A 72,089-nucleotide genomic window follows, 5' to 3' on the forward strand; every position below is an offset into this window, starting at 1 on the left:
GTGATCTGGGTGTCTTCTCATCAGGCCTCCAGGTGAAGTCACTGCTCAGCTATGCGCCCTCACAACAAACTTGAGATATCTTCCCCTTGAGCCTCAGTGTGTGTACAGGAGTGTGTCAGTGTCAGTGTGCATGCCTGAGCCGTGTGCCATTTTAAATCACCTTCTTACCTCCGTAAACACAAACACACATACCGAGAAACAGCTGCTTCCTTCTCACTTCACTTTGTCTCCCATTTACTCAGTCAAACTGGATAAACATTAAATGCTTGACTTCCTCACGGTTTCGATGTTGCCTTGCTTCGGTGAAATATGACAGGCATAAACAAACGGCAGCGCTACGCGGAAATAAAAAGAGACTACAAATCTCTGTTAAAAAAAAAAAAAGCTCCACGTCTGCTTTTCCGTACAAAACAGGCCTTAAAATAGGCCGTGGTGTCAGGATGATAAAGTGTTCATAAACTTTGCTTTGAGAGGCCCTGATTTAGAGGTGTGTGGGGGGGCAGACAGTTTTGTTTATGGAGCAGACCTTGGGGAGGTCTGGACCAACAACATGTAGATGAGATGACACTCCGAGGAGATTGAAATATACGGAGGAATGTGTCTGTCACTCCTCAAGCAATGGACCTCCTTTCCTTTGTACGTTCGATATTACTTCTTGTGCCACTTTTTATAAAATGTCCATGGCACGTGCGTGCTTGTGTGTGTGTGTTATTGTATCCTTGAAAGCCTTGAAACTCAAGATTCATCCGCAGTATCTGATTATTTCAGCTTCTATCATACCTGTATGGTCCATGAAGAGTCCCATATGCTCTTCTAAAGACAGTGTTTTGTCTCTTGCTCTCAAATTCAGATCTTCTTATCTGCTCCCGAGGGAACCCTGGAAAATGAGAGCCAGATGTTGGTGATGTCAGCGTGCGTCTGTGACTCTCGAGCTGTGTTCTACGAGGCTGCGGTGCGAGAGCAGGGGCAAGGTCGGTGGGAAACTTGTGCACAGCCCACGGATCAAACAGCTGACGCAGTTAAAGGTCTGTAATCAGGGTTCAAACCGATGCTCGTGACCATGGATGACGCTGATGTCTCTCTCTGCTGCAAAACGCGCGCTAGTAAATTCCTCCGTTTACTAGAAAAACGACTGTACGTCATCGGTTGTAAAGAGTTTCATGGTACTGGTGTGTTTTCCTATAAGAGTCTGATTGTAAAACATACATGCACACCCACACACATCAAGATATGGACACACATGTTCCACTACCCGCAACCGCCACCTTCCCTCATCACTCTTCTAAAGTTACTCATCATCAGCCACATCACTAAACATCACCATGGCAACACTCGGCCCACTCCCCCTTCATGTTTCTGTGGCTTTCTGGGATCCCTTACCACACTATTAAAAGTCTCAGCTCGCAGCATATTGATGTTGATTATGTATGTGCTCCTGGAGAGCCACTGGATGAGAGTTGCTGATTCAGGCCCTCTTTCATCCAAAGAAGTTTCAAGAAAATGTCAAAAGAATATAAAAGAAATATACGTATGTAAGATGGCTGGTGGTTTGCGAAGACAGCTTTTAATATTGGGACTGAACAAATAAAGCATGAATGATGAGACATAGGCATGCATATTTCACTGAGCTGCTCAATGTGAGTTAATGCAGGGAACTCCTGACAGCAGCTCAGTCGCGGCCCTGAAACAGTAAATATCTCTGGTCCGAGGGCCCCAGCTTGACTCTGGGTCTCGTGAATCATTCAAAGAATCCTGACCTGGCCTGTGCCTGTCGGACCCAGGGTTGCTACCTTCAATCCTGTATGATACGTGTTTTGTTTTGTATTTTTAATCACAAAAAACAAACTAAAAAGATTGTTTGCCTGCATATTTGTGTAAGACACTGAAGGAGGTGCCATAAAGGCTTTCATTCAAACTGAAAAACCAGCTTGGCATATCTGATACTTAAATTACTTTAATATGTATAAAATAGGTGTTTAACCTACTCCATGTAAAAATATTTTTCCTGATCTCACACATTAAGTTTGCATAGTTGTTTTTTTTCCACTAGGTGGTGCAGCTGCATCAAACTTGCAGTGGTTGGAAGTTTGTATGCATTTGTGTGAGACAAAGGGTTGAGAAAGACTAAAGAAAAACAGAAAGAATGTTTTTTGCTTTCCTTCTTTCTTTGACACTTTATTATGTCGACTCGTTAAAATTAATTTTCAACAATATAGTGGGTCGTCTGGTGGACAAAATCCATCATAACATGAATGTACTGTAACTCAGTTTACATTCACAACAAAGAATATTTATATGGAATATAAATTTTTTTTTCAAATGTTATTGAATTAATTTAAATATATATATGTAATATATATATATGTATATATTACATATTTTCTCCTTAATGATTTAAATCTAATTGACCATCCCTTTCCAATTTATTTGCATCTTGAAATTGAGTAACATTAAGTGGAACAACGAATTTAAATATCAGAAAAGTCTATGAATTATACCAATATATGCTCACCCCACTCGTCACCCACTGATGCTTTGTCAGACCCCTTGGCGTCAGTTTTTGGTCGCAGTAAACACGTGCTTAATGTGAATTAAACAAAAACACTTGCTTAGGTTTAGGCAACAAAACCACTTAGTTAGGTTTAGGAGAAAAACAACTTGGGCTTAAAATTACTACATTTGTACAGTAAAAATGTTGCTTGACGTTGTGAACATGGGACATGAACGATCAGCTGATTATAAACTGAAAATGAAACTTAACCCACAGACACAAACAGCAGTCTCCTGGATGAAAGCCATGTGTTGTTGGACTCATCCACCTCCCCTACCGCCTTGAGCATTTACTGTTGCCGCGGACGGGTTTACATTGTAGTTAATGGAAAGCCCGGTGTGTTGCATACCGACGCTAAAGGGTGCCTTGTGCAGGCATCGAACGCTAACCGCTGAGACAAAGCGTCGGTATTTGACGCCCAAACACACAATAACAAACACTCGAGACAAGTTGAAAAGATTAACAGTTTTAATAAAATCCATGTCAAACATCAAAATACTGAAATGGCAAAAAAAGGATAAAACTTTTTTCTACTTTTTTTTTAAAATTTTGTACAAATCACAGTGGTTCAAAAAATATTACAAATTTTTAGTTTCAAAACTTTTTTTTTTGCAACAGCAGCAAAACATTCTGATTGTTGTGTATTTTTTCTTGAAAGCCCTTAATAGTTTGTGAGTGTGGTGTGCTCTTTCTTTTGCCTTTTACTGTAATACACACAATAACATGAGCAGTAAATGTTAATAAAACTCATAATATGAGTCAATGGAAACAAAAGTGCATAACAATACTATACAGTATATACGATCCACTTAAAAAATGACAGTATAGACCAGGGGTTAATCACACCATGTATGTCTATATAAACACTCTCCCTGTCCTGGGCCTCTCTGTGCATACAGTCCTACGTATACACCAGCTTAGTAAATACAGTGGTGAGCAGTTATAAGGTGAGAGGTTAATTCCAGCTGGGACTTAAATTTACAACACTGTACTGTACTTTGGATAACAACTATCTTCATTAAAGCATAATATATATAGTTGTCGCAGCTAATATCCAGCCAGTAGTCCACAGATGCTGTTCCCCAACTTAGAATACACTGACTTAATGCATGATTGCAGCATAGTGCATCGCAGCTAAATAGTGGAAGCGATACTATTGAATTTGGCTTAGAGAGAAACGAGAAAGTGGAAAAGATATTTTAATTTTGATCAAGAAAACTGGTAAATATAAAGACTTAGCGCATACTTATCAAAAAAGTTGTATTAGGCTACATAATAGAAAGTGCAGGCACCTGAAAGAGTGCAAAAACATTTTTTTTTTTTTTTAAACTGCTGGTTTGCTGGGTTTCTTGGTCATTTCATAATTTAAGTCGCTTTAGCATAGATGATATTGTAAAGCTCCATATCTGTGTTATCATAGGCAGTTAACGCTGTGAACCAAATAGCCAGTTAACTATGCTAAGATACTGTACATTAAAGAAAGCTGCCTACTTGTATTTCTGTGCTCACTTCTGTGTGTGTGTGTGTGTGTGTGTGTGTGTGTGTGTGTGTGTTTCTTGGCTTAGTTAATCAACGTTATTTTTATGCCCAGAAGGCTGCAGGTGCAGTCAGTGCCGCCAGCCTGTACGGAGCCAAAAGAGTGACATTTCACTGAAGGCACAGGAAAGGAGACACCGAAGACTAAAAAAAACAAGGTGTTCTCTTCTCGGTCACTCGGCCTCACATTTAAACAAGGAAGGTCAGGCCTGCTAAGAAGGAAGAAAAGCTCCACTTAAAATAAATGAGAGGATGTGACAGTAAAAAGGGATGTGATAAGATAGAACAAGAAAATCCATCCTATAGCAGAATGTGACTTTGGCCTGTAGGGGTCAGCATGGAGCAAATATTAAGGGCTGAATAAACTAACGATTATCTGTTTAGGGTTTCTCAACCTTTTCTGGTCCATGACTATTTCTTTTTCCCACAATTCTGAATTTACACCAATAATTAGAGACAATTTGTCATGAACTGGAGGTTCAAATATCCAAATAAATATGATAGTGATTATGACAGCTGACAGTATTTAACTTATTAAATATTATTATTTCAGTTTTAGAAATTTCCCATCACCCCATTTGCATACCAAGTGACCCCAGATAGGGTCTGTCTAAACCCAGACCAGAAACATGCATCATGCTTTAACCACTTCCTCTGTCATTACACACAGTAAAGGCTGAACCCAAACATTACACTTGGCTTTCAGCCATTTAGGACATTCTTAAAATATATGCATTACAATACTTGATTTAAATTTAGCTTTATATGATTTATACCCTGAACCCAATATCTTAAAAATCACAAGATTAAGCTTGATTGATTGTAGTAACTACAGTAACAGCATAAACGGGACAGATTCTGCATTCCTTTTTTCAAGCAAATGTCCCAGCATATTATTTAAAGTTGTAGAATTAGCGATGCTACCTCGAGCTGTGCTGAGTTTATTTAGTAAAACTGAGTTGTGCATAAAGCCACATAGCAAGAAGAAGAAGAGAGCTACTGTGGGGTTTCAGTGCCAACTATAGACGTTAAACAAGAAGCTGGACGAGTCGTGTTATTCAGCTCCTCGCTGAGCACGTTGTGGGAAAATTCTGAAAGACTTAAGTGTGTGCTACAATCATCAGGTTTAAAAACAATCTTACATAAGGAACAATTCATGCTAAGCAAAGAAAGGTATAGACAAAAAAAAATAAAGAAACATTCCAACACCAAAGTGTCATTATAATGACAAAGTTAGGCCACCATGCAAATGAACCACGTTTCAACAATGGTTGCACTCTCCCAGCACACAGGCCAGCCAGTGCTTGCTAAAAAGCTTTGCTTTCTCAAAGTCAGTGGTTCTGAAGTTACAGTACAGGAATCAACCTGTTAGTCAATTTAATCGCTACCTCTCAATCACCTGGTCGGTGGAGATTTCCAACCACGGTGTGAGTACTTCTACATCCAAATAATCACCACTCTAGAAAACATACTAATCAAAGGCCGTGTGATTAGACCAACCTACTGTACTACACCCTACAAAGTGTTTCATTTAAGGCCGTTTGTCTGCATAAAAACAAGCAGCAGGCTTAAAGATTCTCCACAGGCATGACTCCAATTGGCTCAAAAGGATAATGGTTGAGAGTGCATAAAGCAAAACCATAATCCATTTTACAGTTCTAACACGATCATGGCCGTTATCTACTGTGTCCATCATGCAGAACCTGTCTGCAGGATGTTGCTAAAATCCCAATCTAGTTTTTCGTTTTGTCCAACTATAAGGCACACGGACCAAGAGCAGAGGCTTAATGGGTCATACCAACCATCAGTAAGACAAATCTAATGGCCATCTCTTCTATGGGGAACTAAAAGGAGGCCATGGAAGTCCATCAAAAAACAACTTTCTCCCCTTTGGGTCTTGATTCTAAACTCCCAAAGCACCGCACTGGGATGGGTTTGAAACATCCGTGGAGTAATTCCAAATTATGTAGGCTGCACGTAATGCATGTTCACTTTTACTCCACTTTCACTCTTCTCAGAGAGGAATCAGCTCAATTCACACTTGGGTCTCGTGAGATCCCGTCTGAATTCTATTTCGGTAGCCGACAATGACTTTAACGCGCCGCCCCGTGGAGGAACGGCAGCATGCGCCACGTGTCTCACACAATCCATCTATTTCCTGCAGGTGCCTGGGTAAAGCTGAGGGGCGCAAACCCACAAATAGAACAAACGTGCTAATAGAAAACCACAAAGTCTCGTTTTCACATTCAGTGCTAAAGCCCAACAAAATTAGCACCCCTTGACGAGGAAATCAGATTTGCTCTCACATACATCGAATCCTTTGAGACGACACTCAGGATTTGCAAATTCAATCTAAAGTGATTTTCCTGGTTAACAAGGAAGCAGTTTTACAAAGTTGTAACCACTGTACGTAAAATCAGAAATCTACACATTCTTAAAATCATTGACCTATTACGACCTCTTACAGACTGTTAGCAGAATACGCAGAAAACAAATTAAGGTTTAAAAAAATGTGTCAAATTTGAATACCATCATTAATACTCTGCACGTCCATCGCAGGTAAACACTAAACGGCTAAACAGACGCTTTAACTGTGAACATAAATGTGTGCCTCTGTGTTCATGTGGACACTGTCTTATTGTGTCTTAAGCACCATTTTCAATTCCAGCCAGAGGAATGGAAGGCAATGTCCAGCGGTGACACTCTTCTCCCGACACCGCAGACTGAAAACGAGGAGGGACTCAAATATCATATCACACTTCCTACTACTTCCTCTTTTCTCCTCCACCCCCTCTTACCAATACAGGAAGCAGGGAAGCAGAAATGAAGAAAGTGAGGAAGAGAGAGATCAGAAGAGTCACAGCTTTGGTATTCAGAATTAGGTGAAAATCAGGTACAGTCCGCTTTTCAATACACCAATAACACTGTGCTTTCTCCTAACACTGCATGGATTGAAGTTATACTGATCTTAATAACTGAAAACGAGAGTGAAGCAATCACAGGCACAACAACTAATGTTAGTTAGTGTGAAGGTTTAGTGCCGGGGCCCTGAGCGGTGCTGCCCCTAGTGGTGTAGGGGTGTAAAGGCAGGCTGGCTGAGGTGCTATAATGCAACCGAGTGGTCATGGACGTTACAAGCGCATCTTTTGTTTAATACTGCATCCATCATTCCTCAATGGCAGAGGTATCAAGTAAGGCTAGCCCTCTTTACCCCATCGTTGCTGCAGAGTGGTCACTTTAAATGTCTCTGAGGTGCAGATTGGTGAATCCAACTCCAACTGTGTTTTGCTTTTGCACGTGTGGTGTGCAGGAGGAGGGGGTGGGAGGTGCAGGGGTGGATGATGCACACCAAGGACCACTTCATTACAAGACTGGAGGCTAATAGTTAGGATCAAGCCTCCCGACTGGAGCATCCCAACTTGCAAACGGTTTTAAGGTAACCCTTACACCCAATCCTGGGCTCTAGGTTAACAGTCCCATCGTTGCAATGGCAATCTCAACACTTCCTGGGTGTAGTGTGCGCCATTTCCCCTGATAAGAGTATCTTAGAAGGCGCAAAAAAATATATATAGAAAAAGGTCAAATAATATCAAAATAATGACATTGTTAAGTATCAGTTCCTGGGAATCCAGTGCTGGTTTTTAGAGGGATGGGTCTGTGTGTGCGAGCTAACAGTCTGCGTAGAAGTGAAGGCAGAGGTAAGCTCCCCGAGAGGAGCTGCAGTGGTCAATGTGTAATAGTCATTAAGGTCAATGTGAAGGAAGGAGACTGAGAGAGATAGAGAGCCCTTGCTCCCAGTCCAATCACTCAAAGGCTGGGACACTGTGAGTGCTGGTGGAGGGACAGAGCTCTTGTGGATGGGACGAGGGGGCTGCACTGCGACGCTGCATGCCCTAAAAGATCAGGGCGTCTGGGAAGCACTCAACTCGGAAGCATCACTCAATCACACCAACTGCAAACATACACTCACGTCCACGCACATACCCTTCAGTTAAGTCCACACAGGCATACCCAAATGCACTCATGAAGTCACCCACAATTATAAAGAGGCACATACATTCCCCCAAACATGCTGACATTCAGGCGTAGTAGCACTGATAAGTCATTTCTCCACTTGATAGAGGAGCTCCTCTATACGTGTAACAGGGGGGGGGGGGTTAGTTATCCTGGGTGGGACGACCCAGGTCAGGATGAAGAAGAAGCCGGTGGAGGAAACCTCTTTAGGAGACGTGCGGAGAGGAGGACGGGTGTCTCCAGAAACACCAGCCCCGTTTGGTGTGCTGCTTGCGCAAGATCTCCTCCTCGCGCTCGCGCTCCTTCTGAGAGCGCAGGTAGCGGTCCTCTTCCTTCAGGAACCACACGGGAGGCCAGCGCTGCTTCTCAAAGTGCCTCTGGTTGTCTACACAGAGAGGGACAAAGATGAAACATTTCAAATGTCAAAAAGAAAGACTTGAAAGATTTCAGGTGTCATTTCAGATATTCACTGATGCAGTTACAACAGGAAGAATCAACAAAGAAAATAGCTGTTGCACAGTGAGGGATTGTGAAATAATAATGTCATGAAATAGGTGACACAAGGAAACAACCGACAGCTATATAAAGGTGCAAGGACAAATGAACGAGGTGACGTCACTAATGATTCCTTTACGTATAAACCCCATGAGATCAAGTGTTTAACTTTCTAGCAATGGTTGTGCTTCCCTGTGGTCACATTACAACCTACTACTTATCAAATGTATGTAAAATGTATTCACACTTTCATGAAATGTAAAGATGGATTCAATTATTATTATCAATAATTATTTTTATATAGCGTCAAATCATAACAAAAGTTATCTAGAGACGCTTTGGACACTTGGATGTTGCCCATAATATACCTGATGCAAGACAAAACAGCTCATGAGTGGCTCATCTGTTTCACCTGCTAGTATTTTTAGCTTCCTTGCATCAGTGTTTTTCCAGACAAAACTCCAGCTCTCCCACTCCAACCAAATGCCTGCTATGAACAAGTCACAGCATGCTATAATTCCTTAGCAGTGTGCTTAACCCAGAAAAACGTACTTTTGTTCAAACAAGCACTGCAAAGCAAACTTTGTAGGAGTTTTACTGAGAGGGGAAAGCTGCATGTATGAAAGGGGTTTGGGAGAGGCATATTATCAGGGCCAAGAGAGGCGAGGTGGTGCCTTTACCTGGAGACATGACCTTCATGTCTTTGGGAAACTTGCGGCAGATGCTGTTATAATTAGTGCAGATGTGGTGGAGACACCAAGCTGATAGTTGCTTGCCATTGTGGAACTGCAAACGAAAAAAGAAAAAAAAACAGAGGAGAAATGAGTTATTACAGCTGTGAAAGAAGAACCCAAGACACAAAATTAACAGATACAACTTAGAATTAGTCCTTAATAAATTATAAATGTATTATTTAAAAGGACAGTTATGCAAAGACAGACCTGTGCAAGCTCGAGGTAAGCCAACACTTGTCCGTCAATGTCACCTCCTTTCGCTGACGACTGGAGAAGCTCATCCACGGCGTGCTGTTCTGAAGATACACAACATGAACATAATCACGTCACTAATACTGTTTACATGCACCGCTGACATTTTTATCTCCCAGTTATACATTTTTAGTCTGCACTGAACAACTCTCTGCACCTACGATCTTTGGAGTGATTGATAAAAGGCAGTTTGTACGCAGATAAAGCTCTATCAAACCCATATTCTGCCACATATAGTCAGAACAAGTGAATAGTTCAACATTTCTAACACTGCAGAGAGAGTCTTTACCTGTGAGGGCGACAAGGCGTGGCAAACACAGGCGGTTGGCGAGAATAATAAGTTCCATGGGCTCCAGACCAGGACAAGGTGTCAGCAGACCGCAGTACAGGAACTCCAGCACCCCGCGCATACAGGCTGTACTGGTGTTAGGAATGGATACCTGGAAAAAGACAGAGGAAGCACAAAAAAAAAAAATCATGAGTACTGAAGGACTGAAAACCAACATGGGAATTAATGGACTTAATATAGGCATTCATATTCATCACAATTTGACACAAAATGTTGGCACATTCATGTAAGCTATATTACTGTAATTGTAATGGCTAGAAATGGGGTGGGGTGCAGTAATCTCAAAGAAAGCAGTGCAGTTGGTATGTGGAGGTAAAGGGCAGAGGACATGCTGTTCTCGTTACATTCTCTTTGATCTATAGGCTCAGATTAAAGTGCCGTCTGGGGGCTAGTGATGTGAGCAATGTGGCTTACGCTAAAGACCCCCAAAGCACGCACAGGTAATCCTGCTATCAGACCATTTTTCCACAAATTAGACACACTATCAATGTTCTCCTAAAACAGTGCATCTCATTATGCAGATTATGCTCCTATAATAAAATAAAATATATGAACATAGGACACCGATAGATGTACTAAAGTTAGTGATTATTAGTGATGACTGGACCACTCCAGACATGCACAGTTAAACATGTTAAACATTAGGGTGAAACAACATATGAACCATGTTTTATAGTGGGGCGAAAGTGCCAAACCAGAGTTCCAAAAAACAATCACCTGCAATGACCTCTAGATGTCGCCATACCATCAGTTAGACCTTAGTTACTAAAGGCACTGGTCATACTGTAGCCCACTACACTATTCCACTTGGTAGTTATGTACATAAACGCATAAGAAAAGAGCAAGACCTTTTTATGGGCCTAATTAGCGAGAGTCGGACAAAAAGCAATTCAGCAGCAGGTAATGCAGTCTAAGCCCAGGAAGGAAGGTAAGTGGTGATGCAAGCAATGACCTGCCCCCTCCAGGAGCTCTCTGAGTGTACCCACTGAGACGCTCTTCAACCTCCACCGCCACAGCCAATTAGGAGAATGTCAGCTTGGCGCGACCTCTCGTTACCACTAAAAAGTCACAACACCGAGACAAGGGTGGTCTCTGGAGCTTGAAGCCCCAGCTGGGGCCAGGAAGCATTAATGAGTGGACACACAGTGACAGGACATTTATGGATAAGACCCATCGGCTGTTCTGACAAGGTGTCCCCTCAGTCTGCCGTCCTAAAGCTCAGTTAATGGTTAAACTGAGGTTTATTTTGTTTGCGAACCCAGAAAGTTGAGGCATAGAGTGAAAAAAAACCCAATGATCAAATCTAATGATGAAAAGGAATTGAAAATGTAAAAGACGTAATGAATGTATTAGAGTCAAAATTCTAAATAATGTGTGGGTGAAGGGAAAAGCAGTGAGTCACACAGCTGCCAGCACACAGATAAGGTACAAAGTTTAAGAGAAAGAGTACGAAACTTGACGTCATTCTTCCTCTACTGTGAAAAAAGTTACTGCAGATAAGGATTCCTCTTCAATCTGCTGTCTCTTTTTTCTTGAGCAAGACTTCTCAACTTGTAACACTCCACTGGGATGCACACTCACATGGTGAACACAAAACCACACACCCAGAACATAATCCAGGGGTGTACCATGACACACTGACTCAGCAGCCGACAGTAAACCTGTCTTTGACTCGTGGTTTTTGACTACTACACCACAAATAAAAAACCTTTTTAACTACGGTATGACTGATGGAGTTTTTCACAAACATAAAGTATGAAGAGTCTATATTTAGGGTTGGGTTGTAACTGATTACATTATACATGGATTATGTAATCAGATTACAAAAAAATACGTAACTATAATCAGATCAGGTTACATTTGAAAACATGTGTAATCAGATTATAGTTACATTGTCAAGGATTACTGGATTACATTTTTGATTGCGTCTTTAAAATATACGTTTATGCTAGCATGTTTTTGTAGGGTTATTGGATTTGACCAATTCTAAATACTGGATATGTTCTACTGTATATCAAAGTAAATTACTCCTCTCAGGTTGCCGGGTTGTCAGTTTTATTAATGGTGACTTAACTGATATTTGTTTTAATTAATGATTTATGGGTAATGGAGTTTGTATTCCTTTTTGTTTACATTGACAATGGAAGAAGAACATATTGAGAAAGTGCTCCTCAGGCAGTTACAGGAGCAAAATCGTCCATTTGGCCAAAAAACAGCAGCAAAAAAACAGCATCCCACATGTAGAACACACACATACACCTGTACTTTGTGCCAGTAGTTTTTGTAAGTGTAATGCTGAATATGCAAAATACATTTTATTTGCATTTAAAATGTTTTGAGATGTTTAAAGAGAAAAAATAATATTTATTGAACTCCAATTTTTGTGACTGCGTCCATTGTTTTTAGTATACGGTGTAATATTTTTAATGTTTGATTTTGAAATAATCCAAAAGTATTCAAATTAGATTACTTTTTTGTAATCCAATGGATTATATTACTAATTACAAGAGTTGACAAGTGATTTTTATTCAGTAACTGACTACATTTCAAAGTAATCTGACTCAACCCGTTCTATAATGTTGCTAATACTAATAATACAACAACTAATAATGATAATGATAACACATTGGATTGAAACACATATCTTAATGCTGTTCTGCACTAAACTAGAATAGTCATGTTTTTATCACACAACAGCATGAAGACTGAAATGTGTGATTCTAAAAATACTGAGGAGGAAGTGTGACATAAGAACGGAAATAGATCTGACTGATCACATGCTACTCTCACAGTTAGAGTTACAGCTTCTATAAATTTTCATAGAATAGATTTGTATAATGAGCCTCAAGAGAGAACAGTTGCAATGTGGTAATAAGATGATATAGTCTGTCCACATACATAACCCATTAGCCATTTAATTTTCCCTGTTGTTTATGTCCTGAAATGACCAAAACCCGCTCATTTAATTTGATACATTTTGTGTTAATCAGCATATTTGTTTATTTTGAATATGTCTAAGAATATTGCCTGTATAAAAACTGAGCGAATGAGTCATAGACTCATCTTGTCATTGTTAGATTTAAACTTCTTTTCTTGTAAATCTTCCAACATCAACATCTCACCAACATTAAAAGTCAAATTTGCATGCAAATATACTGTAAATACACTCATAAACACAAGCGCCGACAGCTTCATTGTGCCGTCGGTCTTTGAGGCTTTGTCTCCAGGGCACCTGTCTGCTATGCTGTGCCAGCTCCGCGCCATAAACAACGCCACAATAGTCACATGAACATGAACCGTTTAGAGTAACCATAGACACCGGCAGCCCACCAGCAGCAACACTGTGCCCCCTCAGTGATGCTGATGTCCTGTTTTCACCACCGTCCACAATAGATGCAATGGCTGTTTTTTTTTCGCACCCACTCACATGGTGCGTTCTGGAATAAAACCCAGGCCATTCATATGGAAACACAAAAAAACTAAATGGTTTCTTCTAACATGCTTCTTCACACATAAACTGAATACACAACATTTGTATTCATGGTCTCTCTCTGATTACTTCCAATCCTTCTGAGGGCCTGAATCTACGTAACCTAACCCCGCTGACCTTGAAAGTAACCATACCCCAGGGGATCTGGTTCTGCAACACTGTCTGGGCAGCGGCGACTTAAAGACAGACGGAGACATGAACTTCCTCTCTGACTAGGTCAAGTCCGGTGCACTGCAGGCACCGGCACACGGAGGTGCACCGAGCGACCAAAAGCTGAACGTCAGGTGAGAGAGAGCGCACCTGAAGTAACCAGACCCGCCACCTGGAGAATGCTGACCTCGAAAGAGGAACTATTCTGGGCTTGAGACGGGACAGTGAAACATTTTCTGCTATCACAGGATGTGTGAACAAGTATGTGTGCGTGTACATTTTCATGTAGGTACATGCAATATGTGCTCCTTATGTGTGCAAGGCCTCTAGCGGTCTGGTAATTGCAGAGCTTCAACCACATTTGCAGGTGAAACAACGGTTTGTAGGTCAATCTGATAAAAGGCCTCAGGCACCCTGAGCTGTAAACCTTCACATACTAGAAGCACACAGTGAGAACAAAGACACACATGTGCAGGTTGTACAATAACAAACCTCCAAGTAACCCATTCACCTTTGCCTATAATCTCTTCTTTTATCAGAAGGTAACTGCTTTGTCGGGTTCAGCTGTGTGATTAGCGACCTGAGTTTACTTCCAAGGATCCAGGACACAGAAACTAAATCCCTGCTCAAAACTTAAAGGTAACTCCATCCTCAAGCTCTTCCCGGTATGTCTAGTCTGAGCTTACCTCCTCGATGTAGCTTTCCATGAAAGAGCCGCGGAACATGGCGGCCATCCAGTTGCAGCTGGAGATGAGCAGGGGCTTGTGGGCCGGGAGGCAGCCATCGTCCAGTCGGAACACCACATCTAAAACCGGGGTGGGAAAAGAGCATTCATCTCGTGGAGTGCCACAGAAGCCCAAGCTACAGAGGGGGGAAAGACAGACAAGGCAGACGTCCAGACACACACACACACACAGGCAGGCAGAAGGCCAGACAGACAGACAGACACACACAGAGACATAGACACAGGTAGACAGACAGAGAGATAAATTGACAGAAGGACAGAACAGCTTTTGACACAGAGTAAGGGAAGGAGAGCAGACGCAGGGTCGTAGGTCATGGAGTAAATCCTGGTTGGACTTTGGTAGAGAAAGTCTCGATAGGGAACACAGCAACTATGTTTAATAATGGGATAAATCTGAAAGCAAAGAATTTCATCTATCTGTAAGTCAACCTTGAATAACAAGTGGGATAACGCTGATCAGATTATACAAATGCTCCGATGGCTTCATTTCTCAGTAGAATCTCTTATAAGCATTTTAAATTAAGTTTCTCATTGTTATGATCATGAAGACAACAGAGAAAGTATAGAAAGAAGTGAATGTGAGACAGGCTTTGTTCAGAGACAGCTGATGTCTGGCTCTGCCGTGACAACATGCATACATAACAGCTTGGGGGGGACAAACAACACCACGCAAACACAAGACACAGGAAGCACACGAGAGCGAAAACAAGACAACCGAGCAAACTGTCATCAAATCACTTGATGACCTTATAAGGACTTCAGGTAAACCACAACATGTAAAATGCATATTTTATAGCAAATATTCAATGGCAAATACATGATCAAAATGTACACAGAGTGTACATTTCCAGAGACTGAAAAGAGATGCTGGAAATTAGCTTTTCTGTCTTCCTCACACATTCTCCTCCACTACTCACACTCTCACACACACATGCACACACCTACAGACAAACACTTACTGATGCATATATGGAAAACGTGACACTAATGCCATTGAAAGTATTGAGGCACTAAATGTTTGGCACAGTGGTTTACCATTAAAGGTCCCTTTGTTGAGGCACTCCTTGATGCGGTTGGCTCTGCGGACGTGGAAAGCCTTGGTGATCTCCTGGTTCATGAAGCTCTCTCTGTTGAGAACGTTGGCCACCATCATCCGCAGGTCAAACACCTCGAGCAGCTCCGCGATGGTGGCCACCTGCATCAGATCTCCTCGGCCCTCGTCCAGGCTGCCCGTGTACAGGTACTGAAGCACCGCCTGGAACCAGAATGAAATGAGAAGTCAAATATACAGCTTTGGAACAACAACTGCAGTAATGATTTCTAAACAGATTTATGTTCCTTTCCCCAATAATGTATGAATTAAGGCTGTCAAAGTTAATGCGATAATAACGCATTAACGCAAAGTGGGTTCAGTTTTAAAGCTAGAGTGAAGATATTGGCATCATATGAAACTAAAAAAACCTAAAGAATGCATCGGTAACAACATGTCATACTAGCTTGTTGGGAAGGAGGTTAAATAACGCTCCAAAGATACGCTCAATTTTGGCGAGGAAAAACTGGAATGGCCATTTTCAAAGGGGTCCCTTGACCTCTGACCTCAAGAAAAATGGGTTCTATGGGTACCCACGAGTCTCCCCTTTACAGACATGAACACTTTATATCATGATGATAATCACATGCAGTTTGGGGCAAGTCATAGTCAAGTCAGTACACTGGCACACTGACAGCTGCTGTTGCCTGTTGGGCTTGAGGTTTCCATGTTATGATTTGAGCATATTTTTTATACTAAATGCAGTACCTGTGAGGGTTTCTGGACAATATTTGTCATTGTTTTGTGTTGTTAATTGATTTCCAATAATACATATAAAACATTTGCATAAAGCAAGCACATTTACCCACTCCCATGTTGATAAGAGTATTAAATACTTGACAGATCTCCCTTTAAGGTACATTTTGAACAGATAAAAAATGTGAGATTTAATTTGCGATTAAATATTTTAATTAATCAACATCCCTAATTTTTTAGTAATCTTCTAAATCTAAAGTCCATCACCTTAAATGGTTCTTCCTGTATAAGCGCGTCCATGGCTACCACAGTCATGAGTCGTGGTCGTCCGGTCATGGGATCATCGACATGCTCCAGACACACACTCAGGAACCCCCTTCCCCATCCTGAAAGTGCTCGACCAGTCCCCATTGCACCCAGAGAGTAGTGGGCTCGAGAGGGGAGCGCATTATCACTCTGGGAAGTCCTCAAAGATCCCTGCTGGAGCAGCTGGGGTCGATTCAGGCCCCGCACTCCTCCATCAACTCCGTCTTTATCAATGTCCAGGCTCTTGGTGCGCCCGGCTTGCTCCTTGGCTCCTCTCCTGCTCTGCTCATCTTCCTCCCCGCTCTCCAAGTTTTCCTTGCTCTCCTGTTCCTCCCCCCGCGGCACCGGGCCTGATCCACCGAGATCAAGGGTGAAGAGGTCGTAGAACTTGGAGCAGGAAGTAGCCAGATATACTTTGTGTGCAAATACGCGAGTGGCACCACCCTGCAGAAGGAAAAGGACGTCTGTACACAGTGGCTGGCAGAAAAGGGAATCAGGGCCCTCGCCGTCTGCGGGAGGGGGGTCTGGGATGCCCACTATGGGGCGAGGTGGGCGAGGAGGCAGGAACGGCGCCTGGAGGAGGGGCCTCTGGACCCTTTTCAGGTGGGACTTCCAGAACTGCAGGTGCCGACGGGAGATGAGGGCGGCTCGGATGGCATTGTCAAAGACATCTTTGACTCCAAACTGGGCAACGATGCTGGTCTCGTAGTAGGGGATCCCAAGTTCCTTCGCCACCTCGTGGCCTCTCTCTGGGGGAAGGATGTCGGTAGGTTTGATGGGTCTGTGGGACAGGAAGAGTTAATAATGTTAAAGATGACAGCGTTCAGATAAAGACGCAAGTAAAAGAAGTACAAGTAGGGAAGCAGGAAGTTTACAAAGCAAGAGTGTGATGTCTTCACCTCAGTACTCATTTTAACAACATGTATCTATACTTTATTTATATGATGGAACAATTCGGATTACACTTAATGAACATGTAAAACAATACACCTTACATGTTTTTCTTCACACCACATGATTCAGTCACTGTTATGCTACTTATCATTGATTAACTGGAGCAACCCCCACATGCAACCCTCATCTGAATTTGTCTGTTAATGCCTGATGAAGAAGGCGTCTCACTTGGCTAGGGGTCGTCGTGCGCGGTTAACTGCATCCAGGTCGGCATAGCGCAGATCCAGCTGGCAGCCAACCAGAATGATGGGCGTCCGGGGACAAAAGTGCTTGATCTCCGGGAACCACATGGTGCGTACGTGGCGCAGGGAGTTGGGATTAGCCAGGGAGAAGCAAAGCACCACTACGTCAGACCTTCAGGGAATACAAGGGGAGAAAAAAAAAAAAAAGTCTTCATTTCATGTACTCACAACCTGACAGAGATCATAGATAAGACGGGGAAAAGATGGCAGAGGAGAGCTGATGTGTTGTGTCATGAGCCAGAGATGTCAGCAGAGAGAAGACATGTGGTCTTTGATGGAGTAAAGGGGACAGAAAAGAGAGAAAGAAAAGAGGGGTCAGTCCTGAGTCACTGAACATCTTGTCAGTTTATGTTAAAACACGTGTGATATGTGTATGGAAGAAGCTTGTTCGGCTGCTGCAAGGCATTGTGGGTGCATGGGCAGTGCCATCAAGAAAGCCGGGGTCACAAGACGCATGTGTGTGGGTGGGTGGGACTGTGTGTATGTGTGTGTGTGTGTGTGTGTGTGTGTGTGTGTGTCTGGGCCTCTGGGCTGGGGATCTGTGTGTCCCATCTCTCTCTCTCTCTCTCTCTCTCTCTCTCTCTCTCTCTCTCTCTCTCTCGCTTACATAAATATCCCTGAGCCCTCCAAGGCTGCTAGACCACAAAGAGAAGGCTAAGAATAGCTCAGAATACACACACACACACACACGCACACACATTTCCTCAATCGACGTGTTTGGGCAAGCAGACAGCAGCACTTGCAGCTATTCTCTGGTGCTGATACTTCTGTGGCATGTTTGTGCACGTGTGTGTCTGTTTAATGTTAAATCAAGCTCTGTGTCAGTGAGACGGATCATTTAGTACCGCTGACAGTGCAAGAATCTATAATTCCTAAATGATCTACTTCTTAAAACAACACAGCACAATACAGGGCTTTCGACCCCAGCAGCACAAAGACACGGCCTAGTTTGCATCACTTATGTAACTTGTGAACTACATCATTGATAGCATGCAGATCATTAAATATATATCCCTGCTTTTGACATGTGTCAGGTACGCGCGGATACACCAGAAGACGTGAGACGTTAAACCACATCCTGAACTTAAGAGCAGCAATACCCACCAGTTAAACGCTTCTCTTTTTTCCCCGCCTGTGCTACAGCGTACATGGCCTATTTACTAAGCGGACACTGTAAAAAAAACCAAAAAAAAACACCAATCTTATCTGCTTGTTTCATCTATTTAACTTTGTGCAAATCAGATAAAAAAAAGGCCAGCCAATAGAGGTAAATCCACCTGTGTTGAATGGAATTTCAACAGTTTCAAGTGTCTGAAAATCTTCAAAAAAAGGAAGCATCTTTGAAGAAGTTATATAAAAAAACAACTTAATTTGCATTACAAACGGGCACCTGAGTGACAAGTTCAATTACTTATGAAGGCACTATATCAAATGACTCTCTACAAAGGACTTTTTTTTTTACAGTGTAGACACAGGTTCCATAGTCCAACTTTACTCTCACTAATGTAATCTCTGAAAAGCTCCTACTCCCAAGGACATAACACTACCAGAGCATTACATCACAGCTCACACAGACACACACACACACACACACATAGGAATGCCCATTAGCACTTTGTCAAAGGATCATTACCATGGCTTAGGGTGTTTGAGGTCATGTTATGTGTACGTGCCTTTGTTCTCGTGGTTAAAGGAATTTTTTTTTACAACCTGTGCTTTACAGCCATAGTTTGTCCCAGTATACCTTTATGTTAGAATAACGCTGTACTGTAATATGAACACCAGAAGGCTTTTAAACCTGTCAAATCTTGACCTATCTTTCAAAAGCAGCTTGAAAGTCTGAGAGTGAAGGTGAGGTAATTAAAAATTAGTAGCAGGATAATCCATTAGTGCTGCTGCTTTGCACTGCAGAGCTATTTCCAGGTTCAAACCTGCTGCGGGACAAAAATGTGTGTGTGTGTGTGTGTGTGTGTGTGTGTGTGTGTGTGTGTGTGTGTATTTATATAGGTTTGTCAAAATGAGAAAACACTTGTGAGTCAAATAATAAGGCAAACACTGTGCTATCATAATTTACCACCAGCACTAATGCATAATAAATAGCTCCACCAGTGACTGGTTATTTAGTGTTTTCTCTGCATGTGTGTGTAAGTGTGGTGGATCCAAACTACAAAGGTCATCAGCTGCCAGATTATGTAAGAAGAGACATATATGGTCACAGGCACTCACACGCACAGCAGCAGCAGCGATGTCCCAGATAATCAAATTTTCTGTCGCAATAAAGAAATTAATGGGTCTCATGCAGACGCGTGTATCACTCTGCAATCACACAGCAGCCTGGCATGACACCCCTCATCAGTCATTAAGTCTGTCACAACAGCATTATAAAAGTTAATAACAGGCTACTAAAACAGAATACAAGGGCCAGTGCAATATGATATTGTTTTGCTGATTTAGTCGAGAAGCAAAATTAGATTTTCTGACGAATTTCTGCTGATGTGGGGGGAAAAATGAAGTTGAGGTTGTCTCAGGTTAAGTTTGGCTTAACCTATTTTCAGGCCAAGATTGTTTTCCCCAACTGGAATGTTCCTCTCCATAACAAAGCATGTGACAGTCTGGGCATTGTCTAACAATGTGATGTTTTGAGTTTTGATATCAACAAAGGGCTCCAGAGCGGAGGTAGGTGCGGAGCAGCTAAGTGTCAAGGGTACGGAGGAGGTGAATAATGGGAGTTGAGTTACGGGGTAATGAGGGAGACGTGGTGGAGGGGAGGCAGAGGAGAGGAGTCTGAGGGCGGGTTGGAGGAGAGGGCACGGCCCAGATGAACGAGTGGATGAAGAGAGCTGCAAGAGGAGGAGGAGAAGGAGGAGGAGGAGGAGGAGGTTGTTGCCTGGAGCTGCAGACGCCAGGGAGGCAAGCAGGCAGAAAACAGCTGAGCTGGCACTGTGTGTTTTATCAGCTGACTGCAGGCTGACAAAGCATACAGGACACGCACACACGCGGACAACCAAAACACACACAAACAGAGGCCGATCGCTGTGCAAATGTACAGACACACCGAGAGAGAGGAAGGACACAGAACCTGCAAATGCACAAACACACCGTCTGTCACGCAGACACACTTGCCAAGAGATTGACGGGGCGACATGTTACACAAAGTGCATCCACCCACCCTTGAGAGAAGGCACAGACTGCACTAAGTGATGTGTACATGCATGTGTGTGTGGTTATGGCTTATGACTATCTAAGAGAAACTTTAAATTATGAAAGAAATGCATTTAAATTAGACTATCTAATGCATATGGATGAAGAGAAAGATAATTACAATTACTAGACTTAAAAGTTGGAGAGTGGCGACAAATGTCTCAATGTTAGTGTTAGATTTAGATAAATTTGCGGATTACTGTTATTTTTATATTATTTATTATTATTTTATTTATTTTTGTATTTTATTATATTATTATTATTTTATTTATTTAATTAATGTTTTATTTTGAGTCATGTCATTTGTTTTGTTTGTTGTTGTTAATAATTTCCAATGCATATCTTTAAAACCAATACAATTTAATCACAAACAAATATGTGGATTAATGATTAATTGTCTATACGCAGAACTCATTTAATGATGTATGAAATGTTACTGTCATGTGGTCAAGTTGAATTGGTATTTGCCGATTTAGCTTTGGCAATAAGTACATTTTGCATTTCATGCCAATAAAGCAGCTTTGATGAAGGCACGAGGAGTAAGAGGATAGAGCGATGATCCAATCATGTCTGGTGGAGGAAGGATGTAACAGCTGGAGGGCAGAGTTCAACTAGAAAGCGTGGCAGCTGGATTACACGGAAAAAACTGAACTTTGGGGTAAGTAAATGTTATGTGGGCATGTTTATGTGAGTGTTAAAAAAGATTAGTTACATTCTTATTGTAAGTTACTTTCTCCTGACAATGAATTTGATCAATGAATTGTGTCAAGGCCTTACAAAATTCAACAGCCAGGACAAAGCAATTTCTTAGCTGCACCAATTGTGAAGAAGGAATGTGTTGTAAGGTAGTTAAGTGGTCAGCCAGCAATTGTGTTATTGGGTCAGTAACTAGGTTCTGGCTGCTAGCATGCCTGTAGAGTGGACTCATTTCTGTGTATGCATGTGCTCACCTGCCATAGGCAAATCGTCTGTCTTTGTGATGATCCCCGAATGTGTCCCACAGCCTCAGGGACACGCTGACCTCATCCACTACATCACGAGATCTCTCTAACACCTGCAACACAGACACATATCCCTGTAAGTAGGTCAAAAGGTCTTAACTTCATTGTGATGTTTCTGTGTTTTAGTGGAATTGAAGGATTATGAAATCTCTCAGAATGGAAAAAAAAAAGCAATGCACAATGTCAAACTGCATGGTCAACATTTTTTTGAATTATTTCATAGGCCTGAATTGGTGTCTTAACCTGTGATATACATGCACAATAAACAGATTTAGCCTCAGCACCGTGTCCAAAAGTGTACCAGAGTTTGTCTATATGTGGCTCTTTTCCGCACAGTGTGTTTATGTGTATGTGCGTGTGCCCACCTCCTGGCATACACGGTACTGGTCGATGGCCCAGACGGTTGGCACGTGGGTGGCGAGCAGCTGATACTGTGTGAGGGTGGCGTTGCAGGCCCGGGCACAGATTAGCCTGGTCTTGCCTACTGCATTATCCCCTACCACCACACATTTAATGGTTTCCACATTGGGCCGCTCATAGTCTGTGTCTATATCCATGGAGAGGGCCCTGGAGAATGGGAGAAACAGAGAGAGAGAGAGAGAGGTTAATTCAATATTCATGGGAAAATTAAAATCACGTTGATAACGCATCCCAGGAGGAATGACGCTGCATTTTCGACAATGAAAGCAAAGCTGGCACCAGGCCCTTCTAACTCTCGCCCAGTCCAGGCTAGGGAGGCTTTGTTAAGGCTCTAAGCCCCCGTAGCTGTACTGACCAGTGTACTGAAGCTTCTGCCAAACTCCTCAACAGAACACATGGTTCACAGGCTGAGGAATGGAGGGACCGCAGAGCTATTTCTGTAACAGCACAGAAAGAGAGAGAGAGAGAGACAAAAAGAGAGAGGCTTCCCATGAGCTCACTGTCCTTTTCTCTCCTTGTCTGTCTTCCCTCCTATCTGTTCCCCTTGTGATTGCATCTTTGCTTCAGAGGAAACATAACGCAAAGTGATGAAACATCTACCTTGGCAGCACAAAAGACAGGCGATAAAATCCCTCACAGAGGCATTTGTAATTAACTTTTCAGGCCATTCGGGAGCCCAGGGGGGAGATGTGCATCATCTGTCGGGGTCAAATATATTTACTGTAGGCTTACACAGAGTGGGGGGGAAAAAGTGCTGCTGCTTGTTTGACCACCTGTCGACTTAACCTTAGCACAAGACAGAGGTGGTTATGTACGCACGGCTCAACTGACTTCCTCTTTTAAAACCACACATCCCTGTGAAAAGCTTATCAAAAGCCCCTTTCCTTAAACTGCTTACAAACATTTCTGACATGTCAAAACACGTGTTAATACCCATTTTCTAAAACATTCCTGGACGAATCTGCTGTATTGCATAACCCCCCCCCGCCACACACACACACACACACACACAATTAGACCTGTAGTCAGCTAATCAGTCCATCCGTCCTTGCAACTAGTTCAAAAGACCCACCAAGGCCCCATAAATAGAGCATCTGAAACATTCATAAAGGCCTCCGCTTGCTATTCCATTGACGTGGATGCCAATGCAACACTTCAGTCCGGCGCTGACAGACGCCAAGCAGCTAAAAATGGCATCTATTCATTGGACACATGAGCCATGAGTGCACCCTGCTAATCAGCCGCGACCTGCTCTCCATGTCTCCACAGACCTCCAACCGGTTCATAATACCCCTGCTGCTATAGAGGAATACATTTCTACCCCAGCGGAGATGTCAGATGATGATTCCCCTTGTCAACAACAACAAAAACATCGTTCCTGTCAAAAGGAGTCCCAATTACGTCAACCGGGAAGCACAGGGAGCCTACCTTTGTCTGTCTGAGCTGAAGGAAAGTGTCTGTCAGAGTTTCCTGAATGGTCCATACGGAGCCAGTTCCTGTCAGAGTTATAAATACTGTTATTTCCCTTGCCACCTGTCTGGCTGCGACACCTTCAGAGACACGTACTACTAGCAGAGGTGAGAGATAGAAGAAGAAGCAATAAAAAGTTACAACAACCTTATCTAACAGCTGTCTGCCTAATGGTCACGTAGTGCTGTATTAGGAGAAGGAGAGGGCCAAGTATGAAGCGTGACATACACAAGTGGTTTCTGTAACATCCACAATTATGTGGCAAAGAGGAAGAGAGAGAGGATACGTAGTATTGTTAATTCCCAGCGTTTCCAATGCAACAGGAGATAAGCAAAAGGGATTGCAAGAGCGACGAGGCAGGGAGGGGATTATTAGAGTCTTAGAGAGAAAGAGAGGGACTGTCAGGCCAGCATTAGCATCAGTCAGTCATGCCACTGGGATCAAAAGGGCGAGACCAGCAATAACCACGGCTGCTCAGGGGAACATATCGCAGCTCTTCCTGCTGCTGCTGCTTCTGCTGCGCTCTACTGTCAAATGAGTGGTTCTCCAAGAGCGAAAGACAGATAGAGAAAAAGAGTTTAAGATAACCTATACTACTGACCCAGAGGAGTATAAGTACGCATATGGGCATGTGAGCGTGCATGTGTGTGCGTGCGTGCGATAATGAGCTTAGGGCCCAGTCTGCGAGGCATTGGAATGATGCGAGCAGTGATGTAACCAGAAGGCGGCGTTGGTGGTGGTGGTGTAGACAGTTTCTCAGGGGGATCAAGAATATCCGGCACCCAGACATCACCCACCATCTGAGGCCCCGCGTCGGGGCTCGCTCCGAGCGAGAGTCCGGTCATGCGTCGGTCAACACGAATCACACAATTTATGTTTACTCGCACACCGCTGCACTTGACAGATTCGCACCTGCTCTCAGGTTTTATATTTAAACCGCACGAGCTTTCAGCAAACTTCCAACAATTATTTTTAATTGCATGACTGAAGGATGAGCAGAAGCCGCCGGGGGACTGTGAGAGAGAGCAGAGCGTTGCAGCTCACAGGAGCGGAAAGAGAAGCCGCGTAGCTCAGGTTTCATTTTTAGCCGACGACCTATAGTGAACTGTACGCAGACGTCTAGACTTCATCTGCTGGCCAGAGTCATCTTCTTCCCGACAAAACAGCAGCGAAGGAGGCTGCAAGGGCAAACAAGTGTTGGCATGTAAGAGAAAGAATGTAAGAGAGAATGAGATTCTGTCCCAGTTATTGTGCATGTATTTCTGACTCTTATAGTGACATATTGATGAGAGTAGTGATAGGAACGCTGTGATAGGAACTCAAACGCCCACTCAACACACAAACACCGACCTTCTGGTTTGCCCTGGAATGTCACCGATTGAGTCAGTGTGTGTGTGTGTGTGTGTGTGTGTGTGTGTGCGTGTGTGTTTGGTGCAGGAGGACCAGACAAAGAAGCTCATGCATAATTTGGATAGTGTGCGTCTCAGTATGGCTTTGCTTCAAGGCCGGAGGGGGGTTTCATAAGGAGATGGCTTACAGCTCTACCTCATTGCACACTTCCTGGCAATCTTTACCTCTTATTTTCTTTATACACTTCCTGTCTAAATCCTTTCATTTATCCTTCCGTCTGTCTGGTTTGTTCCCAGCTGTGCCCACTCAACCACACCTCCCTCCACTCTCCTTCCCAATTCTGCATTCATTCTCCAAATGTAACGCTCCAGCACACAGTTATTCCATCCTTCACTTCCCTCGTTGTCTTTTAGTAACCTCTCTCCTCCACCACTAACACCGCCCCTCTTTCTTGTCCTCTCTGCCAGCTCATCCAACGTCATGCGCCCTCCCTCTGCCCGTTTCATTAGAGGTCATCTATCTATCCATCTATGACCTCACACTTTTCTGGATAACAATCAAGGAGCAGTATTAAAGCAGACAGCCCTCCCACACCCGGTTCGCTTCCCCCCTCTCCCTGTTATGCAACACCGATCCACTGGCAGCGACCGCTCATCCCAAAGCCCGCACCCGCCTCTGTTTTTTTTTTGTCCTCTTCCTTGGGGCTAGAGTTCACCCCAACACCCTGACTGAGCCGCCTGCCTCTCCGCTCCCTCCACCCAGCCCTGTGCAAAAGAAAAAAAAAATGACCCCAATAACCACCCACTTTATACATGGGCCAACACTCACGCAGAGCTATGGGGTTTACACTATCACAGGCTTGACTGCATAGTGTCCATGTGTAATTGTTGGAAGAAATTATGACTACATGTGCAGTCATGTATGCAACCTAATTCTTTTCTAAACTATCTTTTTTTTTTTGTCAAAAGTCCGCTCTCATGAAAGGAAATGTCTACTCATTCGTACTTGGTGTGTGCTTTTCGGGTGCAGGAGTGGAACGTGTGTGTTATGTGGGTGTTTGAGACGGTGACTGCCACAGGCGCAGCTGGCACAGACTGATTACATAACCTGGTCTGTAGCCTCTGCTTGGCTCCCTGGATGGCTCACAGTAGACTCACACACACTAGCAGAGACATGCACACACGCACATATGCACGTACTTGCCTCACCCACTGCAGATGGCACTGGTATTACCGCGCGGCCCGTGGCAGACGGCGAAATGTACACATCAATCCAAATGAATGAGAGGGTCTTTGGGAGTGGCATGTCAGCCTGCTAGAGAGAGCCTTCCTCCTCTCTTCTCTCTGCTGCTGTAATGCTTTGTAAACACAGGAAGGCTCCTCTTGATGCCCTAATTTCATTTATCCCTCCCCATCTTCCTCCTCCTCCTCCTCCTCCTCCTCCTCCCTTGTCCATATTTTCCACCTACTCTTTCTCTCCATCTCTCTTCACTGTCCTTCTCTTTATCTCGTTTCTATTTCACACCCTTATTCTTTCCAGTATCCTCTCTCCCACTTTCTCACCAGTTTACGTTTTTTTTCTTAGATAAGCCAAACAGATAAGCTGTTGATTCCTTTGCCATTGACCATTACAGTACTGTGTGACGTCTTGCTAAATTGTTACTGTTATAATACAAAAATGCTGTGTTTGCATACAAAGTGCAAAAAAGACCATTTCCAATCACCACTGCGGACTCTGGTGAGATGGTTTGGATCATTTTTGACAGCATCATTTTTTTCAAAATGCAACAATGATACATTTTTCCCAGACACACACCATGTTCTGATACTGTGTGATGTGTTTTTCTCTGAAACTGAGTCTGTGAATTACGTCAACATTGAGCCAATTGAGCTATTAAGTTTGTCTGGAAGACGATATTCCAGGCCACATATCTCCTTTGGTGATGTAACACAGGGATTTAAACATGTAAAAGTGGATGTACAACAAGTTTACAAATACACCACGACATTGTTAAAAGTACACTTTTTCACACCAAAGCTCTACAGACCATGTTATAATACACTGGGCTCAAACCGAGGAGGACATGCAAATAAAACATAATTGAATGGTCTATTACCCTCCATGTACCTTCCACTACAGCCTGATACAGGGGTCAGAACATTCAAGGCGGCCATATAATGCTGGCTGACTCTTCCATGTGGGTCTGTCAGTGATGCATTATGTTATCTCAAAGCTGCTGCTGACACAGTCTAAGCATTGGGCATAGTGCCTATAAACCAGGACAATAAGTGGCTCTGTCACTCATCCATCTGACCTTATACATAATATAACAGCCCCCATCATTGATCAATTAATAGTAATATGAGATCTAAAAAACCCCAAACTAAAAAAATACCAGAATGTGGAGAGAATATTTAGTAATGCAAAAGGGATGAGCTGTTAATAGACATCTCTTAAGGAGAGAAATGTATTGGCCAAAAGACAAAGATTGCACAATATGGAAGAGAGAAGCGTGCCAAATTGTTTACACAACCACATCCTGCAGGTATGTATAGATTAATCGCTTGATGGAGAGATTATATATAGTTAGTCAGTTAAAAAAAAAGGTGAGGCTTTCTTCTCCAGCCATGCAGCTATTACCTGTGTAACACAATCCCTCTGATGACGTCATAGCCACAAGGCATTACAGTGTGTGTATGTGTGTGCGTAAAAGAGTCTTACAAACTGGGATTCTGCATGTTATTGTCAGTTTTGATGCTTTTTCATGGTGGTTCCAGTAAACAGTCTATACTGTGCTGCAGCATCACTATAAGCTCATCAATGAAAGGCACCTCGTGCGCTCTCCCTCTCCCAGCAGTCATTCATATAACCACCTGGCTCATTCATATTTTTTTTTTTTTTTTTTTTTTTTGGGAAACCGATTCAACAAAACCAGGCAATCAAACGCAGGTTACACCCCACATTGAGCGCTTTGATGGTTTAGATGTCTGATCACAGATGTGTTGTTGTAAAAAAGGCAGCTGGTGGATATCAGCCTACATCTCCAATGATGCGCTGATAAGTCTTGCGTAATGTGCCAAGCCCAATCCACTGCAACTCCAACACTGAAAATCGAAAGAATCTGTGCAGCACGCGTGGGATTAAATAAAAAAAAATAATAATAATCTTCCATTTCTTGCGTAAAATGATGTAAAAAGAGACTAGACAGAGACATCATATAGAGAGATTTAAGAGGAGATTAAACTACAATAGGTCACCATGACATGAATGAGCTGAGGATTTAGAGTAAAGGATATGTGTGGATTACTTTGTGCACAATTGCATTGAGGAGCATGTGACCCAGTATATTGGTGCAGGAGGAGGAGGAGGGTCCCTACCTTCCGACGGTTCCGGAGTTGACCCACATGCCACTCTGCCGCTGGTTCAGCCGGTCACTCAAACCGGACAAAGACGCGCGGAGAATGCAGATGAGGAGTTGTTTGTCAAAGAGCACACATATAATAATAACTTCAGGACTTGTGCCCTAGCTGTCACATCCTCTCCTCCTCCTCCTCTTTACTTCCCCCCTCAGCTGGCTGCTGCTGCCTCCTTTAATCCAGCGTCTCTTCTCAGTCCTCAACAAGTATCGACCTGCTGCTGCTGCTGCAGACTGGATGTAGTGACGCTGTTGTGGTTTCTAATCGGACGCTTTTTGGGGATGAAATGTAAACATAACTGGTCTTAAGATATGTCTGGTGTGAACCACCTCCTTTCTCTGTTGTTGTTTCTTTTCCCCAGCTGATTTCAACAGAGGCACGCCTCCTACGACTGCGCGTCACGAGCCAAATCAGCCCAGCTCATTCCATGCTGCATTCAAGTGCTGTCAGAAAAAAAAATACAATTTGGAGTAGAGCGATGGAGAAGCCATCTCCACTGTAATAAATACCCCCGGCTGCACTTCAGTGACATATTATTTGACTTTATTTTATTTTATTCTTTTTAATCTTGCCTTAATTTGATTTGCATCCTGACTGACAGCCAGCCCCTCCCACGCGCACACACTGTATACAGTCACATGATATTGATCTTGCACAGTTATGTTGGCTTTTTTTAAAAGTTTTCTTTCTTTATTTCTTTCTTTATATTTTTCTTTCTTTAATTTATGTTTCTCTCCATTTTGTTTTATCCATATTTAGTGTTAAGATTTTTTTTGTTATATTATAAAAACGTTTGGGTTGTGCATTTATTCCAACATCAAATTCAACCCCTTGCATTATCTGTTGCATTTTCAGTTTTTAACTGTGCTGTGTGACTTGAGGCTTAATAACAAACATCAAGTAGCTTTATTCAACATAAATATCACCCAACATCCTTTTCTATAATTTTTTTTTACTTTCTCCTTTTATTTATTTTTAATTTTCTTCACTTGTATTTATCACAATTAGTAGTCCCTACTGTTATTTTGTTATCATATATGCTAAGTGTATTCATGCAATTATCTTACGTCATCAATGTGTATTGCTGTCTGTATTGATTGTGTTCTATCATTTGTGAGGGGAAAAAGGGGAAAAAAACTCAATAAATATATTGTTTAAAAAAATAAATATCACCCAACAAAAAGCGGCTGAATACTCCAAACAACTTCTATTTAAGACTATAAATGTCAGATGTCGGAGCTGAAGAGGATCACTTGAAGGTCTCATAAGAGATTTGGACACAAGAGCCAATCAAATCCTGCAAAGATGATAGTAACCCCGCCTCCCGAAACTGTGCTCTTTCCATCCTGTTAACTCAATCCATCCAGCAGAGCATGCTGCCTTTTGTTGTGTGGAGCATTCACATCCACCACTGTGCTGACTGTCTGTCATTATGACTCTCATTATTACTCAAACACCAGGGTTAGTGCACTTAAAAAAAAATGCATGTCAAACATCTATCAAAATGAATAAAAAATCAATTATTAAATGTGCAAAATGATAAAATATCCATGTCATTTTTATGATTTTTAATTTCTCCTTTATTCCTTGCCCATACATATTAGTCATCCCCTATCCAAACTCAAATCCAGATAAATGATGCAATAGTGTAGTTATTACTCATGGGCAATGGAGAGCATTTTTTCTTCTATGGTTATTCTGGGTGTTCAGGCATAGCAACTAGCTACCACATAGCAACACTTGTGTATTGCTACAAAAGCCAATACAGGAGCCAAGAAAGAAAAAAGAGGCAGATCATGGATTGCCGTGGAAAATACCCAGCCTTTCACCCTGCACATTTTTCCAAGATCTCAATGTCTGGGAATTCATGTCAGGAATGTTAAGCTGTACCGGTGAAGAAAAATGTTGCCAGGAGGTAAAAATACCTCACTATTCTGACAGCAAAACTATTTTTACTTGTTTTGTAAATGTGATGTTATCCAGCTGAAGACTTTGCCCAGGCATGTTTTATAAATGGGAACCTCCTTCTGAGTTCATCTGCCTTTCATTATAGCCTTGCCTGTAATTCCAGATCAGAGGTGAAAAGATAAGAGGAACTTGTATTAGATTACATTTTATCTTACAATTCATTTTTGGGCATTTTCCAGTGTTTGGCCATGTGGGGACCGTGGACTGTCTGATCTACCAACTTCCTTTCATGACGGTGGAAGACTGAAGACAGACATCTACTGGTAGAATTTGGTACTGACCTCTCTGAAACAAAGGAGCTATAAGCTGCACTCTCATGTCAGTGATGTCACTCAAGGCCACTGCACTGAGAGACTGCATCTTTGTGACATATGCCAGACTATATAGTCTGGCAGCCACTGCCGATCTGTAGGATTATGCCTATAGAGTGAAAGAGTTTAATGAAGCAGGATAATGCTATAGCAAACCACACTTCTAGGCTGACCCTCATGCTCCTCCGTCTATCCCCACAAACACATAAAGATGTGTGTTTTATAGGGCTGTCAATCGATTAAAATTGTTAATTGTGATTAATCGCACATTTTCTATCAGTTCAAAATGATTTGTCAAGTATTTAATACTCTTATCAACATGGGAGTGGACAAATATGCTTGCTTTATGCAAATGTATGTATATACGTATTATTGGAAATCAATTAATAATACAAAACGATGACAAATATTGTCCAGAAACCCTCACAAGTACTGCATTTAGCACAAAAAAATATGCTCAAATCATCAAGCCCAACAGGCAACAACAGCTGTCAGTGTGTCAGTGTGCTGACTTGACTATGACTTGCCCCAAACTGCATGTGATTATCACAAAGTGGGCATGTCTGTAAAGGGAAGACTCGTGGGTACCCATAGAACCCATTTCCATTCACATATCCTAAGGTCAAAGGTCAAGGGGCCCCTTTGAAAATGGCCATGCCAGTTTTTCCTCATCAAAATTTTGCATAATTTCGTAGCATTATTTAGGCTCCTTTGCGACAAGCTGGTATGACATTGGTTGGTATCATTGGATTCCTTCGGTTTTCTAGTTTTATAAGATGCTAGTATCTTCACTCTAGCTTTAAGCCGCTACAACCTAAAAATCGCAAGTGTGCGTTAATGCGTTAAAGAAATTAGTGGCATTAACTTTGACAGCCTTAGTGTTTTTATGTATGTTCTTGCACACATGCAACAACAAAGCATTAACAGGAGTGAACAGGAGTTTAATGTGCAACCAAGTGGAGATGTCTTTATTACATCTATTTGTCCAGTGTTGTCTTGAGGCCCTGAGAAAACTCTGGCCCCTGACCCGGCTGGCATGGCCAGAATGAAACAGCATGAAAGATGGGCTGGAATGCTGCAGGAGAAAGCAGGGGTTCAACAGCACTGGCACCGGGAGAGGGCTTAGAAATGTGGAGAGAGGCAGCCCCTTTTGTTGGAGAGGTGTACGTACTTGTGAGAGAACTCTCAAGCAGCACAGGCTGAGCTTACGTCTGGCCCTTTTTCAGCTACAGTAGTACGGAGAGGACTGAGCGGCTTTGTTTACGAGCTTTATCGCTCTTTCATTAACTGTGTGGGAAGTCTACTCCCATCGCTTTTACACTTTGGTGAGATTAAAGTTGGGAGAATAAGCTGCGATCACTCTTTGGCATAACTACCTCGACAAGGAGTGTCCCGCTGCTTGGACAAATACTCGGGTTTAGTGTGCAGTACATTCAACGCCATCCAATGTTCCTCGAGTTCTATTGAAGGATTGCATTTATTCATTTAGATGAAAACGTTTCGTTCAAGTTCGGTAAATCACAATTTGGTTACACCTGTTCGTACGAAACAAATGCTGGTGTTTCAGTAAAGGTCTCTTCTTATATACATTATAGTGAAAGTGAATACCTTTAGGCTCAGATGGATTGATATCAGATGACTTCCGGAGTTCATTTAATATTAAGCAATGGATATCAGGTATCATATTTATGGCCGTAGAGCACTTTGGAATGAATCTCTTCCCCGCATCCACTGACCCTACTCTCACCCCTACAGCTCGCCCAAATACCCAACAGGCCCGCACGCCCCCTGCCTCCGCACTGTACTGGAACTGTTCTAAAGCTGTCAAAACACCCAGCTTCTCACACTCCCCGAGTCCACTGAGAGTTCGCCTCAAACACACACACTGTCCCGAGCGCTAATAAACACACACACACACATACACACACAACACGCACTCAATGAAAAACAGTCTACGTGCAGCCCAGTACACTGACACAAGTAGGTCAGAGCTGCAGTGGGTCTTCCAAACAGTTCTCCAGCACCATGGAACTGATAACAGTATCAAGGATTAAATTCTACCTTCGGCCCGCACACACACGAACAAACATTACATACCACATGTACGTATGCAGATCTACAGTATGAGATCATTCGCTTGTTTGCTTGGCAGGATGACGCATTTTTGTTTTGCAGAGGGACAAGAAAAAATGCGACACAAAAGTTTCAGTTTGTTTCTCTGGGAAGAAAATTCATATGTCAAAGGTGACGGGTGAGAATGGAATGACTGGAGGCCAAAATGAAATGAGCCTGTGGGAAAACTATTCCTAAATGATCAGTGGTAAGAACGCAAACGCACAGAAACACACATACAGCAATCTCTAACTCTGAATCTCCTTTTCATTCCCACTCTTAATCTCTCTCTCCCTCTCTTTCTCTCTCACACACACACACAAACTTTGACATGGAGAGGTGGCTGAGATGTGTTGCCAGAGAGAGCCGGCACCCTGGCATGAAGCAGAGTGTTTTGTAACAGCCGGCCTATGTGGCGATGGGTGATGGGCATGTTAGCAGAGTGTGAGTTAAAGTGAAAAACATTCAACGCTAGATAAGGCCTGAGAGAAAGTACAGAAAGAGACAGACCGAGAGAGGGCATGAGGCCGGGGATATTGTTTACTTACTAAGTTATCAGTAGATTGTCTTATCTGCAGTCAGTTGGAAAACTTCATGCATGTGACCAGCTGCTGTTGCCTCATTATATCCTAATGAAGACACACCACTGCGATGCTTACAACAGAAAAAGAAAAACACTGCGATGGAGAAAAAGGCTACAGCACATTAGTCAGAAGCTATTGAATGCATTCTTTCTTAAATGCAAACCTTTTTTTATATAGGCTTAATTTATTTCATGTGAAAAAGGCTGTTGAAGACCATTTTTAATTAGACCAGTTCACTAACTCTCATGTTTTGTTGGTATCGCCTTCATTTCCGCCTCCTTTTGGAGAACCAGAGACCTCCAAACTGTACTGTCCAATTTCAAAATCAACCAATTATAGCCATATTTCCATTTCAAAATTCACAAATGTTAGTAATTCTTTTCTTTTCTATTGACCATATTAAGTGATTATAATTTCCACAAACTGGGCAGCATTTAAAAAAAAATAAATGTGAGTGAGGTGTGCACCCTGTACAGGGAGATGCAATATTAAGTCAGTTGTGCCCTCAAAGAAAAAGTCTATATGATTAAGATTTATGAGCTATTAAACTGTGTCCAAGGTCTCCAGCATCCCAAATAAAACCTTAAAGTTAAAACACTTTCTGTTGACATACTTGTCATTAGGTGTTATTCCCCTGTTGCTACAGAATGACCGTCAGTTTGTGAGTCTCGACTCCCTGGCTGCAGATAAGTGTTGACTATAATACTGATGTGCGATCAGGTCAAGTCCGTGCTGGTGACGACGGGGCCAGGATGGTGGAATATGTTGGGAATGTAAAGTGGCTTGAGGTCCTGGGGCAAAGGCTGGATAGAGGTGGGAATGGGAAGGATGGAGGGTGGGATGAGTGAAGGAGAATGGGTGTATGGTGGGGGGAGGGGGGGGGCTTCTCTGTGTTTAACTGCCTGCTGTCTGCCTGAGAATAAACAGACCTCTGATTATGATATTAATGCCAACTTAAATGTTTCCCAGTGAGGTGCCTGGCTTTCGCAAAGCGGTGCCTGGGGTGAACAAGAGCACAGCGCTGCGTATTCTTCACTGCCCCTAACTAGCTGCCCTCACACTGCCCATTTATAGTCATGTGGCATCCGACACACACACACACACACACACACACAACCAGCACCAGCACATCTGCCAATATCCGCCCATATAGTATCCATTACCCCGGCTTTCTTGTGGCTTCCTTGGCATGGCCTCAAGGCAAGCGTTGTGGTAAAAACATCTCTGAGTGCTAAGTAGGAAACACTTCCAGTGATTCCATGTGCTCTTTGTTGGATTCATTGTTCTCTTGTTGGTTTAAAATCCTTACCTGTAATATAAAGCTTGTTTCATCCAAAATCACAACCACAATCTGGCAATAGACAAGGTTGACAGTTTTTTTTTGAGAGAGGTTGAAGGGTTGAGTGGATGCCCTAAATTCTTGAGTGGCATAAATCTTCTGTGATAAAGACAAACCGTGCATAGCAAAGGCATAATATACTGTCTGCATTCTGACAGGAGGGGATTGACGTTGCACAGGCATGTCTTGCTATGCCCCAGTTCATATACAGACACATAAAGACACACACAATAGTCTTGACTTGACTGACTCTTGTTTTTTTTGCATAAACAGGCTCTCCCACTAACAAACACAATTGTATAATACATCCACGCACAAACAAACATGCACTCTCTCTGCTGGGTAGAGGCACACAGGTCAGTAGAGGTGCCTCTTAAGCCGTGGCTGTCAAGTGGCAGGGCTAATCTTATTAAGGCTCTCTGCAGCCGCTGGTCCAAACTCTTAAAGTGATAGTTCACTTTGCTGGAAAATTAGCACATTTGAATCGAAGCATATCTTTGAAACCTGAAGTGTTGCCCTTTTGTTGGTGGGAAGTAGTGTCCTGTTTACTAAGCACAGTTAATAATGTATTATATGTATGGGTTTTACACTAGAATGGGTTAGCAAAAATTGCAAGCAAATGGAGAGTGAAGATTTAAATATCCATATAGTGATCCGCATTCTGTAAAGATCACAGTGGCTAATTGACTCATGCACAAAATGGTGAGGCTAATGCTCCAGCAAAGTCTGAGGGCATTTATAGGGATGTAGAGGTGCTTAGTTCATGGCTCTGGCTGGAAATGAGATCAAGGTGGGGTGTGAGAATTAGATTGAGAAATAAGACAGAGACCAATATGGAAACAGGGATGGAGATCAGGAAGGAAGTGGATATAGGACCAGAGCTGAAGCTAGAAAAGTAAAGCTAGGAAGCTGAATTTAGGTTAGTGAGGTAACAAACATCAGCAGGTTAGTCTATAGGGACATGGACTGCAGAAGCAGCTGAAGTCTACAACTATAGAAAGTCTGATGTGATCTTGTGAGCAGCCCAGTCTAAAATCACAATGGAAAATGTGAATGCTGTCATCAGTATTCAGCTGATCCAATGTTACCCATGGGGAGCATTTAAATACCAAAGTTTATCATTGAAATATCAATAGTCGCAATGCACCTGTAAACGAATGTAGTAGGCTATATCCTATAGTTATTCATTCAGTATTCATCTACACTTTCCACAGAGATGTTGGACTATACACTAACCTGACGGTTTGGTACACAGAACCATCTGAGAAGCCGTAGTTGGAAACTGTTTGGAAAAGGGCCGGCACTATCAAAAAATACTGGATGAACCAATCTGTCAATCAAACTCTTGCTGAAGCCAGTCGGGAGAAGAGTGAAAACATCTTCGAGAAAAGCCTTCAGTGTTCTTTGCTCTTCTTTCGATGAAGAAATTCTCTCCAGTTCTGATATAACGGATGCTATTGCAGCATCTGCAAGATGGAAGCCTGACAAGACGGATTTTCAGGTGATATGTGATCCCTCGATTCTCACGTGATCTCGTGACATTGCGAGAATCCACCTGCCGTGCAAGGTAAGACTGCCCACAGTATTGGCAGAAAGACGCAGCACTAAACACTGAAGAATAAAGAATATAGACCCAGGATTGGTACTTGATGATGGGATTCTGACTCACTGAGTTCACGACCATGTCAAACATCGCTGCCTTTAACAAGTGTAATTCACTGAACATGTTCTCTATGCCACGTCTGATTAGATTTATAACACTTACACTCCCCCGGATACACCGTGGGTTCAATGTCAGTTTGAAATTGATTTAAGCCACCAGATATATTCCCCAGTAACTCCTTAATATGTCCTTTAGTAAATCCATCAGCAGGGATAAGAGGGGAGCTTATCACAGACTACCTGCAAAGTGCTTTAAATGGGATATGTTCCTTGGGCTCGTTAATATAGTGATAGCAGGGAAAAGGTAAATGGATTGGATATTAGAATCTACCCTTGTAAAAGAGGAAACCCACAGACCTCTGGTTTTTACTTTACGATGGCCTATTGTTGCCTAATAGTGTTTAGGGGGAATGTTTCCTCTATGAAAGACTCAACTGACCTAGCAGGCAGCAGCTGCATTAATTCTGCTTCAGATAGGGTTACTATTATGCCTAACATCATGCTCTAGAGCACTGTATACTATAAGGTACCTTTAAGAGCATTATTGACCAGCCCATTAATGGAAGATCAATGGGTGGTCAACAACAAAGTACTGTAATTTGTCATCTGCCAGGAGGGTTTTCCAACAATACATTGCGACTCTATTACTGGGCGTTGACACCTCACTGCTACCTGTGGTGATGTTGGGAATGTTGGTAACCTCTCTGAACCCCAGACAGGCCCACAGACAGACTCTCACACTCTGGTGAGGATGTATCAGACTAAACTTCGGACTGAGGTTGACGTCAGACAACAAACAGGAAAAGGTGAGGGAGGGCGAATGGAGCGCTGCAGCATATAGGACAGAGGTCACGTTCTTGTTCTTGTTTAAGTTGCAATCATCTGGTGATAAATTCACATATTATAACAGTTCATATATATATTATGAAATTGGAGGAAATTGTGCAAAGTTGTGACCGACGTGACAGTAACCAGGAGGAGGGGCCGGAGCGAAAAGAAAAATGCTAACGTTGTGAGAAGAGAGAGATGCATTTGGCCTCGGCACAGGTCAGCCAGTATTCTAGAAACAGCCTGATCAAACAGAGACTGAAGCCAAGCCAAACACCTCTGGACTTCAGTCTGGCACAGAGAGGCAGAGATCACACTGCACACAGTCAGTGCATCGACCCAGCACACTCTGCAACGTACCATACACCAGAGGTTCCTACCCGTTAAAATGAAGCAAAGTCTACCTGGGACCTCTCATCACAGGTTGCATATGTCCACCAGTGGTGACCAGTTAAACTAAAGAGTGATTTATAGTTTTATTTGAATAACTTTTAGAAGTTTAAAGCTGCAGTGGGTAGAATTGGAGCAAATATGATTATAAAAAAGGTTATTTTTATAAAACGGTGACTTTATCCTGACAGTACTGCATGAGACAGGTAATCTGAAAGAAATCATGCGCCTCTGTGTCCTCCGGTGCTCCTATGGCATCTGCAAGATTTCACAGACCAGAGGATCTGGAACCTGCCGTCTCTGGGCCAGCTGTCAATCACTCGCAAACTCCGATCAAATGTTCAAACTAGGCAGCACTGATCAAAAATGAATCAATATTCTGTTACTGTAATGCTTATTTCTCACCTCAAATGTTTTCAGAAACATCTTGTAGTGTACTGTTTAGCTGTAAAATGAGAAAGTTTGGCAGACCAGGAAGCCATGTTGAGATCTGTTGAGGAAATACCAAGCACCCCCCACCAGCCGGATGAGAGCCAATAGGAACGCTCAATAGAAACACTCTCTGATATGACCTGTGATTTGCTAAAGTCTGCTGTCACTGGCTAGATTTTTTAAAAGCCTGAAAACAGAGCCAACTCTAGTGGTCTCTCAGAACACTTGAATTACAATATGCTGAAAGGTTATTATGGAATTTATGCTCAATGATGCCAAAAATATACTGCCTACTGCAGGTTTGAGGAGATACAATTATCCTGTTATTCATAAGAAATAAAGAGAAAAAATAGAGGAAAGTCTAAAAATAGAACCACAGCTCTATAGGCCTTGAAAACTACAGCCTGAATGCTACAGTTATGTGCTGCTTTAATCAGCTCATACTGGCTTATCAAAGATACAGTATATCAGAAGGTTGCCAGATATGAAAATTAAATTGTAGTATGTAAATGTTATATTTGTAAGTTTGGTAACTGTGAAATATCCAACTCAATATGTTTCTTTTTGTTGTTTTAAGGATGTGAGTTAAAGTAAAATGCTGATATCTACCAATATGTTGTCCTTTATCAACACGACTACTCCTAAATATCTCCATTGGTATCAGGCTGAGAAGACCAGTATCAGTCTGCCTCTATTTAAAACACACTGTTGCTCACAGATACAGAAATAGAGAGGAGGAAATGGAGGGGAGGGAGAGAACAGTAGTCTAAAATCACAGCAAAAATCACAGACAGACTGAGACACAGACTGACAAATAAACCACATTACAGAGAGCTGAGGCAAAACAGGAAGGTCCTTTGTTGTGTATACTTCAAATAGCCTGCATGTTGTTTATCCAATCTGTTAGTTGGAGTTCCTCATATTGTATCGAACTTGCACAAACAAAAACAGACCTGTTGTGAAAAGCTTGCATCTCACAGACGGAGCGAAAATGAAAATGCATTTATCTCAATGGCCATTGCAGTTCTGATTTCATCCAACAGGGCTTTGAGAGAGTTTGAGTGGGTTTTATTATAACACAGAGAGGTCAAAGCATTTTCTCAGGCAATAGACGAGCCATGTAATCCTTCAGCTGGCCACAAAAATCACCCGATATAGGGATACGATTTTCACCTGACAGCAGTGGAATACAATACCTTACGTACTGCTTGAATGTGTCAAAAATGGGGGGTCAACATGCATCTCCAATTGAAGTTGAGTTGAACAAGACGGCACATGCATGCACACACACAACGGATACACTAGTATGCGGCAGTAGGCATCCTGAAATAGTGTGATGGAAAAATCTATACTGGTGTCCAGTTATTTCCGCTCTGCCGCGCCGTGGCCTGGTGATAAAACCGGCATACAATAGTCACCTCACACTGTGGCCACATGTCATTCATTTGCCGAGCTGCAGCAACAGCCAACAAGGCTTTAATCATTTGAATAAGGGCAAAGGGCGAAGGGGTCGAAGCTCTTTTGGACGGTGCATTACTGTAGATCCCAGCTAATCCAAACCACTTGTGAACTTTCAGAGAAATGTTCAGATGATACGCTTTGTTGGGAATTTGTAAACAAAATGTAACATAATCTTATCGTTTAGTTTAGATAAACAGCATGTCCCTACTGTATTATTGATCATTGCAGCGAGGGGGAAGTAAAAAGCAATTTAACAGAAAACCATAACAGCCATAATGGAGCATAATAACACTCAGGAAGTCAATAACTCTGCATAACCTGACCTCTGTTGAGAAATGCATCTGTATTAAGTAGCACATGATATTAAATAGGAATGATATTGATGATAGTGATTAAATATTTAGGTTGAAATGGGAGTGATGTATTCTAGTGAGAGACACAGAGAGAGAAACAAAAAGGGGGATTATTTTATTGTCAGACTGAATGACCAGCCGATTAGACTGTTCTCAGGCTATTAAATAGGCGTTATCAGTTGCTATAAGCCCCATAGATGTGGGTCAGTAGGGGCCTACTACACCCATTAGTAGGTAGTAAACTTGACCAAAGTTGTTATTTGGGGGTGGGGAGATTTTGCCTAAACCTAAAGAAGTTGTAGTATTGTTGCCTAAACCTAAAGAAGTTGTAGTTTTGTTGCATAAACCTAACTGTTTTATTGCCTAAACATTAAGAAATTGTAGTTTTGTCGCCTTAACCTAACTATTTGTATCGCCTAAACCTAAAGAAGTTGTAGTTTTGTTGCCTAAACCTAAGAAGCCATTTTGTTTTTGTTCATTCGAACGTTTCATTCCGTTTTACAACGTGTTAGAACATGCTGCTATTAAGTTTCATTTTCACTTTTACAACGTAGTAGGCGTAGTGACTGCGTCTATTGACCCACATCTATGGTGCTAATAAAAAACTGATAACGCCTATTTAATGGCCTGATAGCAGTCTGACCATGACTGATTTACAAAGGGATTTATGATCTACATAGATCTACATGTACAAGCTATAACTCACAAAATATAAGCAGGTTTCAGTGTGTTGCCCATGCTCATACAAATATGGTTGATTTACATATTAACGGCTTATTCTCCCATTGGACTCTCATTTATTAGGTAAAAACCCCAAATGACAGCAGAGAACCAACTTGACTTCTACGTTTTATGAAGTTTTTCCTTCAATTTGTTCTAATTAAGGGAGAGGTTCCTGAAGCATGCAATGACTAAAAATAGATCTCAGCTGAAACCGGCTAACCAAACCACATCATATTATATGGTGAGTCAATTTCAGATATTCATGGGGAGCGAACCACAGAGACTGGAGTCAGACAAACACCGACTGGGATGATGGCAGAGCTCTCATCTGCAACTTCAGTTAGCAAATCTGATTCATCCATTCTGGTACGTGTGTGCTTGCATGTGTGTGAGAAAGAGAGAGAGAGAGAGACAGAGTGTGTCAGTCAGGTTGCATCAGCCTCCTGAAACTGCAAAAATCGGGCAGCCCTTGATTAAATGACGTGTGGGCGTTTACGAGCGCAAAGACAACAATGCGTATGGGTAAAAATAGATTTGAAGGGAAACACCTTAGCCTTACCTCACCTTAACGGCAATCACACACAAAAACAATTACAGATTAAATCATGTGGTTTTTTAGTGCCTTGGCCAACATTGAAGCTGGTCTGACCCTGATTAGCAGGAATGGCACCCTTGGGCGTTTCTCGCACTCCAGATTAGTTAAAAGCCTTGCTAAAGAAGAGACAGAGGAATGTAGGCGGGCAGTGAGTATAATGCATGTGTCAATGTGTTTACGTCTATATGAAGGTGTCTGCAAATGAGGGTTTGGGAGTTCATGTGTTTCTCTCTGTGAGTCATTGTGTTTGAATCGGTGTAGTCTGTATGCATGAGTTTGGGTGATGCTGTTCGGGTGCGGGGAGCGCTGTAAGAGGAAAATATAGCACAGAAATATAACATAAAATAAAGATCACTCAAAACTAGGGCTATCAATCGTTTAAAATAGTAATATTATTACTTAATATAATATTAATCTCAAATTAATCACACATTTTTTATCTGTTCAAAATGCAAATTAATATAATTTGACAGCCCTGCTGAAAATCTAAAGAAACCACCTAACCATTGTTCTCCATCAGACGCATAAGGGTCCCATTAACACAAGAAATCAGTGCTAAAATGACATGTGGGCAAACGTACGTGACATTAAGCATGCAGCAGCAACTCTCTCCCTCATGGACGAACAAGAAAACTGTGAACAAACTCTCCCTCTCTCACCCAAACACAGCCAGTCCCTGATGTTGCTGAGGGTGCTAATTGGGGTTTCTTAATTCTCAATTAATGAAAGCCACAGCCACTGAATAGCGTGTGTGTGTGTGTGTGTGTGTATGATGGGATGTGAGTTATTACAGGAAGGCAGGTGGAACAGACAAGCAGACAAGATGTGAGAACAAACAGGAAGAGAAAGAGACAGGCAGCCGAGGCTCGGAGGCATTGAAAATGAGAGACGCTAGAGATTCCCACTGCGTGTGAACAACACAGAAGCCAGACATATGGGGCTGTTTGGTCCCACACAGACATGGGAAGTGGGAAGTGTGCGTGGGTCAGCCTCCTTTAGTCCTGTAGGGGCTGCGAGGACAACCACGCCCATCCAACCCCACTTGTAGCGCTCACAACAACCTTTATAAAAACCCTCAGACAACCTCCTATGGTGTGAAATGCAATCTGTGACACATACACTCGAATACCTAGTTGGCATATCCTCAGTCGTCATATGACTTTGGAGCCAATTCACCCAAGGGGATCGGCTTTCGGCCACAAACGAGACAAGCAGATGCTAAAGAAAGAGACACCCGGGGTTCAGATTGCACACGGAGATGCAAACATACAAAAATATGCATGCATAATGACACGCAGATGCACAGGAAGATATATTTGTTGCAGTGATACATCCACACCGCCGTGATACGCAGAAGCGCAAACGCACAAACACAAACAGGAACATAAATAGAGAGGAGCTGTAGCCAAGCAGCCAAGCTGTGCCTTTTTGGTGTTGGTGGCGTAACATGCTGTCTCTTTTCCGAACACACATGCAGGCGCACACACATGAACTCGGTAAGATAGAGAAGGAAATATTCAAATGTAATCATATGGTGTGTTAGGGAGTGATAAAAGCAGCAGCAACCTTTATATGCTGTGTCAATGCCCAGTCAATCCACAATTTCTTTAAAGAGCATCTTCGCTCCTCTCCAGCTGGCTTGCTACCTGACCCTGACCCTGAACCTGAACCTATCTCAGGCCTGTGGTAATCTGTCATTTTGAAGCCACACAATGTTGAACGTTTGAGCATGTGAGTTTCCTACAGGTGATGGTGCACAGAAAACGACACAGAACCTGAAGGACATAAAGTGACACTAAGAAACAACCACTAAAGTTGAGTTTTTTAAGTAGATTTAAAAAACTATAGAAACTATTTTGACATACAGAAGCAAAATTGGGTGATTTGTTACTTAGTTACAGCCAGAAAGCACTGACCGCTCCAAAAAATGAAGCGCTTCTGCGCGAAAACTTTTGGCCCAGAACTCTTTCCCCATATCCTGTCAACAGTGAGATTGTGCAATACACCTCGCTATCAGTGCAGCCATCCTGGATATAAACACAACCCCCCAGTCAGACCCTGGCCTCTGCCCAGCGGATGAAGACACCCTGCCTGAAATGAACTCTTATCTCCTCTCGCCCTCTTGGTCCGACCCTACCCTGTCCTGTCCTCACTAGCGACACGACACCTTCCTATCCAAGTCTCTCACCACACACACACAACCCATTCCCTCACACATGAGCTGTCTGACCTTGTAAAGGACGGTGTTTTACTTCTGGCATACATGGAATTATAGGAGTGTTGCAGGCATATGTGTTTGATTTCATATCGTTTTTATTGTTTAGTGGACCAAACTAATGGTGGCATTTGTTTGCACACTGTAATTGAGACCAGCTGCATAGGCCGGTAAAGCTGATCACACTCGGCCTCACACACATACAGTAGAAACAGAGAGTGCTAGTGACAGTGCAGCGGATTGCCACATTAGAGGAAGTTAAAACAGATGTTCAAAGGAGTTTAACATGTGGAAACGGTTGTGAAAGAGTTTTTTTCTTTTTTGCTCTGAGAAGCTAACAAAGCCTTTTCTTCAAGAAGGGGGATGTTAACTGTTTCTATTTCATTTTTTTTTTCTATTTAGAGCCATTCCTTACTATTTTGTTCCTGTTTAAACTTAGAAGAGGAAGTGGGAAAAGATGTGAGGTTTTGCCCTCTGATTTAGATTGTTTACAGACATATGCACTCTAGCGCCTGACATACTCTCTCTCTCGCTTGCTCTCTTTCTCAATCTCTCTTTCTCTTTCTCACTCCCTCAGCCTGCACTGCTCCAGTTTCCCCTCAGCCAAAACCCCTTTGCGTCCCTCTTCCTCAGGATCCGCACTCCTTTTTCCTCCATTCTTTCGACTCTCCACAGCTCAGTTTCTCTCTTATTCATTTTCAAACAATCTCCTTCTCTTCTCTTCTCTTCTCTTCTCTTCTCTTCTCTTCTCTTCAGTTCTCTTCTCTCGGCCCACAAGGCCTAAACGCTCCTTAACTTTCCCCTCGCTGTCTCGCTCTGCTTTCTGCTCTTGCATACACATTCTTTGCTCACTGACACACTGTTTCAAAAACAACCAAAGAGGCAGCCAATAAGAGAGAAACAAACTGCACAGTTGCCATCACCAGCACAATCATTTGCTTCTCTTTCTCTCCCCCCCCCACCATGTTTTCTCTCTCTCCAAAACTTACTTAGGAGGACAAACATCATGTGGTGTTAGGAAGAGAAGGAGACACTGTTGTATGCTGACTATGAGTCTCTGTTAGTTTCCTTTTCTATGTGTGAATGCCTGTGTTAGCGTCCAAGGATGTGAATTTTGAGTCTTTCAATGGGGATCGCTTTTTAGCATTTTTAATGATTACAACTCTCCATCCTTGCAGACATACATACATGCAAACAACACAAACGTTCCCCGTGCACACATCTCACAGCCCCCAAGTCATTCTGGATCCAGTTGAGGGGAGATGTGGGTTCATATGTGTGTGTGCATGTGTGTCAGCATATGTGTGTGTGCATGTGACCAAATGTGTGTGCGGTATTGCTTGACTCACACAAAGACCCGGCTTCTTATATGACTCCCAGCTGTGTGGACTTGGCCCACCAGACGGCCATCCAGCAGCCAGGAATGTTTGGTGTGCAACTCTACTGGAAAGCCCCACACACACACAAACACACACATACATACATACACACACTCACAGCCGCCTCTGGAGACAACCCACTCCTCTGAGCAGGGGCAGACAGAGGGACGGGCCTCACCCCCAAAGAAAGAATGGTTCAAATTCCACAGCTGATAGAAAAACACAGAGTAGCAGGACAGAGCGGAGGAACTGATGTCAACTCTATCAGACCAACCCCCCCCCTCCCCCCTCCCCACACCCACCATCTGCTCTGTGCTCACAGTGTAGGAAAAATGAAGAGGAAGGAACACAAAAAAAAATTATAGGAAATATTCGACTCTTGTGTTGGTGTAGCTGATAACTGGATTGGCTGTTTGTCAGAGATACCAAGTTTCCTCCCATGCTTTGGCCTCAGTGTGCTTTAGCATATACAGTATAACTACAGCAGCCACTGTTTGGCTCCGTAGACACTGAGTGACTCCACTCCTCAGCTATGTCTTCAAGCCTCACTGGATGGACTCACTCATCCAGGCTGCAGGTGGTGGAGATATATCTGTATTTAACCAAGCCAAGCAAACTGGACTTTTTTGCAAAGTGCAGACTGAGTCACTGATTGGTTACTGTATCATCAAAGAGAACCTGATTAAAACAGTATAAAGCACACCTGGGCTTAGCCAAATAAAGTTATCTAATACAGCCTGTTTTTTAATTGCCCACAGGGAAATACACAGTGTGAGGTACTTACGGTTAGATCATATTAAGATTGTGGCAGCTTAAGTATTTTGGCATCATTGAACTACTATAATATTGACTGCATGCTGTTTAGTATCTATTAAAGCAGCACTAGGTAGAATTGGAGGAAATATTTTTTTATATATTTTTAATATCTTTAAAATATTATTTTTATAAAACAGTCATTGTATCCTGACAGTAGTGCATGAGATCTGAAAAAAAAACATGTGCCTCTGCAAGATTTCACAAAAACGAAAACAACCAACCAGAGTCGAGCTGGAGCCTGCCGTCTCTGAGCAGCTGTCAATCACTCGCGAACTCCGACCAAACGGTCAAACTAGGCAGCGCTGATCAAATATGCATCAATATTCTGTTACTGTAATGCTTATTTCCCACCTCAAATGTTTTCAGAAACATCTTGTAGCGTACGGTTTAGCTGTAAAATGAGAACGTTTGTGACCCGCCCACCACCCGGAGTAAACGTTCTCATTTTACGGCTAAACAGTACACTACAAGATGTTTCTGACAACATTTGAGGAGAGAAATAGGCATTACAGTAACAGAATATTGATGTTTCATCAGCGCTGCCTAGTTTGACCGTTTCATCGGAGTTTGCGGGTGATTGACAGCTGCCTCCGTTGAATGAACACCAGGAACGCTCTCACACTCTCTGAAATGACCTGTGATTGGTCAAAGTATTCCGTCACGTGCTAGATTTTTTTAAAGCATGAAAACAGAGCCATGAGGAGGTGCAGAAGTCTAGTTTTCTCTCAGAACACTTGAATTACAATATGCTGAAAGGTTTTTATGGATTTTTTGCCCAATGATGCTAAAAAATATTCTGCATGCTGCCGCTTTAATACTTCGAATTATAATCAGCTCTTTCATAAAAAGTAATTGCATTGCCTTTTTCTAAATTGTTATTGCTACCATTCCTCAAGGTAACATTGTGTGATATCTCTTGAGTACACCATTTTAGCACAATATCTCCATACTTTAAAAAAAAAAAAAAAAAAGAACCAAAGCATAACAAGCAATAAAAGTTATATAATAAAACTGCCTCTTGAGCTTTTAGGGCAGAAGCGACATGACTTTTATCAGTTTTATGCAGATTTTTTGTGTCTTGGGTTGACTTCAAGTGACACACCCAAATTGATTTAATAAAGTTTGTATCCTGGTTAACAATAGCATACTGTCCAGAGCAGAAGTTAAAAAAATCAGGCAAGTTCAGAAGTCCAGAAGTGCAAAACTGTGAACAAACACAAACTTAACTGAACCGTTATGCAACCATTATCTATCCACATGGGGTCTGAGCTGTTTTGTTGCGAGCATATACACAGTTTCTTCAAGTTAAAACACTAACTTATAGGCTCCTACCTTTAAAAACACATCCACCTCTGGAATCTTCAGGTCTCTCTCTCTCTCTCTCTCTCTCTCCTCGACGTCCTCTCTCAGATCACACCTCCTCTCCCTTCAGTTTATTCTAGGCAGCTCTCTCGTCTCGTCTCACTGCTGCTTCTTCTTCTTCTTCCCATTAAAACTGCAAAGCACAAACACACATGCGATCACTTCACACAGCATCGCTCTGGATGACAACACCTAAATCACACAACTCACATGTTTCTAAAACATCTGGAACTTGAACGTCCTCAAAAAATGATCTGCTCCGTCTGTAAAACGCTGAAGATCTTACAGAACTGACAGGAGAAAGAAAAACAAAATACTCCCGACTGTTGCAGCCGAGGAGAGACGCGCAGGAAGGAGGAATGTAATTACATGAAGACTACTGCTGCTGCATATTGCACAAAAAAAGCAGCAGACATGCTCTTGCTTGCAGCAGTTATTGTGTTCCTCTCCGCTGCGATCTGTCTGTCTGGGCTGTGGTCCTGATGCGAGTTTTTTTTTTTTTTCCACCACCACGTCCCCTTTGTTGTTTCTGTCACACCTACAAGGAGAGGAGAGCACATGGAGGAGGGAGAACCTTACCTCGACTTTTCTTTTGTCTGTCTTGTTTGTTTTCACACAGCAGTGTTGCTGGATTTTTTTCCTCTTAAATATTTTTTCACTTTACACATCACAGATGGGATTTTTTTTTTTTTTTCCACGAATTTGTATATCAGCTCGCATGCATTTCAATCCTCATTGCACATCTGTCTGATCTCATCTCATCTCTAATGCTTATTTGATTTGTTCACTTCATATATTAAAAAAGAACATATCCCTATAATAAAATTGTCATATCGCATCCCATGTTTTTTTATTTATCCTAGTCCCCTATCTATGTATATCTCACCAAAATGTCTCTCACCAGAAGTTTATAGTCCTCGCTGCTGTCTCTGTCTGTGTCCTTTCCTCTCCCCTTTCCTTCTCTCGTTGTCTCTCTCCCAAGCGGTGGCAGAGCCCAGTTATGTTTCACTCCTCCGGACCAGCCTTCACCCACTACAGCAGCACGCCAGCGCCTATCAACGAGCGCAGTGACGACAAACCTCATTGCTAGTCACTAAGTGCCACACCCATCCATTCATAAAGTAGGGAGAGTGTGCCAGCCTCCTCCAGGCATCATATTCCTATAGGGTACATAGAAAATCAGGGCTATGATATTATTTTATTGGGACTTATTTGTGCGTCTCATATTCTAAATAAAAATTTTTTAGGATATTTTTTTTAGCACTTTTTGACTTGACATACCATCTTAAAGGTCCCATATTATAAAAAAACAAGTGAGATTTTCATGTTTTTTTTTATTATAAAGCAGGCTTAAGTCCTATATAAATACTGTGAAAGTATCGAAACACTCAATCCACAGGGAAATACACACAGCCCGTATTCAGAAACTGTGCATTTTAAACAAGCTGTCAGGATTTCTGCCCATTCGTGATGTCACGAATATACAATATTTAGACCCTTGATACAATTTAAATATAAACATTCTAAATGTATCCCAGTTTATCCCTGGTCATCAGCTGGCATGAAGTACACATGGACCCAAGCTGTTGCCTAGCAACGCAATTCTGGTGCAATTCCGTCAAAATGCGCTAAAACGGAGCGTTTCAGACAGATGGTAAATACAGGCATATTCAGGCAGGCAGTATGAGGAAACTTTAGTTTTTTTTTTAACATTACAGCATGTAAACATGTTCTAGTAGAAACACAAAATACAAGTATGAACCTGAAAATGAGCATGATAAGGGACCTTTAAGAAATTCAAAAGTAATTTTTCACATGATGAAAACCTTGATTTTTTCAGATACAGTGCAAGCATGTGTTATCGGTGAGAAACCTACAGTATCTATATGCAGTATTGTAACATAATTAGTGAATTGTTTTGTATTGCAACCTGTGTAAGACTCACATAATGCACAATTAAAGCTGACATAATTAATTGATTAGTGATGAAACATTTTGATAATCAATTCATCTTTAAAGGAACAGTGTGTAACATTTCGGGGGATCTATTTGCAGAAATGGAATATAATATTCATAAGTATGTTTTCATTAGTATACAATCACCTGAAACTCAAAATATTTTTTTTGTTAGCTTGGAAGGAGCCCTTCATATTTATGTAGGGAGCAGGTCCTCTTCACGGAGTCCGCCATGTTGCCCCGAACCAAGCCCCTAGGAAGAGCGCTGGGCTTTGAAGCAAATTTTCGTAGTGGCCAAATGGTGGTTCTACAACTTCCATGTCCGTCATGTGATGCCATTGGGCCATTGACGCTATCTATGGCCCAATGGATTTGAGCCATTTTAGCTTCATGCGCCACTGAGCAACTCTCGTAGGAATGAACGGACGCCTGCTAACTGTATCCAGTTCTCTTTATACATCCATGCCCAGAACAGACAAACCAAACACTAGCTCTAGAGAGAGCATTTCACGTTTTTACGTTACCTGAAGGCCACTGTAGTTCTCTGATACGCTTGTGAAACTTCGGTAACGTTAGCCGCAGAGTGCAAAACCTTGGTACCACCAGCCGCCGTCTGACTTCCGTTGCTCCTAAAGTAGTGTTATTAGGTAAGGATGGCCCGTGAGTGAGGCAAATGGCATTACCATGGTTTTGCACTCTGGGGGTCACATTACCGCAGTCTTTGAAAGGGAGGAGTGAGGGGACGGGTACTCAGTTGGTTGCTATCTGCAACCACACCACAAGATGCTGCCAAATCCTACACACTGTACGTTTCAGTTTTTTTAAACAAAAGTACAAAAAAACAGTGTTTCCACTTTCTCCAATATGAACACTTGCTTGTTTTCTTAGTCTATTATGATGATAGGCAAAATATCTTTGAGTTTTGAGCTGTTGGTTGGACAAAACAAGACATTTGAAGACATCCCCTTAGGCTTTGGGAAACTGTGATAGCCATCTGACATTTTATGCAACAAATAATGAATCAATTAATCAAGAAAATAATCTTTAAGATTACTCGAAAAATAATTAGTTGCTGCCTTATTCGCAATAGTATGTGACACTTCATATACTGTGATATCAATACACATATCTGCATTGAAAATTCACAGGAAGATGTTCCTGTGATCTTTCTCAAGAGCACTTCAGTAGCGCTTCAGACGCCTCAATAGCTTAAAAGCAGGTCTTTACTCAGTCGGTCACACTGCTGACTTCAAACCTGCGTGTTTGTGCAAGGCAGCAAAACAACATTTTGACACCTTTGTTTTGGTCCTTACAACTACCCCACCCAGCCAATTTTGAAACTATTTGGGTGGATGTTCAAGTCTAGTAAAACTCTATTGTGTAGTAAAGTAGGTTGCCAGCCTCATTGTTCAGAACAGGTACTGTGGTGTACAGAAGAAACTATTAATCACCAGTCAAACATCTGCCACGTGTGTGTCCTCTCTGCGTTATTCAGACAGTTTAGTCGCCCAACTTGTGCTCAGTCTCATCAATGTTAATATAATTGGCCAAAATCACAGCATCTCTCACTGGCATCATGACAGTACTGTACATAACATCCCTCTGTATGGGTTCCTTTGGGTTCATTTGTATCGAGGGACTTCTTCATTTGTCACACACTGACAATAGCCAGACAGCTCGTGTTTTCAGGGTTTTGCTGAACTTATGGCGATCTAATCAAATCACAAAGTATTAAACTTCCACTAAGAAAACAAGCAGGCACAGGATGTACAAAATGACACAAAAAACTGCACTCTAATTCAGTCTTCAGTGTCAACTTGTTTATTTGAGCTGTCAGAAAAGCATTTTAGCATCTTCGTCAGCATTTCTATTTTAAAAAAAATGCTGTTTTCTGTGTATGCAAACTCTGTCCTTAACTTGACAAAAGCATACATGCCAGACTGAGAGGCCCCACTTCTCTCACAGATTAGACTGCTGCTCAGCCAAGCATCTGAAACAGCCTGTGAAGAGAACGAAGGAGCGACCTGCCCAGGCTTGCTCCCATCTCAATGTGCATGCAAGTCCTAGGCAACCGTCCTCAGGCTGTGGCCAGCAGACTCTGGAGTCATCACACACACACACACACACACACACACACACCAATATAGATGGGTGGTGGAACATCATGCTGTTTCTATTCTATTTGTTTCCTGTGTTCTGCTGACATTCAGTACGCTGAAGGTCATATGACTGCATGCATATTCAGTCCATCCACTTCTCTGCTCTCATTAGGGCTCTTTTGTCCCCTCTCTTCTTCATGCCGCACACAGGTGTACTGAACCTTTATCTCAAAGTGTCTTGTACAGCACTTTTCCACTGCCAATGGCCTGTGCTACAGCGCTATTGATACAGCCGCGTGGGCACAATAGGGGCATAATGGGGGCGTTCACATGGTTCACCCCTCTCTGTCTGTCAGTCTCTCTCCTGAGGGGGCAAACTGCTGATCCCAGTGGTGTGAAAGGCCTGCGTCGGCTCGATTTCCACAAACAAACACAGCACTCAACACAGACTGAAATACACATACGAGCACATAAACAAACAATGCAAAACTCACAGACACACAAAATGGCGATCTTTGTCCACGCTCAGATCGATTTCACTCAGCAACTCTGCACCTCCACTGCGGCACGTTAGGAGCCACAATGGCCTTTGACATCAGCCACCGGATGACCACAATGACATCCAACCATGGGCGCTGACTGACCACAATGGGCCTCTCTTCGCCTCAGAGCCTCTGCTATTCTTCTGCCTGATCTCACAGACAAAGCAGAGTTACACAAGTACCAATTGAGCTTGAACAATCTCTCACAAAGGAGGCACTGACTTGGTGTTTCCGTCCCTTTTGCCAACTGTACCACGTTCTGGGCAGCATGGTGTGAAGGTAAATTGGCATCATAATGCAGCCATGCTCAGAAAGATGATTACAACTCGACTTTGTGGCATAGTTATTGATTTGTAAACAGATAATTCATGAGGTCTTCCAATTGATATGAGCCACAGTGTCAGACTCAGGTTTAGCTAGTTAGGTGATTATATATATATGATGTGAAATACCACCAATATGAACTGTTTCAAGAAGAATTTAATTTCTTTAAAAATATACAGAGATTACTTATGCATGTCAGAAAAAGTAGACTTTCTGTTAAATTTTTTGTGATTGTAGTATTATTTTTTGCCATCTTGTCAGTAAAACAATTCTTAGATGTTCTACTTTTATTTGTACAGTGACAGTCTGCTTTAAGGGACACTAAAATGTAAGTTGCACTCCATATTTTTATGCCTCCAAGCCAGCGACATTATGTTTTCAGGTTGTCCGTCAGTCCAGTCCATTCTCATGAATGCGATATCTCAGGAGTGTCTAGGAGGTAATTTCTTTAAATTTGGCATACATTTGAAGAAACTCAAGGAGGAACTGATTGGATTTTGGAGGTCAAAGGTCATTTTTGGCCATAACTGAAGAATTAATTTGCTAATTGTGACAATTTCAAATGTCTATTCGGATAAGATGATGAAATTATGCCATTTTGGACAGACATGGATGTAAACTGCAACTTGACTGGTAGGCGGAGGAATACAACCACGAGGCAGTAATTATAGCTCATATTTATATATACACACAATTACAGTAAATGTAATCTAATTTGAGTCGATTCAAAATCTGATTTTGAAGACAAAAGACGAGAACACGTAGAAGACAGATAAATTGTATGCTAATCTTTTTCAATTACACATCCCAGAACAAAACAGGAAATGTGACTAAAATTAAATGACTGTGAGTCAGAGAGAGAGAAAGCACATCCATCTCTCACCCCGTGATTCTGCTGAGCCAGGAAGTGGTGGGTCACTAGAGTCCTACATATTAATCAACTACGTGTTCCTATTCTGATCTTCCAGGAACTGGCAGTTTGGAAAAAACATCCCTTTCTATGCCCTCCACCTTTAATTCAACACCTTCTTAATAGAGTGCTCCAGGGATGACGTATTTTTGGAAGCCAACCAGGAAGTTAGCATCGCCTTGGTTCCCTCGACAAAAAGCCAATGAGATTTTTCCATTGGTTTTTGGATTATTGCAGAAAATAAGATGATATTTATGATATTTACACGTTTTGTTCAACAAGATAATCTTAATAATTTAACACAACTTTTGTGATTTTTGAAGTGTAAATGCAATCGCCAGAATTTAAAAGCTAAGGCTAGGCTATAAACGAACTACACCATGGTCACATGAGCGCAGTAGTATAAACAATGAGGCTGTAACGGCGGACAAGTTGGCGTGATGACGTTTAGTAGTCTCATTTAGCCACTTGTTAGCAACCGCCTTTTTAACACACATAAAGGCTTCAAAATTCACAAGTGGAGTATTTATTGATGTATTTTATGTTGTAGAACAAAACATTAAAATTTCTTAAGGTTGTGTTAAAACCCATCAAAAACCCCATTGAAGTGCTAAAATGCTAACTCTTTTCCGGGTTTTAGGACTCACTCCTGTATCACTGTGATCGTCTACAGGTGTGCTGGAGTCAGAACAGAGCCTATACAGCTGCAACCTCTTCCATAATCACGATCTCTACTTACTGTATACTCAGCCCTGGCACTTCCATGCTGCCAGATCGTAGCACCTGCTTCGTCTATGCATCACGCCAGTTTCTGCAAAAGTTTCTAGTTTTCAGAAAACCTCTTCTGACCCTGTTTTTTCCCTCTCCTTGTAGTCTCTACTGCTGTGCTCCAGCTCCTGCCATCCTCTGCTCTGGACACCCGCAACGGCTCCACTACTCACAGGATTCTGCTCCGGACCAATTTGGATTTCAATCATCTACACACTGGACCCTCAGCTCAGGCCTTGCCACTGCCACCCCTGTATTCTACAATAAAACTCAACTCATTCCTACCTCCCTGTCTGTGTCCACCAGTTCTGCAGCCCCCACGTAACAGCTATATCCTCATATGCCGTATGTTTCTGCACCATGTTCTTATGCAGTCAGTAGCCTATTTACAGTATGTTGTGCATTTTCATATGCTGCCTTTTTGCATCTGACCTGGCCGTTGCACCCACATAAAGCTGAACTTGAACCCTGAACATGTGCCTCAAAACAAGTGCTGTTTGACCCCTCATGACCCCACCACGATTGCGTAGGCTACTTTTCCCCATTTGTGGGTATGTTGTCCACGCACACATGCTCACTTTGTGCATGTGCATATGTTTCGAGACCTAAAAAAAGCAGGGATTTGTGTAATTCTTCGTGGTGACTGAGGGGCCAGATGTCACTTTGTCAGTGTGGACAGAGATCAGAGAAAAGATGACATAACCCCCGCCATGAGCTGATCCCTCAATCTCTGCATGCATCCATCCACCTCCATCATCAAGGGGTGCCATCCAGTCCTGGGCCAGAACCCAACCCAGTTCTGGGCACCTGGCCTCCTTGGCCCACACTTCGGGCTGTCTGCGTCCCTCCCGGGTGTCACTTATAGGTGCTATGAATAGATGCTGGCGTATGCTCAGTGCTGTCAGCTGGGCATTGGCACGTGTGGCTCATGTCAGCACGGCCGCAACGCAATACTCCCAACTGGCGTCACTGCACCGACAGCACATTCGGGTCGCCATGGAAACAGGGACGAGCACAGCTACCTCTGCCCTGACATCCATTGGTTGTGTTTTCCAGACAAACTCTGATCTCTTTCTCTCTCTCTATTTCTTCCTGTCTTTCTTTCCCGATCTCTATTCTGGTCTCTCTTTTTTCTTCCTTTGTTCTCTGTTCGTTTCTTATTTCTTCCTTTCTTCCGCTCTCTCTCTCTCTCTCTCTCTTTCTTTCTTTTTGTTTCTCTGTCTCTTGTTTACGTGACTTATGACGTTCAGCAGGGAACAGGAGGTTTGAGATTCCATCCAGAGGGCTTTATATTCATGAGCTTTGTCATTCTCATTGCTCTAATGAAAAATACAGGAACACACCCACTGATCATATTGTATTTATGCGAGGTCTGGGCCTTCAAGTCTCCTTTGGATACTGTGTAAATGTGTGTGTGTCTGTTTAATGGTTTCCTCACCGGTGAGTCAACAGCCAAAGCAGGAGCATCTTAAGGTCTTCCAAGAACATAAGGTCTCTTCTCCTCTGACTATCTCTCATAGCCAAACTTCTGTCTCTTTTCATCTCCCTTCATCCACAGAGGCATGCAGTGTGGGAGTGACTGGCCCTAATGGAAGGGTGTGTGGGTCACTGCGTTTTTCACGGAGGTCCGACAGCTTTCTCAGGAGCATAATGAGCAGTGTTTGTATTTCTGCTCCATTTACCTTACTGTGTCCTTGCTAGCAAGCATGAGGCCAGATGGGTGGAGGGGGACAGGTACCAAGTCAATAAAGCAAAACTAAAAGACATCCTCTGCCCAGTATTATGGTTTTTAAGTTTTTAATCTCCTGAGATATCATCTACTTTCAGAGTTTATATCAAAACAATGATGACCCTCCTTCTCTTCCTCCAGCCTTCCCCGTTCTTGCTAAACACTGTCATCATGATTAAGAGTTGAGTTCATCTTATAGAACTATTAACTGTAATAGGCAGATGAAATAGAGTACAATGTAACAGTCAGAACCAGAGGAGACTCACAACTTGTCTCTTTCTTACCCTCGATCTCTGTTATGTGATACTACACACACACACACTTTTCAAAGGAGTCTTTTATATCTCATAGTCATGGAAGGCTTACGATCACGTCCAGTGATTTTAGCAAGAAAACAAATTAACTAGCAATAATGAAGTCAGAGCCAGTCAGTTAAAAATTAAACCACTCTGACTACTTCTACGGGTCATCGTCTGTATGAGGTTATTAGATCGTTAATGTGCGTGTGTTGGTGTTGCATTAATAGTGAGTGACAGAACAGCTGGGGAATGTGTTGGGTGAAGAGGGTAAGTAGGGCACCAGTCCAACTCATCTTTTCTGATATGAAAACATGTGCATTGTGAGCCTTCAAGGACTAAATGGTATTATCTTACCTAATGTAAACTATCTTTATTCTTGGATTCAATAGAAGATATAGAATTCTAATGGTAAATGGACTTGCATTTAGTGCATTTCTAGTCTTTCGACCACAGCACTTTACACTATATGTCAGCATTCACCCATTCACACACATTCATACACTGATGGCAGAGGCTGCTATACAAGGCCATACAATGTGGGTTATTCCCTCAGGCAAAGTCTGCAGAAATGCAGACTTACAGAAGGTGTGCGTAAAGGGCTCAAAATGTCTACGAGAGATCCTTCAAGGACTTGACGATTAGACAGTGGGACAGCCCTAAACCCTCACGGACTTTGCGGGAACGCACCTCAAAGTCTGTGAGTTCGTGAGTGTGGACATTGGGATTGGGCCAGTATCTTGTCCAAGGATACGTCGAGATGTGTACTGGAGGAGTCAGGGATCGAACCGCAGACCTTCGGATTGGTGGACGACCCACTTTACCTCTGAGCCACAGCCACCCTATAATAATACCCCAGTTTTTCTTTATGGTTACGATGCAAAATACTAGCAGTTTAAAAGTCCCTAATTCTTAATATTAAAGCTATATTATTGTCTAAGCAGAGACTTATGGGAGAAGAAAGCATGACAAGAAAGGGAAACTCAAAAATATATGGAGTTATGGAATTATTATGGATTATAGACAGTATCCAACAGTAAAAGATGCACATCATGCTCATACTGGGATGCAACCAGGTGTGAATGTGTGGCAGAGCATTGCTAGAAATGAGCTTCTGAGGAACCATATCCCTGGCATGTAAAAGGTTACTCAATCGACTATGAATGAAAAGCATGCACTAGAGCTTATGACAAAAGTTACACTCTGAATGTTGTGGTGCTGGGAGCAGCACAGACAAGGAAGGACCCAAATGCAGACTCAGAGGTGGGCTGATACTAGGAAAATACACCAATAAAGCAAAACGCTTACGAGACAAGAGTCCAAACAGCAGGCGTAAAGATACTCCATGCAGCAATGAAGACAACGATGACAAACTGGCAAAAGACAAGGGGAGCACAAAGACTAAATACACAAGGAAAGGAGGGAGATAACGAAGGAACGGTGACAGTAGAGCTAATGAGGAACAGGTGAAACTCATAAGGGAGCGAAAGTCAATCTCAAAAGCGGGAAAACACACAAAGGAAAGCAGGAAGCAAAACCAGACATGGCACATGGAGAGAACTTACAAAATAAAACAGGAAACAGACTATGAAAAAGCCCAGGACCATGACACTAAAGAATGAATTTGACATTTTAAGATGATCTACTTTTGTTTCACTAAAATGTCTCGTCCTCGGACTGATTGAGCTTAACTTGTCAGAACAAACGTCGCTTTGATTAATGATTTCCGATCCAACCACTAACACACACACAGATGCACACACGCAACACATGCACACCAGAGCTGAACTGAAGACTCTCTGTTGAAACACAGCAGGTGCTATATGAAACTGCCCTCTCTGTGGTGGTACTGTTGTGGATCACATTAAAAATCAACCAGTTTCCTTTTTGTTCTACGTGCAATAACAATAACCATAGAAAAGACTGCTGTTAAAAAGTCACCATGCTGATTTTTTCCTTCACCACAAATTTAAAAAAAAAAAAAGGAAATGCACTCTTTTGTTTCTCGGTGCATCTTGACACTGAGATGATTAAAATGAATATTCGTTCCGTGTCTGTTTCCCGTTGGTGCACCAGATAACCTCTCTGTATGACGTGTCTGCAGTGTTAGTTTCCCTGGGCTTTCTCCATGGCTGCCAATTAGGAATGGTGTGTGCGCACTGAGGTGAATGCCATATTGGTCCACTCATAAAGCCTGCATTTATTTCTCTCTGTTTCTATGTCTGACACACACACAAACACACATATATACACCTGTGTGACCATGCAGAGAAAACAAAGAACACACATAATGTTTGATGGAAATGTTTATGTATATATTTCAAATCCAGGTTGAGCCCCGAAGACGCCCATTCATCTCTTTCACATTAACCCTATTAGCAGTCTCACTGACAGAGCACAATGATATTGGTTGCCAGGATATTGCTGTTATTATTGCTGTGACTCTATTTTGAGACTCAATAACTCTCTCCTCCACACACTTAGAGGTAATGAAAGGAGTGTTTATGTGTGAGGGGGGAAAAAACAGTGGTTGGAAATTAAAAGCAACCAAATTTTTATCAGTTTCATAAAGCAGATGTCTAAAAAATTCACCATGAGAGTGATCTATTGTATTATATTCTGTTTTTCCTGAGTGGAATAAACAACACAAAGCATGCCAGTCTAGTGTTGTCTCACGATCAAATATTTTATTTTGATGATAAAATGTCCTTTACTGAAAGAAGGGTGTGAAAACAAGTTATTGCAATTATCACTGATCATATTATTATAATAAATATCCGCCAAAACTAAACACATGCACAAACACACAATCATACACAGACACTGATTCAAATCTGAGACAAGACTTTATTTGGAAGACTTTCTAGAAAATGAATCCATCATCATTTGAGTGGTGCCATCTGCACACATGGCCGCATACACGCATATGCCTGATCACACACAATAACACACACTCCAACGTCAGCACATCAACGTCAGACAATCCAAACAGTGCCCAGTGCTAGGCAACCATGCCATCCAAGTGCAGATGGCAGGGTCTGATCATGTTTATTTACTCTAATCTAATGCACTTAAGTCCCGTTGCCTACCCATGCCTTCTAAATGACGTTACTGGGGATATGCAAGAGTGTGTGTGTGTGTGTGAGTGTGTGTGTGCGAGTGTGAGGGGAGGTCAGAACTGACCAACTAATCGCTGCTGTTTAATGGACTACATCTAAATGGTCAGTGTCTACTTAACCCTGTATTCACTTTCCGTTTTTAACAACTTAAATGGCATCAAATAAAACAACCAATCCTAGAGTCAAGGATGGTCTCATGTCCTCTCTTTTGATTCTAAGCTGTCCCGCATGACTTTGCCTAACAGCAGGGATGCATTTTTCCTATCTCTGGCATCCAGTACAACGGTGCTATGCTTCCACATCATTCCACATGGTTCATCAAAAGCATAGTCTTGATATACCCAAACTGATTGGAAACCTAAAATGAATAATTAATGAAATGTTACATCTTTTAACGAGACTTTCAGCAGAATAATTTCAACCAAGTCTGACAACATGGTATGTACCCTTGACGTTCATTCATCAGTGGAGCCTCGACTTGTCTTCGCGTGGGCTGTGATTTCCAGAGAAGACCTGGGATACAGTGAGTCAGTCAGTACTGTATGTTGAGATATTTTCCCCCCAAATCAAAAGGCCCACATAAACAGGAAGGGTGGATTGTCCTGCCACGACATTGTGTGGGTGTGGTTTTCCGTGGAACAGCCTAATGATGCACAGAAGCTGTGGCTGCCACGGTGGGTGGGTTGGCATGGCTTAATTTGTTGCAATAAAACAGAGCTTAACCACTACACTGCTATTAACCCGTCTCTGTCATTGGTGCATGTTTGCTGACTGGATGAGCTGTTCACGTCATCACGCCACTGCGGTCACACCACATTCCAACTATCATAATCACCATAATGAAATCACATGTATTTACACACCCTTTCTCTGTTCTTCTTAACCTGTTTCACCTACCAAGTTGTGATGCATAACATTTCACCATGTCAGCTGCATAGAATAATTAAAGTCCATATGAAAAGAATAATTCAATGTTACTATCCTAAACGACTCCAAATGTTACAGGATGTTTTGCCCCAATTAAAATCAGTCTAAAATTAGCAAAACTATGATTTAAAGTGGATATGATCAATATTTTTATAATAACAAAATCAAATGAAAGTGTGAAAACAATAATACAATGTGAAAGGGACGGCTCGTGGTGATGAACCTTGAGAAAATGATCACCGCCTGCCAGGCGGCCAGAAACACAACAAAGGAATGACAATGTTGCTCTTTAATTGCTAGATGTGTAAGCAACCGTTTGCTTACAAATTCACCATATCAACTTTAAAGGTGATGACATGTCAACAGTTCCCAAGCGGCCAAAGAAATCAGTTATTGTGGGTTTAAATCAGAAAATATCTCATGCAGAATAAGTAATCAAGACTCTCACCAAGCATTTAAGCATTTACGACACAGTGCCACTTTTTCAATGCTATGGAAACATTTCAGCCTATGCTAACAAAAAATACTGAAATTCAATACCCAGTCCTACATATGCATGCAACAAATAAAGTGCAGTTATTAGTTTGCATGTGATATGCTATTATATACTTTATTACACGGCTTTGTTGAATACTCAATTCTGATTGGTCAATCACGGCGTTCTAGGGTCTGTTATTTCTTTATAGCAGACCGTTGCTATGTATAACAGACCGTTGCTATGGGCGCAGTTCTGACATCGGACTCTGGTGGACGGTTTTTATGTCAAATTAATGATTTCTTAAGTAAGTAGCCGTGTAATAAGCGTGATAATGTACAGCTAGCGGGTCATAATTGTGAAATAAACCCCGACAGGGCGATGCGGAGGCTTGAGCAACAGTGACCGCGGCTCGCTGTTCATTATCCCTTACATACTATACAAAAACAAACTGACAAATCCTATTTTGTGATCATTTGCAAATGTTATTTGACCTCGTTCTGATTTGCACCTCTATGTCTGCGGGTCTGTCAGTCAGCAGTGACAGTTTTCCAGGTCTGTCAGTGTGTCGTACCCCCCTCCTTCCCATTTCAGTGTGGTGTTTAAAATGGAAGATCTATTTATACAGCATGTCTACAGGAGCTGGTTTCCTGGTTGCTACGTCAGAGAGCTGGTCTGGTCTGTCTGTGGCAGCAGGCTGGAGGGGCTTTAGGCTCTTCATCCCCCCTGGTGAGGCTCTATCCCGGTAGGCTTAGGGACTCGGGCCCAGGCAGCTGCCACAAGGCCGGATGGGCATTGGATAAATTGCTCTTTCTCCACCAGAATAATGAAGGAACACACAAACAAACAGCCTGGAAGATATTCATGCTGGGGTGTTCACAAACACGTACAGATACCTACCACACCCACTGACACATAAGGTCACGGATGAACTTGACGGATGAACTTGTATTGTGGCGTGGAATTTGACAATCCGGGCTTGGTCGATACCCGTTTGCAATTGTCCACTGAGCAAACTTGTCTTGTTGGTTAATCAACTTTAATTAATAAGAATGTGAGACTTTGACACATGCCTTAAAGCTGCAGTGGATAGAAATGGAGCAAATATGATTATATAAAACGGTCGCTATATCCTGACAGTAGTGCATGAGACAGGTAATCTGAAAAAAAACATGTGCCTCTGTGTCCTCCAGTGTCCTCTGGACCTCCTAATAGCATCTGCAAGATTTCACAGACCGGAGGAAAACAACCAATCAGAGCCGAGCTGGAGCCTGCCATCTCTGAGCAGATTTTTTAAAGCCTGAAAACAGAGCGATGATGAAGTACAGAAGTCTAGTTATCTCTTAGAACACTTGAATTACAATATGCTGAAAGGTTATTATGGAATTTTTGCCCAATGATGCCAAAAACATTCTGCCTACTGCAGGTTTAATAGCTGGACAGCTGAATAAAGGGCCTTAATCATGCCATGGTGACTTGTCAGAGAGTCTAATTCATATTATGGTCAGTGTGTTGTTTATCTGTGATTTTCTGAAAGTGACACATCGGACCACTGGGGGCCTTTCATTGAAGGTCTTGCAGAATTTGTCATGTGACTCTCATTAATAAAATATTTCAAAGTATCAATATGAGTAGGATAATGAATGTTGCTCTGTTACCATTATTACTTGACACACTTGCATACACAATTCACATAGATTCACACATCCATGTCTGAGAACAGTTCATGTTGTGGTCCGGTCTCCCCAGCATTGTGTGCTCAGCTGTGTGTAACACCTAAAGAGCCGACTATTGACAAGTATTGTAGCAGTACCCAGCATGAGTGGCCCCGGGGCTGTGTACGGGACTAGAGCCGAGCGTCGCACAGAACTATTGACTTAGTTAACTATAAATGACTGCTGTTGTTTGTCTCCACATGTTTTTCTGTGAAAAATTCACTTTACTCACGGCCCTTTGTTTAACAAGCTCTTCTACTTCTATATGCTCTTCCGATCCTGTGTTTATTTCATGCATCACTTTTGACCAACCTTTCCCTCCCTCATCGCTGTTCCAGTTAGTCATGTAATCTCAGCGTCCCTGTCATTTGGGATCTGATATTGACAGCTCCACTGACCCTCTCCAGCCAGTATAGTCAGCCAAACCACCCCAGGCAGCTGGGAAGCATGACACAACATGACATACTGAAAAGTATTGATTCCACGAAGACTTTGTGTGTTCATGTTTACGCTTTACAATTGATCCGGCAATCAGCATTAGCATGGCTGTCAGTTGGTACCTACCAAATTTGAGTTACATAACCTGCCTTGTGTGTGTTGGTTCAAAACAGTCCTGTCAGTTGATGTCATGTGACCTGTGTTGACTGCAAACCAGAAAAGACTAGAACTCAGGGATTTAATACACGCTTAGCCCCCAGACTGACAAACAGCACACAATTCCTCGCTGACCTGATTCTTCTTATCTTGTCACGATAAGGTGGGTGGGATTACAATGATACCTGGTCGCCTGATGTGAATTTAAAGAAAAACTCATGTGACCTGTGATAAGCAAGACCAGATTTTACAGCTGAGTTGGCAATATTTGTTTTCAGTTAAGGCACATTCAGTTCGTCTCAAAAGATCCTAGAAAACAACATCTGTGTTGTACTTTGTGACGTTATGTCATGCGTTGTTTTTTGCACAGTTATTCTGAAAAGTTGATCAATGGTAGTGAGTAGGTTGTTTTCAATAAAGGCCTTTCTAGTTCTTCATGTAATTTTCTAGGAAACAAAAAGACCTTCTGTTGCCACTGTGACTGCATTAAAGCACTTTCTTTATTAAATTTAATGGCTGTTAACTATAAAAAATGAGGCGTAACAAGAAAGCAAGGGTAACGAATACATCATAGACATCATAGACACAGTTGGGAAAAAAGCACACTTGCCTCAGATGTAGATGTCTTGGACTGTATAATAAATTTATAATAAAAAAAGAAGTACATAAAAGTAAAAATCTAATCATCCATTGAAGTCTGTCACATGCCATTTTGCTGACTGCTGCTCTTATATCATATCAGAGTAACTTTAACAACACCATGTCACTTTACAATTTTTGTCTCCATATGCACTGTTATAGTTTTCTATTATTTATTTTTCTATTATATTCTTATTGTAGTTTTTTTAAATACCTCTTATTTTGTATTTATTTGTCTTTCTCTATTTATCTGTACTATTGCTGTCCTTAACCTAAAGGTTTATCTTACCTTATCTAAGAAATTAGTCAATACAATGAACAGAAAATGTTTATGCGCTTCCTCTGTGATGAATGGCCTGTGTCCTGTGGTCTGCACACAGTATCCAATCACAATGTGGACTTTCTCGAATAACCTTTTAGGCAACTCTAGTGAAATCTGTTTGCACTACTCTGGCATTGCCCTGCTCAAAAATAACTGACCCACAGCCCCATCTACTGGTGTAATTGTGAAGTGCAAAATTAAAACCCAGACGCAGCTGCTTTCTTTACAAAAATGTTTATGGTCCAGCTGCTTCAAACAATAATTTTGTCAGAAAGAATAATAGAATATCTTATACATTTTTAAAGCTACATTCACACACATGAAAACATTTACACTTTTATAAACTATTTATAGAAACTTTAACACATTACTTTTGTAGTTATATGAGAATCTCCTTCAACCTTTGTGGATATAGAAACAGAAATGCCATGAAACAATGCTTCTCTTAAAAAAGATAAATACCCCCTTCCAGATCCTAGCCTGGCCCCTTTTTACTCTTCTCTCTGGCTCATGTTATCTTTCCAGAAACACTCCAATATACCAAATTCACATTCACATACTTTAAGTCCTACGACTGTGTGTAACGGATAATCTCACTCAGGTCATAGCCCGTCACCGCAAAGGCATAACCATCGCCGTCACAGAACTTGGCTCCACAGATTTGTGTGTCCGTCACACACTCGTTGTGCAAATGGGAAATCTAGGAGGAAATGAGGAAAACACACAGTCAGGGTTTCACTGAGAGTAAGTATAAGTTAAACATGGAGGAACCCACCATAAAATAAATTGTGCCATGATTCTGAACCTATTAAGAAAACGAGTTTTGTATCCTGTTTTATGTCCAGTTACCTCCACGTTGTGGCTCTCTGGGGTCATTGTCAGGTGCCACACCCGGACCAGCGAGTCCTCGGCAGCAGACAGAAGCTAAAGCAAAAGCAAAATCAAAAGGTATGAATAATATATATATATTTGAGATACACCTGAACATGTTTTAAAGCTAATTCTTGTCTTTAAATAGAAAATCTATGAATCCTTTCTTCTTACTTCTGTGTGCCACTTCAAATGATAAATGCCAACCCGATAAACTGAATTTAAAAAAATCAATCACCAGCCCAGAATAAGGAGCAATGTCCAGTGAGTATATCCAGCGAGCGTGGGCGTTGACCTCGGCATGCAGGATTCCCGTCACTGCCTCATAGAGACGAATCTGGCCCGTGCCGTAACCGGCCACCAATGTTCCTTTCCATAACTTGACGGATGAGCAGCTCACACTGAGAGCAGTGAGGGAGATGGAGGATGATTGCCGTCAGGGAATTAAGGGAAAAGATAATGGACATTAGATTAGAGCAAGGAGGGGAAATGAAGAATAAACAAAGGACAGTGGAACGGAACATAATGTAGAATAGATAAGTACAATGCATGAGGAAGGGAGAGAGAGAGAGATGTAAGAGGAGTTTTAGGTTAGGTCACTCTGTCAGTATTGTACACCAAAACTGACAAAACTATAGTACTTCTTACTTAAAGCCGGGGATGTGGTTGAGAAACACAAATTCCTCCCCAGACTTCCACACACACAGGTTGCCCCCATCATCTGCACTGACCATATCAGCTATGCACACCTGAGGGGAGGAAGACAGCAACAGAGAGGATTATTATGTATTATATAAAGTACTCATTTATTTAGGTATGTCAGTCATTCCTGGAAAGATTTGAGTTATCCAATATCAACAAAGATTCAGATAGACACACCATACCTCGCTGCCACCGCACTCCGAGGCCATGTCAGTGATGGACTCCTTGTGCCCGTCCAGGACCTCCGACAGGGTGATATTACTGCCTTTACTGGGAACATCAAATACTAGAATTGCACCGGATGAAACGCCTAGAGAGAGAGAGAGAGAGAGAGAGAGAGAGACAGAAAGAGATGTGCACTTTAGAGTTTTGCCCTGTATTTTGAATAAACAAAAATATATTCCACTTAGTACTTACCCACACATATGTAACTCTCACACACTGCTGATATCCCCCGAGCAAACACGGCCTGAGCTGGGACACAAATAAATTCCATGAGTGCACTAGATTAAGTATAAAACTGTCGATTAATACTCTTCTCTCACACACAAATGCGTGATTGCACAAATATGCATATATGAACATGTGTGTAAATGTGCAGGCAACTAAAAAAAGCCAGCAATATGTATGATTAAAACTGACAAAGCAAAAACAATAATAATAATGTAGGTGTAGATGCCTGAAAATCATTTATTTCATTATAATAATCAGGTCCTCCCAATGATGTTTTTAATTGTGTTTGTGTTATGAGGATGGATCAACTACACTGACATGTTTCTGGGAACAACAAAGTGTCATATTCTATTGTATCATATCTTATCATATTGAATTATATAATATATTTAATCTTTTCAGAGTTTTCATGCAAATAATTGAGACACATCAAATGTGTAGCAAATCCACAGTTTACATGCAAGTTTACCTGTAGGTGTTTCCGGAGTATCCAGTGCATGCCAGTACACCATCATGGAGCCATCAGATTCATACATCTAAAACAATAGATTTATAACACATGAGAGTAAAAGGCTGCAAAAACACATACATTCATACTTTTGTTTAGGTTCACATTTAAATGAACACTGGGTGACACACTTAAGTCCAGACATGCAGACTAGACACAACCACAGCCACTATAAGTATACAAATAGCAGAAGTAGCAGTGCCTCCTCCAAAATGTGGAGACTGCCGATGACCGTGCAGAACAAACAAAAACTCACCTGAATGCCTTTCTGAGAGGTCACAACTAGCAGCTCACGAGAGGGCAGAGCACAAAATGCAGCCTGTTACAAGAAAAACACAGGATTTCTTTATTTTTATGATACAGCCAAATGCATATACAGTATGCCAGAGCAAAAGACAAAATATGATGTTCAAATTAATCATTTTATATTTAACCAGCAACTCATTAAAGAATGCAGTTCATAAGCTAAGTTTATAAGCTTTCTTAACTGTTTGTGATGTGGTGTTCTTTTACGATTTTAGCACTGTACTACAAAAACACATTGGATTGGAAATTAAACAGTGACTGTGATTAAGTGGTTACTTTCAACCTCAATGTTAAAAGTGTTTGAGGGTGTTTGCATCCATATTAGTGCAGGATTTGCAGCCTTTTTTTACACATAGTGCCCCACCTTGAGATAGCTAATTGGATATTTCTCTCTCACTCTGCATGAAAACTGCTAACTCTGAAACATAGAACATTATATTTCTTCATGTATGCATTAGTAAAACAAAATAATGCATACATTTAGCTACATATAAATGTTTGCCAGTTAGGTAGAGACCTGCAGAAGTTGCACAGAGAGAGAGGCCTGACCTGCATGATGAGCGACGTGCTTGTGGCCACATTGGGCTCCTTGGACTGCAGCTGTCGGTGGGAGTAGTTGAGTCCGTCCCAGGACGCGCTGACCATGTTCACCACGTTGGCGTGGACCACCGTGAAGTAGGTGAGGCGCCGCGGGGCGATGCGCAGCACGCCCAGGTTGTTGTACAGCGACGAGGCGCTGTTCTTGATCTGGATGCTCTTCTCCTTGTGATACATGACGGAGCTGTCTTCTCTTTAGCAGCACAGTTCGTTGAAATGACAGAAGGCGATCTGGTGTCAGTAGAACTAAAGAAAATATAGAGTCAGAGTTTGGTAGAATTAGATTAGCATTTTCATTAAAACCGCAGCTGTCAGACTCCACAACCAGCACTGCTCCCAGTAGATAGATAGATAGATGGATAGATGGATAGATAGATAGATGGATAGATGGATAGATAGATAGATGGATAGATGGATAGATGGATAGATAGATAGATAGATGGATAGATGGATAGATGGATAGATGGATGGATAGATGGATGGATGGATAGATGGATAGATGGATAGATAGATAGATAGATAGATGGATAGATAGATAAATAGATAGATAGATAGATAGATAGATAGATAGATAGATAGATAGATAAATAGATAGATAGATAAATAGATGGATAGATAAATAGATAGATAGATAGATAGATAGATAGATAAATAGATAGATAGATAGATAGATAAATAGATAGATAGATAGATAGATAGATAAATAGATGGATAGATAAATAGATAGATAGATAGATAGATAGATAGATAGATAGATAGATAGATAGATAGATAGATAAATAGATGGATAGATAAATAGATAGATAGATAGATAGATAGATAGATAGATGGATAGATAAATAGATAGATAGATAGATAAATAGATAGATAGATAGATAAATAGATGGATAGATAAATAGATAGATAGATAGATAAATAAATAGATGGATAGATAAATAGATAGATAGATAGATAAATAGATAGATAGATAGATAAATAGATGGATAGATAAATAGATAGATAGATAGATAAATAGATAGATAGATAAATAGATAGATAGATAAATAGATGGATAGATAAATAGATAGATAGATAGATAAATAGATAGATAGATAGATAAATAGATAGATAGATAAATAGATGGATAGATAAATAGATAGATAGATAGATAGATAGATAAATAGATAGATAGATAGATAAATAGATAGATAGATAGATAGATAGATAGATAGATAGATAGTAACTTTATTGATCCCGAGGGGAATTCAAGTGTCCAGCATCACAGTTCCTTAGTGCAAAACATGTTAGTAAAAAGGCAGTGAAAAAGCTAGTAGTGCAAAGTACAAAGTACAAAAAAATATACCAGATATAAAAATACAAGGAGATGAAGAAAACTGTTAAAAGTGAATATAGTGCAGGGTAACAGCTGTGATACAGGACTATTAAAAAAGTGAATATAGTGCAGAAGAGACTGTTAAAAGTGGGTATAGTGCATTATTATCCGTCCTGCAGTAGACCACTTACACACCAAAAAAACTGACAATAACTTGATATTTTCAGGTGGAATTTCATTTCATTCTCACTGTGCAATATCATTTTTTCCACATTTTGTTAATAGTCTGTTTATTGTCAATACTGTATATACTGCTCCTATTTGTATGCATCCTTCTATTTAAATGGTTCATACTTTGTTACACTTTGTTCAGCTCTTTTTTGTTTTACTGTGTTAGCTGATGCATCTTGTTTTTTGCACTATCCCCTTTGCTGCTGTACACTGCACATTTCACACACATTAAAAACACAGTTATTAGGAAGCTACTCAACATTAGCAGTGAGCTATCCTAGGTATGTTAGCCAGAAAACCACTGCAGCGTAAATGAAAGGACACAGTTATACCTTTGAATCACACATTGCACATAATACTTTTGCTTCAGATTACATAACAATTATCCCAGCAGCCATTGGCGCTGTTGTGATCGACCATTACATATAAGGTTAATGTGAACGAAGCACTTTTCTAGCTCTTGTTGTTAGCAGCAGGATTACCTCAGCGTCGTTCTGCAGCCATAGAGACAACGCCGCCTCTACGTAACTGCGTCATACGTGCGTCCTCGGTTGCTGAGCAACCGAAGACTACATGGAAACAGGGGCTACACAGAAGAGTGTCTGGTAAGGTTATAAACAGATTTGAGATTATAACAGGGATTATTCATAATAAGTTATTATATGTGGAGCCAGATTAATAAATAATAAGTAAAATAAATAGTATGACCAATGGTCGACATATCTTGCATGACACATGATTAAAATGCTGTTTAATGACTTACTGAAACATATAACATTATATTTCTTCATGTATGCATTAGTAAAGCAAAATAATACATACATTCAGCTACATATACATGTTTGGCAGTTTAGTTTAATACATAATTTGCCCCTCCAACTGTGATTTGGAAAGTTCTGTTACAGCTTGTGATTCTACAGTGACTTCCTGTTAGTTAGTTAGCTAGTTGATGTTTTCTAGCAATCCATACACATTAACTAAAGTCTTAACTAGCTAAGACATTTCACAAGTTCTAATAAATAATTACAGTAAGCAATGGGATTGTGTTCACGTGCAAATGAAAGTCCTATAATGATTCAGGGCATTATCATTTCACATCAAAGTTCCCATGGAGAAATGAAAACTGTCAAGTTTGATCAGTACCACCAGAGGGTGGTAATGTTTACCATATGACATGCAACACAGCAACATGTCAACTGATAGGGACTAATGTAGGTCCATGTTAAATAGTTTTTTTTTTCCAGTAAATAGGTCAAGCTCTTCATCATAAATAAATAATAATAATAATAATAAATAATAATTAATGTGCTGCTAAAGACATGTAAATCCAGAGGACAGATGGTAATTTTGTAATGGGTTATGTATGAATAATGGTGATGTGTTTTGTTTTTTTGTCTGATGGGTTTTACTTGTCTATCTGTTTATGGTAACAGTATGTCTATTGGATGTGTAAAATTAATTTCAGTGCAAACTGACAATAAAGTTGTATCATATCATATCGTATCGTATCGTATCGTATCGTATCGTATCGTATCGTATCATCACTAGCAACCTCGTTTTTGTTTTTTCCATTTGTGTTTCACATTTCATACCAGCTTCTGAGCCAAGATGCCCCGCTCTGCAACCAACTCCCGAGCTGACAAGCGAGGACATAGGTCTTCTGTCCAATTGTACACACCTCCAACGCCGGACTCGGAAGAGGAAGATATTATCCCTGGTCGCTTAACTCACTCCCAATGGACGGACATGTTGATCCAGGAGGATGCGGATGAGGCAGTGGGGGAGATCATGGAAGAACTGTTGAGCAAGGTCATGGAAGGCTGTTTCAAAGTGTACATTAAAAGACAGGTAAAACTGAAAAGACATACTGCATATGCTCTTTTATTATTATTTCACTTCAATGCAAACATCATCTTACTGACTGACACTCATGGAGAGACCAATAAAATGATTGATCTTGCTGTCATCCATTTCAACCACACATAATACATGTACATATAACATCCATGATGTTGCCTGTCTTTGCCCTTAAGCTAGCACCTTTCTCCGCATCCTGGGCCAAGAGCTACTTCACACAGATTCTAGAGCGGCAAATCTTGTGCCCAGATGAAGGAGAACTACCAGAGGAAGCATCTAAAACAGAAGACTCAGAGCCTATGCCAGCAACTTCAGATGCCTGGATTAACGGATGTGTGCCTGTTGTAAATGCTAACCCTCAACCTCACCCTGCAGAACAACAGGTACACTTGATATGTCTCTTCTGCAAGTTCTTCTCTTCATATTTCAACCAAGAGGTTACCTGTAACCATATCTACAGTATCTCTATATTTGTTTCTAACAGGAGGCTGACATTGACCAGGTCCCAGTACAAACAGAGCCAAGAGTCAACCAGCAATCTAATGTTATGGCCCAAACAAACAGCTCTCCAACGCAATCTGAAAAGGTAACAAGTCCCAGGAGATCGGTCAGTTACGAGCGCTATAAAGTGCTTAGTCCTCGCCCCCCACCAAAAATTGATCTAAAGAAAAAGCAGCATGTTAATTTACCTCCCAAGCTGATTCCAGGCAAATTTCTGCCTCCCCTGTCCTGTTCAGTAGAAAAAAAGCATGTGGATGCAAAGGGTAAGGATCGGACACATTCTGTTTCTAACCACACGACTGGATCATCATATCAGCAGAAGCACTACCAACATATACCAAGGCTTGATCACTCCAGCCTGCCTCGACACAGCATCTCTCCTCAGTATGAGATCGTGGATAACAGCTACACAAAACCCAACACCAAGAAACCAAGTGGACTATCCAAACTAGACCCAAGATATAGCAAGCAGCAAACTGAGAGGACAGTAACCTCACCGAAGCAACTAACCAGCTCCAAGGATCAACCGACAAAGTTTCAGAGGAGAAATGAGGCCGATATCTGGCTGAAGAAATTGTCTCCCTCTAGACATAGAAAGGATGGGTTGGCGTTCTCTGGGCCTCTGAGGCTGGACACAATGGTTTTGGCCAAGGGTGTTTCTGTCTTGGATCCCCAGGCAGTTGAAATGAACCCTCATACTTGTAACCCTCCTACCCAGTCTGCCAAGCTGAGGCTGATACGAAGTGATGCAGCTGTGCCACTGTTTTCTGTTGATCAGGTTACCGCAGGTCCACCACCTCAGGTCACCCCATTGTTTCAGTCCAAGAACTGTGACAACTGATTATAAAATGTTGTGATAATACACTTGTATTTAGAGCAAAATTAGCAATACATTATCAGAATAAAAAAGATTCTTCTAATACAAGAGCACATCATATAATGTACGCTGTAGGCTAAAAAAAAATTTGGGGAAAAAATTCGGACTCAATCCATCTTTCCCTCCATGTATTTGTTAGCAACTCTGCATTGGCAATACAGTAGTGAGATACACTGTGCACATATAAAAATAGTACCTGATAAACTGAATACAATATATGCATTGTCATTCCTTTGATATTAATATACAATTACAGTATATATATATATAAAAAAAAAAAGCTATGTGTTCTAGCAATGCCTCCCACAACATATAGCAAAGATAGAGTTAGAAGTACCTCATATAAAAACTAGAAAGGAAATTTGATTACAGGGGCTCTCATGAGGGTTTTTTTCAAGTCTATGTCCATATGTTTTTCATGTGCAAAGCTCAACACCTACTGTGAGACTAAAATGTGTTTCCATCACT

The 72,089-nt window shown here is 41.7% G+C and overlaps 3 protein-coding genes and 1 long non-coding RNA gene across 8 annotated transcripts in view; 1 reads left to right on the top strand and 3 right to left on the bottom strand.

Moving 5' to 3' along the window:
* Positions 1-3,004: 3,004 nt before the first annotated feature.
* rhobtb4 (Rho related BTB domain containing 4) lies at positions 3,005-47,125 on the bottom strand. Of its 4 annotated transcripts, none has more exons than XM_037779169.1 (11): positions 46,963-47,125; positions 22,172-22,373; positions 21,756-21,859; positions 17,531-17,716; positions 16,370-17,189; positions 15,352-15,571; positions 14,258-14,376; positions 9,872-10,022; positions 9,538-9,626; positions 9,277-9,382; positions 8,308-8,486 (listed from the first exon to the last, which is right to left on the bottom strand). In XM_037779169.1, exons 2-11 carry the CDS (start codon positions 22,361-22,363, stop codon positions 8,308-8,310), a joined length of 2,166 nt encoding a protein of 721 aa, XP_037635097.1. In that variant the 5' UTR covers positions 22,364-22,373; positions 46,963-47,125. The 4 variants fall into 4 exon arrangements, with proteins under 4 accessions (XP_037635095.1, XP_037635097.1, XP_037635098.1 ...); XM_037779170.1 differs by lacking the exon at positions 46,963-47,125 and adding an exon at positions 35,606-35,611; XM_037779168.1 differs by lacking the exon at positions 46,963-47,125 and adding an exon at positions 28,424-29,072.
* A 16,500-nt stretch (positions 47,126-63,625) lies between these two features.
* On the bottom strand, positions 63,626-68,974 carry wdr54 (WD repeat domain 54). Of its 2 annotated transcripts, none has more exons than XM_037779174.1 (10): positions 68,869-68,974; positions 66,796-67,089; positions 66,197-66,259; positions 65,902-65,968; positions 65,397-65,453; positions 65,162-65,289; positions 64,926-65,026; positions 64,516-64,678; positions 64,257-64,331; positions 63,626-64,107 (listed from the first exon to the last, which is right to left on the bottom strand). In XM_037779174.1, the coding sequence occupies exons 2-10, from the start codon at positions 67,018-67,020 to the stop codon at positions 63,976-63,978; spliced, it is 1,011 nt and encodes a 336-aa protein (XP_037635102.1). In that variant the 5' UTR covers positions 67,021-67,089; positions 68,869-68,974; the 3' UTR covers positions 63,626-63,975. The 2 variants fall into 2 exon arrangements, with proteins under 2 accessions (XP_037635102.1, XP_037635103.1); XM_037779175.1 differs by lacking the exon at positions 68,869-68,974 and adding an exon at positions 68,719-68,739.
* Positions 68,918-72,089, top strand: part of LOC119493674 — a 3,220-nt gene continuing 48 nt past the window's right edge. Inside the window, exons 1-4 of the mRNA XM_037779173.1 lie at positions 68,918-68,991; positions 69,982-70,234; positions 70,420-70,626; positions 70,728-72,089. The exon at positions 70,728-72,089 is cut by the window's right edge and continues 48 nt beyond it. Of these exons, the coding sequence (XP_037635101.1) occupies positions 69,995-70,234; positions 70,420-70,626; positions 70,728-71,585 (1,305 nt within the window). The 5' untranslated portion in view covers positions 68,918-68,991; positions 69,982-69,994 and the 3' untranslated portion in view covers positions 71,586-72,089. The remainder of the gene's footprint in view (positions 68,992-69,981; positions 70,235-70,419; positions 70,627-70,727) is intronic.
* LOC119493676 overlaps positions 72,017-72,089 on the bottom strand; it is a 678-nt gene continuing 605 nt past the window's right edge. Inside the window, exon 2 of the long non-coding RNA XR_005208012.1 lies at positions 72,017-72,089. This exon is cut by the window's right edge and continues 283 nt beyond it. This is a non-coding gene — a long non-coding RNA (uncharacterized LOC119493676).

The sequence above is a fragment of the Sebastes umbrosus genome, chromosome 8 (assembly GCF_015220745.1).
Source record: "Sebastes umbrosus isolate fSebUmb1 chromosome 8, fSebUmb1.pri, whole genome shotgun sequence".
In the NCBI taxonomy this organism is placed as follows: domain Eukaryota; kingdom Metazoa; phylum Chordata; class Actinopteri; order Perciformes; family Sebastidae; genus Sebastes; species Sebastes umbrosus.

What these genes read in the sequence shown, in the direction of transcription:
- wdr54 (XM_037779174.1), bottom strand. Translation starts at nt 67,020, where the DNA reads ATGTATCACAAGGAGAAGAGCATCCAGATCAAGAACAGCGCCTCGTCG. An exon ending in TACTCCGGAAACACCTACAG is followed by an intron (nt 65,454 to 65,901) that starts GTAAACTTGCAT and finishes TTTGTGTCCCAG; the next exon opens with CTCAGGCCGTGTTTGCTCGG. An exon ending in AACCACATCCCCGGCTTTAA is followed by an intron (nt 64,679 to 64,925) that starts GTAAGAAGTACT and finishes CACTGCTCTCAG; the next exon opens with TGTGAGCTGCTCATCCGTCA.
- rhobtb4 (XM_037779168.1), bottom strand. Translation starts at nt 28,452, where the DNA reads ATGTGGGTCAACTCCGGAACCGTCGGAAG. An exon ending in GCACGACGACCCCTAGCCAA is followed by an intron (nt 17,190 to 17,530) that starts GTGAGACGCCTT and finishes CCTGTCCCACAG; the next exon opens with ACCCATCAAACCTACCGACA. An exon ending in ACGCCTTGTCGCCCTCACAG is followed by an intron (nt 9,627 to 9,871) that starts GTAAAGACTCTC and finishes GTGTATCTTCAG; the next exon opens with AACAGCACGCCGTGGATGAG.